At 42.0% G+C, this 72,089-nt stretch overlaps 1 protein-coding gene across 1 annotated transcript; it reads right to left on the reverse strand.

Moving 5' to 3' along the window:
- Nucleotides 1-29,584: 29,584 nt before the first annotated feature.
- LOC131219206 (uncharacterized) lies at nt 29,585-40,570 on the reverse strand. The gene is made up of 2 exons (XM_058214220.1): nt 40,415-40,570; nt 29,585-30,086 (listed from the first exon to the last, which is right to left on the reverse strand). Exons 1-2 carry the CDS (start codon nt 40,535-40,537, stop codon nt 29,718-29,720), a joined length of 492 nt encoding a protein of 163 aa, XP_058070203.1. The 5' UTR covers nt 40,538-40,570; the 3' UTR covers nt 29,585-29,717.
- Nucleotides 40,571-72,089: the final 31,519 nt, after the last annotated feature.

The following is a 72,089-nucleotide window of genomic DNA, read 5'->3' on the forward strand; positions in this document are numbered from 1 at the left end:
ATTTGACTATCACATATGAATGCCAATTGCAACTGAGTATGATTGGGACTATTGCATAGTCCAGGCAATCGGTAACAGTTTCCAATCGAGTGGCCAAATTAGTTTCGCCACCACGGACACGTTCGATGAATCCGAGACCTATAGTGATATCGACAGTGGTTAGGCCACAAAGAGTGAGTATACACTCCATGTCGATTAAGTTAACGTGCGCTCATACCAATCGAGCCTATCAAGTAACCCGATTGGCCTAATGTGTGTTTACCATGGATGGATGCTACTACTTGAATTTAAGGTACCACTTACTATGCAAAGCCCATTTAACCTTGGTACCACAATCTGCTAAGACTCATGAGCCGGGCATGGTAGTGTATGGGACACCGTGTCGAGCTGTTGGCCTACGCTGGGGTGACGAGCCTCCCCGTAGTGACTAGTGAGCCGAATATGGTGGTGTATGAGACATCGTATTCGAGCTGTCAGCCTACGCTAAGGTGACGAGCCTTTCTGTAGTAACCTCGAGTATAAACTAAGGCCTATGCTGAGGTGACGAGCCTCTTTATAGTGACTTGAACTTGTCTATCCATTGCTTTCAAATCAGGGGTGATGTTGCCCTATAACTTGCCTATCGTATGTGATTAACTAGGATTGACGATCCTAGATGGATCATCGTTTGGGTAAATGATATAAAGGGAGGTACTTTAGCTTTCTGAATCTACTGTTGAATAGGTCTAATTGAGAACTTGGCTAACATGACCTTGCACCGCATTGCATGTGCCTTTGGCATGGGAGTTGAGCACATGAGAGTCTAGCATGCGCGACCATGAGATGATGTCATAGAGGGAGTGCAAGCGAGGGCATGCATCATTATTGCATATCATTCTTGCATTAACCAGAGTGGTTAGGACATGATTGTTGTACTGCTTTATCATTACTGCTTGATTGAATTGATAACATGTTAACCTTTGCCTTATAGCTCTACTGAGTTGATCACTCACTCCCACTCTAGGATAGTGTTTTAAAATACCAACCAGACTCTGTTGTAGTTGCAGAGGATGTTGCGGCTTACGAGTTGGAGCCGTCTTTCTACGACGACGAGGAGTTCTCCTATATGCAACTCTCTGGTGGGTCTATGTAGACCAAGAGTTGCGTCGTAGGGATCACAGGGATACAGACTAGTTGAACATTACACCTTATCATTTTGTAAAATTTGAAATTATACATGTAATTAGTGACATGATTATACTCTGGGGTTCATATCCACTTACACACCTTATATATTTATCACAGTCTTTTGCTTGCTAAATTTAATCATCTCTGGAGTATGATATGCTGATTTAGTATAATCTCATTCATGTTTAATACACTAATACGAACAATATGTAATCATCATTTTCTATGTTGCATAAGTGATGCGACAGATCTCGGGAGTTGAGCCTTTGCTCGACCTCCGATTTTCAGGGCGTTATAAGTTAGTATCAAAGCATGATTTGGATTAAACTGGACCTAGGTTATGGTAACACAATGCACACTGATGTACTTTGATTTAGGAGGGAGCGGTAAAACGTAGAAATAGTCGTAGGATTCCCAGTTTCGCCGACAGGCGAAACTGATCGTGAAATATGACCCGTAAGCATCTGTGATCATGTGAGATGATCCCAACACCTTTATAGACCATCAGTCCATGAGTGTAGACAGTGATTCGGTGCATTCCACACTCAAATAACCCGGAAAGCGTGAATATACGCGAGTTGGAACCCGAAACTGCACCAAACGGGCTCGAGGGCCTAAACCATATAAAACAATGGGACCCGAGGTGGGTCCTGCACATTTTCAACACCTCGAGAGGGGGTTGCCATCACCCCTACCACGATGCATCGCGGTCCACAGTCAGTGGCCCAGTTGGGCCACAGCGGGCCGGGCGGGCCGATTAGTGTACACGCGTGTGCGGCCCACGAAATCATGTGGGACCCCTTATATCTTTCCCATTTTCTTTATTTCTTCCATTCCCACCCCTCTAAGCTTTCTAAACTTCTAAAAATCTTATTTTTCTCTCTCAGATCCCCCCTCCAATCTCATCTTCTTGTACCCACCTCCACCATTCTCTCAAACCCATCTTCTACAACCACTTATCTCCCTTAATCTCTCTCATTTGAGCACACCAAACCACCTTTGTGTCTCATACACCTCCAAATCCACCAACCCATTCCATTTCTCAAGCTCCCTTAGCTTCGTGGCTCTTTTTGAGCTTATGCCTGCGATCTTCTCCCTCTCCGCACTTCTTTCCTTCATGGGAAAGAAGAGGGCTTCCACAGATGAAGCTGGGCCTAGCCACCCTAATAGTCCAAGAAAGTAGAAATTGGGTGCCGAAGCAAGTACAAGCGCCGCACGAGAGCTGAGGATGAAGCGGGATCTCAATCTCCAAATTTCACTTGAAAGGCCCTACAGCCAGACATGACACATGGTAGGTTCCGGGGTTGTAGAGTTCTTTGTGAAGCACGCATGGACGAAAAGCTATTTGGGCTATATCCAGTGATGGACCTCCTGTTGGACGTCAAATGGGGTCCCATATTTGAGGGTAAGTCACGTGCGCGTGAGAGCACTGTCCGAGCCTTCTACACCCATATGCGGGACCCATCGCTGGAGCCTTTACAGTTCATTATTCTCGTGGGAAGGCGGGAAGCCACAATTGATGTTGGTGTGGTAGCTTGGATCATGGGGATGGAGCGCGGTGAGGTTCATGCTAGTGAGAAGAACCTCAGGAGTGCGCGTGAGAGAGATCAACGCTCGCAATTTCTTTGCGGCCGACTGATCCATTAGAGTCGAGGCAACTGCCTCCCAGCGACAAAGATGTCTCCTGACTTCCGCCTACTCTACCACATATTCACATACAATGTCCATCCCAGGTGGAACAATCGCACCGAATGCATGCGTTTGATGGTGGACTTCCTATACAGAGCAGGGCAGGGAGACAAGCTATGCCTGCCTACATTTGTCCTACTCCAGATAGTTCAGACTACACGCTCTCCTAGGACTGACATTTCACTCCCATTCAGCCGACTTATAAGCAAGCTTGCTCGAGAGTTTGGCTATCGACATGACACGGATCTTGTGCCGATTCACTTTATCAATGACTCTACACTCAACAAAATGGGTATTGGGCCACGACCATGCCAAGCCCGTCGTGATGAGTATGGTGATGAGATAGAGGAAGAAAGTGAAGATAAAGAGGGAAGCGAGGATGAGGAAGGTGAGGAAGGAAGCGACGAAGAGGAAGAGCAGGAAGAGGAAGAAGAGGAGGCCCAAGACTCTGATGGGAGCTGTCCACCTGCTACGTATGAGCATCACCATGATCGGGCTACTTTAGAAGCCTGTTTGGCTCAGATTGAGGAGGGCCAAGTCTCCCTGCGATAGGAGGTCAGAGAGACCCAGGCCAAGCTTGAAGAGAGCCAGGCCTACGTGAAGCAAAAATTTAAGAAGGTGTCTTACACCTTGAAGGCTTTCTTGTGCTGTCTACAGGACAAGGGTGTTCCTCCTCCATCACCAGATTCGGACGACTAGTCTTATGTGTAGTCGTATTTTAGTTTGCTTAGTTGTTAGTCTCCTTTTGTATTAGCCTTTGTAGGCTTGGTTGGTTATTAGTATGTTTTAGTGTTTAAAAGCTTTGTTAGATTAGCTCACATGTATCTTCTGTCATGATTCATGTAAAACTACATCTCATGTATTGTGACAATTTTGGTTAAATAAAATGCATGCAGCCTCTTTCGCTATGAAATGTGTAGAATGGTTGAGAAATTGAGTATTATTATGTTAAATCTTACATGAGTTGCACCCTATGTTGTGTATAGGGGATGCCACATAAGGCCACTCGGAGTACGGCACGTCTTGCACTTGGCAAATCGAGTGATGGGGCACCTCCCCTAAGCGATACCCACACAGACCCCAGCTTGGGCCTTGACAGTGACACGATGTCGAATTCACAGCCAGCCACTAGCCCCACTAATGGGCCAACTCCTTCTACACCACCGGTTCCAGACCAGAACCGTGCGTCTACCTCGACACCACACATGCCTCAGGCGACTTCTCCTCCTGATATGTTGGAGCAGATGATGCTCCTTATGTAGCAGTAGCAGTAGATTTGGACCACCATAGCAAGGGCCCTTGCCCAGAACATGAATGTGGTTCCACCTATACCACCTGTGCACCCTGCTGGAAACATGAGTGCTAGCAGCTTATTTGAACGATTTCAACGCTTCCAACCTCCTACTTTTTTCGATACTCACAGACCCAAGGAGGCCGAGTATTGGCTTGACAGCATCTCTAAGATGTTGAAGCCGCTGCATTGCACTGAGGCAGAGTAGGTTGAGCTGGTCACGTACATGTTCGAGAAGGAAGCCAGTCTCTGGTGAGACAGCATCCTTCGGACCGTTGCTCCTGGTTACGTATGGACATGGGAGGCTTTTAAGACATGCTTCCACGGGAAGTATTTCCCTCTCACCTACCGCAATGAGAAGGAGGGAGACTTCCTTCGCCTCCGACAGGGAGGAATAACTGTGGCGGAATACGAGAATAGGTTCACGGAGCTGGCCAGGTATACTCCCTTAATATTAGCAGACAAGCCGATACGAATGCAGTAATTTTCTGAGGGTTTGCGACCCGATATACGCTCGAAGATGGGTTGCGATAGCATACTCAACTATACTGAGGTAGTGAACATGTCTCTAGGAGCTGAGCAAGACAGGGACAAGCTATCCCGTACATGGATGCCCATGGGTCCTAGGCCTCGACCAGATTTGTCGAGCAGACCGTTCCTCGGTAAGAAGTCGCGTGCCGATTCTCCTCCTCGGCTTATGGCTCCACCGACATAGCCTAGGCGATTGAATGTATGGTGCACATACTGCAAGAGGTCGGGCCATACAGATACTTACTGCTTCACCAAGATGAGGGATAACGGCATATCGCCACCCCGGAAGATCAATCGCCAGTTTCCTCAGGCTATCTCGACTCCACCCCTACGTTCAGTACCACCAGCATAACCTTTTTATAGGCTTAATGTACCTCGTAGTAGGCAACCCCAATTACCTATGGTACCGCAGCCGAATCAACCTCAACAAGCTCATGTGCACTCACTTGCAGTTGAGGCATCCGTGACAGCAGTTACAACACCGATGACTTTTAAGGTCACAGCACATGTTCAAGGTACACCAGTCTTTTTATTGGTGGATACCAGGTCTACTATCTTTATAATATCATGCGCAGCAGTCAAATGACTGGGGTTGGAAACTAGTCTTATGGTCGGGTTGAGACTCCTTACCGCCACAGAGACTTTCTCAGACACTATCAAGATGTGTAAGGGTTGTTCGTTAGACTTAGGGAACAGAATAGTACTCGTCGACCTGATTATTGCCCTATTATGTCCTTTACATTCCCGGTTCAAGTCAGTGGTACTACCGCATTAGTTGTTATGCTACCTTTCTAGAAAATATTGGTGGTCTAACAATTGGGAACACGCCAGTAGTTCAGGATTTTACGGACGTGTTAAGGAATATACTTGGATTACCTCCTCAGCGTGAGATCGATTTTACCATCAACCTAGTACTTGGTACGACACCTATATCTCTATCGATGTATTGCATGCCTCCATGTGAGATGGAGGAATTGAGGAGACAGATCGATGATCTGTTGGATGCTGGCTTCATACGACCGAGCGTATCTCCTTGGGGAGCGCTCGTGTTATTCGTGAAGAAGAAGGACGGATCACTACGATGTGTATTGATTATCGCAGGTTGAACCAAGTGATGGTAAAGAGCAAGTATCCTTTATCCAGGATAGACGATCTGTTCAATCAGTTGAAAGGGGCGCAGTATTTCACTAAGATCAACTTACAGTCAAGGTATCACCAGTTGCGTATCAAGGATGAAGACATGCAGAATATAGCGTTCAAAACTAGCTTTAGGCACTACGAGTTCCTTGTGATGTCATTTGGACTCACAAACGCACCGGCCGTATTCATGGACCTGATGAACAGGGTGTTTTGACCATATCTATACTAATTCGTCATCATATTTATAGAGGACATTCTGATATACTCCAAGAGTTGGAAGGATCACGAGGAGCACCTATGAGCAGTCTTTGATACCCTCAGGGAAAACCAGTTGTTTGCCTAGTACAAGAAATGTGACTTCTGGAGAGAAGAAGTCAAATTCCTGGGATGAGGACGTGCAGAAGACAGCGTTCAGAACCAGCTTTGGGCACTGCGAGTTCCTTGTGATGTCATTTGGACTCACAAATGCATCGGCCGTGTTCATGGACCTGATAAACAGGGTGTTTCGACCGTATCTGTACCGATTCGTCATCGTATTTATAGATGACATCCTGATATACTCCAAGAGTTGAAAGGATCACGAGGAGTACCTACGAGCAGTCTTTGATACTCTCAGGGAGAACCAATTGTTTGCCCAGTACAAGAAATGTGACTTCTGGAGGGAAGAAGTCAAGTTCCTGGGACATGTGGTGTCCAAGGAAGGAATAGTTGTGGACCTTGCTAAGGTGACCGCGTTCGGGACTGGGAGCAGCCCGTTTCAGCTACAGAAGTGAGGAGTTTTCTGGGACTTGCTGGTCACTATCGCCGATTCATTAGGGACTTTTCCAAGATAGCTAGGCCGTTGTCTCAACTCACTCGAAAGGATCTTAAGTTTGCATGGAATGAGAAGGCAGAAGTAGCCTTTTAGGAACTGAAGGACAAGCTGACATCCGCCCTTGTGCTAGTATTGCCAGAGCAAGAGGTCAAGTATACCATATACACCGACGCGTCTCGTGTTGGTTTAGGTTGTGTTCTTATGCAGAAGGACAGGGTGATTGCCTATGCATCGCGACAGTTGAGGAAGCATGAGAAAAGCTATCATACGTATGACCTAGAGTTAGCAGCCGTCATCTTTGCATTAAAGCTCTAGAGACATTACCTCTACGGAGAGGAGTTCGAGCTCTTTTGCGACCACAAGAGCCTCAGGTACATATTCACATAGAGAGACTTGAATATGAGGCATCGACAATGGATGGAAACCTTGAAAGACTTCAAGTTTGAGGTCTCCTACCATCCTGGCAAGGCCAACCTTGTGGCAGACGCATTGAGCTGTAAGAAGACGATAGCATTTGCAGCTCCACTGATGATCGAGGAATGGAACATGGTAGAATTTGTGTGAGACTTCAAGTAAAAGCTTACGGTAAAGGAGCCGTTCGAGAGCGTCACACACATTCGTGTGCAGCCACTTATCAATGACCGAATTATTGTGGCTCAGGGGGAGGATGAATGGTTGTTGAAGATGAGGAAACAAGCTAGTGACGATGAAGACTCTGAATGGAGAGTTGGTACGGATAGAGGTTTATGTTATCGTGGCCGCCTATGCGTCCCAAATCTCCATGACTTGAGAAGGGAAGTTCTCGAAGCTACACATAATTTGAAGATGGCGATACATCCTTGTAGTATGAAGATGTATCGAGATATGAAGAGGTCATACTAGTGCGACAACATGAAGGCCCACATAGTAGATTATGTGTCCCGTTGTCTCACATGCCAGCAGGTCAAGGCCGAACATCGCCGACCTCCTGGTTTGCTTCAGCCCATGCCCATAGCTGAGTGAAAATGAGATTTCATCTCTATGGATTTTATTTCAGGGTTACCGAAGACGAGGAAGGGACATAACTCCATTTAGGTGATTGTTGACCGATTGATGAAGTCGACTCATTTCCTCCTGATTAGAGTCTCAAACTCAGCAGACGATTTAGTCAGGTTGTACATCAAAGAGATAGTACGTCTGCATGGAGTGCCTATGGCGATTGTGTTAGATTGAGACATGCGGTTCACATCTATCTTCTGGACTTGCATCTAAGAAGCAATGGGTGTGAAACTGAAGTTTAGTACCGCGTTCCACCCACAGACGGATGGGCAGACGGAACAGGTGAATCAGGTGTTAGAGGATATGTTGCGAGCTTATATGCTTGATTTCAAGGACAGTTGGGATGACTGTCTTCCCTATGCTAAGTTCGCTTATAACAACAGCTTTCAGGCGAGCATTGGCATGGCTCCCTACGAAGTATTGTATGAGCGTCCGTGTAGAGCACCGCATTACCGGGCAGATGTTGGTGAGAAGAGTTTGATTGGCCCAGATCTGGTGCAGGCGACCTCAGAGAAGATCGACATTATCAGGAGTCGACTTCTTGCAGCATAGAGCAGATAAAAGAGTTACGCCGATAAGAGACGGCGACAGCTAGATTTTAAGGTCGGAGACCATGTATTTCTTAAAATTTTTCCTATGAAGAGAGTTATTCAATTTAGTAAGAAGGGGAAGCTCACGCCACGATTTATTGGACCGTTCCAGATTCTAGACCAAGTGGGTGTGGTAGCGTACCGCCTTACTTTGCCCACCCCACTCGCAGGAGTGTACAATGTATTTCATGTATTGATGCTGAAGAAACACGTTCCTGATCCTTCCCACATCATCAAATGGGAGTAGGTATAGTTGAGTGAAGATGCTACTTATGTACTGCGACCAAAACATATTCTAGATAGGAAGAAGCAGGTGTTGCGCAGTAAAGTTATCCCACTTGTTAAGGTACTGTGGACGCATCACACTAAAGAAGAGGCTACTTGGGAAACAGAGGCCAAAGTCCATAAGAACTACCCTCAGATTCTTGAGGAGTACGAAAAGGTACTAATTTTGAGGACAAAATTTTTCTTTAAGGGGGGTAGATTGTAACGTCTCGGAAAAAATCCATACAAAGACCCGAGTATCACCACAGGTAGAAATCACTAAGGATCGAATTTTGTAGAAATTAGGCGAAAATTAGTTAAGTACTAAACTAAATAAATCAAAGAATTTGCTCGAACGACTTTCTATACGAACTGTAAGACACAAAACCATTAGAATCGCTAACCCAATATTACTTAGAAACTTAGGATCAATCTCAAAACCCAGTTGCTCTCGGGAGCACATTGAAACTCCGTATCGGGCCTGGACTGTGCGTTGAAAGTCCAACGACTACGAAACTATAAGGTTATGACCACCTTACTGGGCTTGACAACCATCGCGGAAATCAAACCCGAATAGTATCTAGAAACGCACAATTTAAGCCTGGAGCAAAGTGTGTGAGAAATGCGAATATTTTTAGAAAATGAACTCAAACTTAAGTGAATTGGGCTGTTCTCTTGCAAGCCAAATTTAAGGTATCAGACCATCAGAATCAGACCCAACTACACCCTTGGATCAGAAAAATTTCCATACACGGGCCAGTGTACTTGTGGCCCTGATCGAGTAACGATGATCGTTGAACTGAAACAGGTCCTCCGCGGTCGATCCATAAATCCGATCGGACCGAAATCTTAGCCTGACATAGATCCATCATCAGGAAACTTTCTCCAGACCGTCTACAGGTAATGGGCCTGCAGATGAGCTCCGTTGGCCCGAAACAGCCGCTTTTTGGTTATAACCTAAGTATACCATGGCCCTGGGGCCATTGACATCACTTCTGAGCCTATATAATGCCCTAAACCCATCCCTCTCTCATTCCATACGAATTTCCTAAAACCTTAGGAGAGAGAAGAGAGAAAAGAAGAGAAAAGAAGAGAAAAGTGTGAGGAGAAGAGTGAAAGTCAGAGAGATCGAGGCGGTGTTTCTCTCGTGCGACTACCCGCACTAGATCGCCTCTTTGCTACGCTACTCAATTCGTTTCGACTGTAATTTGGGTAAAGAATGCTAACCCTAATCTCGTTTTGGAAGTCCAAATAGAGGAATCGATGAAATAACTAACCTATTCCGTGATTCAGGTAGCTGTTGTGTCGTAGACAAAGACGTTGTGTTCGAACTGAGTTCGATACGAGTTTACCGACGGAAGGTACGGACTATAAATGTTTGGATTATGGTTTTTAAGGCTTTTAATGTCACTAATGGTTTGTTACTGACTTGATTACCACCATATACCCTTAAATACGATGCATTCCATATATTACATGTGTATGAACTATGCTTATTAACTATGCATTTTATGTGTTTGTTGAAATGTTCGAATGAATATGGAATTTCGATTGGTGCTTGCCATGATTATTAATTGAGAATACATGATCATTGTGTGCGTGACAACTCCTTCATGAAAGGATTTGGCATAATGTGTTATAACTAATTCATTACATGTATGTTTGAAATGTGTAGTCTAAGTGTTTGATAAAATGTCTAAATGGGTGATTGTTTGATGAAATGCATTTATTAAAGGTGTTGAGATGAGATTTTCAACTATCTTAGATATATGAATAGATTCCTTCACGTAATTTACATTCGACTACGTGATTCATGTATGAAATGCCTATGTGTGATAATATGTGCACTATGTGTTTGTTAAAATGCTCGAATGAGATTTATATGTGATTTGGTCATTAAATGCTGTTTGACTGTCACATATGAATGCCTATTACAACTAAGTATAATTGGGACTATCGCATAGTCCTGGCAATTGGTAAAAGTTTCCGATCAAGTGGCCGAATTAGTTTCGCCACCACGGACACGTTCGATGAATCCGAGCCGTACGGTGACTATCGACAGTGCTTAGGCCACAAGGAGTGCGTATGCGCTTCATGTCGATTAAGTTAGCGTGCGCTCGTACCAATCGAGCCTGTCAAGTAACCCAATTAGCCTAATGTGTGTTTACCATGGATGGATGCTACGGCTTGAATCTAAGGTACCACTTATCAATGCAAAACCCGTTTAACCTTGGTACCACGATCCGCTAAGACTCATGAGACGAGCATGGTGGTGTATGGGACACCATGGTCAAGCTGTCGGCCTACACTGGGGTGACGAGCCTCCCCGTAGTGACCAGTGAGCTATACAAACTCGTAGCACCTGAATGGGTCCCCAAACATCTGAATGTATCAAATAAAATGGTTTATCACTAACTTTATCTTCAAAGGGAAAGAAAAGACACTCTGTGATGCTTGCTTAACTCACAAGCTTCACATTTTAATACAATTCAAATTAACTAAGGATTGGTGCCTGAACCTGGAATGCCATTAATGTGAAGAGATGTTAGCTTGCAATGCAGCTCCAACTTCAATTGTTTCATTCTTAAGATAGTAGAGTCCATTAGATTCATGCCCTCTACCAATCATCATCCCCATCTTTAGATCCTAAAACTCACAATAATAAGAAAAAAATTTTACAGAACAATTCAGGTATTTGGTTAGTTTATTTACAGATAATGGACTCAATAAAAACTCTAGAATATACAAAATTGATGACAATGAAAGATTTGATATAGGACATACACAACACTCACTAGATACACTAGTTGAAGTGTCATTGGCTAGGGTAGCAGATGGAATGGATTAAGACTAGACTAACTTGAATAGCAAATTACGCCTACCGGTCATATGATCGGAAGCACTAGAATCAATAATTTGTATAGTACACCCAAAAAATGTAAGACAAGATGTACCTGATTAAGCAAGGATAGTAGTAGATGAAGGCGCATGAGTGGAATAATTTTTCAGAAGCTTAGCATAATCTTTCTTTTACAGTGATTGTGTCACATAAAGTATTCAGTTCAATAAGAGTGGCACGATTACCTTCTTAACTATCCTCCAGAGAATTGACTTAGGCTTTCCATGGAAATCCTAGCATGAATCAATATTAAAATTGTTGAGGCCACAATAGGTGCAATAACAATCACCATGACCATAGCCACCTCCAAATCTACCGCCTCGACCACAGCCACCTTGAAATTCCTCATCTACTCTACTCGCTATAGAAATAAAAGCTGAACGATCTAATGAAGTGGAACTTTGAGTAGACATGTCAATTGTCTTCTGTACTCTGGTGAACGCTTCTGTCACTGAGGGAATTTCACTGCCTCCAAGAATCTAGGACCTCATAGGCTTGTACTCAGGTTGAAGGTCAGAGAGAAATTTAGCAACATGAAATTCCTCCCTTTGCTTGAGCATAACTTCAAAATCTGTTAACAACAGTTGATGAACATTCAACTATTCCAACATGCCGCATAGGATAGAGTAATATTCTCCCACACTTTTATCTACCTATTAAAATGCAAATATATTCTATAAGAGTTCATACATACAGATTAAGTTTTTTTCACCAAAATACATCTCCTTCAAGGTGTCCCAGACATCTTTAGCCGTCTTGAGAAAGATAACATTGGCACTAATATATGATTCCATGCTATTCCACAACAATGCTCTAATTTGGGCATCCTCTGCCACCCAACCATCATAATCTTTCGCAGTGGTATTGGGCTTGGGGGATGTCAAATATTTAACTTTCCTCTTTCCAATTAGAAAAAACTTCTACAAATGTAGTCCACTGTAGATAGTTTGTACTATTTGATTTTATTGATGTTATTTGGAGAGGCACCAAATCTGATGAAGATAAAATATTGCTCTTGGAATCATTTTTTTAATCTATCTAAATAATAACAACAATTTTCCTTCAACACAAATTCTCCAGCAAACTAATGTACTAAATCAATACCTGATTTTGACCTTCAACTTGTCTTGATCAATACAATAAAGGAAAGTATTCACGAACTTCTAAATTTTTAGCCCTCAAGTTTGATTTCATGCTTCAGGAAACTTAACGTAAATCGCACACTAGATGAACAATGACCCACTTTGTCCCATCATGCAGGTCTAATACAAAAGTGGGCCTTACACATCTCATTAAAAACAATTCACCACCCATCAAGTGGGGGTACAACACTCAAAAGAGATTAGGTTAGATCAGCTCTGAACCTTTTAGCATTTCCCACTGGAGATATATATATATATATATATGTGTGTGTGTGTGTGTGTGTGTGTGTGAGAGAGAGAGAGAGAGAGAGAGAGAGAGAGAGAGAGAAGAGAGTAAATAAGGTAAAGAAGAGAGATCAAGAAGAAAAACCTCAAAGTCACTCTGTTACCATGTCTTCGATTTTTAAAATTTAAAAAAAAATAAAAATAAAAAAAAAAAAAAAGGAGAAGAGAGAGAGAGAGAGAGAGAGAGAGAGAGAGAGAGAGAGAGAGAGAGAGAATGGAGAGCTCTAATGCTCACATGCCTCCACCCCTCTTATTTTATTAATAGGGCTTCGCTTAAAAAGAAAAATTGCAAAATAACCCTTATGCCAGGAAACACAAATAATCATAATACCATATACTCAAAATTAAACTTATGTATACTCAACACATGCACAAAGATCAGACGCAAACACGATGGTCACACGTGTGGACACGTCACATGTATCCACATGTGTGATCACATCACACGTGTGACCCATTCTAACAGATCGCTCTGGCGGCAAGTGCCACTATGATTGGGATGGCGATCATAGTGCTCCATGCTCTCTTACACAATGAGATGAATAATGCAAGCGCACTCCATTGATAATGCTCCCCTTCTAATGTAGAGTGCCATATCACCAATATAAGACAGGACTGAGAAAGGGATATGGTGTCATGCAGATCTCGGGTTGCTAGGTAGCAAGAAGGTAATAGGGGTGGTGTATAGTACTAGTAATGTACCTAAGGCATCACAGATGCTGAAAGAGAGAACACCACATGGTGGTTTTGGCACCATGACTTGATTGCCATGTAAGTTGACACAGGTTCAAAGAAAATAATAAATATTGGCTGTGCACGTGGTGAACTTAATTAGAATAGTCCTAATATGCACGATCCATAGCTAAAGGCAAGAATCAGACATTGACAAAGATTCAAACCCCTGTTTATCATGAAGTGGTCATCCAGTGCCTTGGCGACTACCCACTAAGCGCTGCCAATGTATAATTTACACAGTCTGCTCCTAGTGGGATAGGGCACTAGGTGCTAATATAGACTACTGTATTGGCGGTGCCATCTGACCAATTTCCTCCAGGCCTGGAGGGATGGCATCCATCATGAGTGATTTTCCATTTTACTTTTTACTTGCAAAAGCTCTGCTTCTTTCGAGAATTTTTGAAGATACTCTTAAAGATAAATCAAGAATTAAGATTGAGATCCTCAAAATGAAACCTGATGGATATTTATAGGCAACGGTGGCAGCTGTTGTCATACACTCACCCCGCCTTCCGCCAAGAGACAATCACTTTTGTAGGCAGGGCAGACTGCGCCTTCAACGGTTGGGATGGCTGAGATGGCTCACAAATTCTCATGATGGCCCGCACATTCAACTGTTGAGATGGCACGGAAATTCTCATGATGGCCCGCGCCCCTATAAAACTGTCAACGGGCCGGGCCTGAGGTAGGTCTCAGCCCGGTTTTTAAACTGTTTGGCCAGCTTATTCAAATTTCTGAGAGCGGATTACGTGTTACCTTAGGGCCTATCTTGATGATGTGTTGTATATCCACGTGGTCCATCCGTTTCTCCATACCATTTTAGTACATAGTACCAAAAATTAAGCAGATCAAAATATCAGGTGAATCACACCACACGAAACAGTGGTGATTGAGTGCCTCACCATTAAAAAGTCCACAGAGCCCATCGTAAGGTTTTCGTAATGTTTATTTGACATCCAACCCGTTGATAATGTCAAGAAGATATGGATGAAGGTAAAATACAATGATCTGCTTGTTCCAAAACTTTTGTGGTCCAAAAAATGCTTTAATGATCATTCATCACTGTTTCTAGTGGTATGATTCACCTGAGATTTGGATCTTCTTAAGGTTTGGGATTTCCTGCTAAAATGAGATGGAAAAACAGATGGGAGGGCATGGATATACAACAAACATTAATGTGGGCCTCACACGGTTAGGGTAACATCTACATTATACAGAAGTAGAGCTGGGCATTGAGTCCAGTCGGGCAGAGTGAGCGCTGACCCGATTCGGCACTGAGTTTAACATGCCTGACCTAATCTGAGTCTGAGGTCTGACCTAGATTAATCTGGACAGTTTAGCATGCTTAACCCAACTCGAGTATGGGTCTGGCCACACCACATACAAAAGTTGAGAGGGGTTACCCTCCCATTAAAAAATTCATAATCATTTGTTGGGCCCACTGAGATGTAGTTCACAAATCCAGCCCATACATTATGTGTGTCCCACTTGGATGAGGGGTCAAACCAAGTTTTAGACACATCCAAATTTCAGGTGGGCCCCACCAAGTGCTTTTATATGTTTTAGGCATGTCTTCACATGATTTTAGATGGTATGGCCCACCTGAGTTCTGTATATGGCTGATTTTTGGGATATCCCATAATTTAAAGAAGACCCATCAAATGCACGGTGTTGATGTTCGACACACATCATGGTCGACACACATCATGGTGGGGCCCACATAGCTCGACTTCGGGGCCCACATAGCTCGACTTCATTGGAAGTTCCCATGAGATCGACCGCATAGTACCATTTCTATATATATATATATATGAGTCCAAAATTTAGCCTCGAAATCAGGCTATCCTAAGCGTGGTTGCCGTTCGAGGATAAAGTCACGTTTTCAAAACAACTGGCTAAAAATTCTCCATCATCAATGTCTTTGTTTAGTCCAGTTCAATTCAGCCGTAAACGTTGACTCACCTTGATATGTGTTAAATATCCACCCACCATCCATTTTGCCGGCTCATTCAGGACATTGCCCAAAAAATGAACCAGATCCAAATTTTAAAAGTACCACACCACAAGAAACAGTGGTGAATGAACTCCAGCCATTAAGAACTTCCTAGGCCCATGGTAATGTTTATTTTCGTGCTCAAAACTCAGCCACATCCATTATATAGGTGGGCCATACTAAAGGAAAATAGTTTGGAGGGTAATTGCCATATTATAGACTATTTTTAATATTGTGGACCGCCGGGATCATATTTCAGGCCGGTTTTTCTGCTCTAAACCTAAATTTAAGTCATTCACCTGACAGTAGGGGGATTTTGGAAATGCATGGCAGTGGCCCCACACCACCTGGCAAGAAAATTAACTAATATTTAGTAACCAGGTAGGAAGCCTACTGCAGTGAGGGCTCGACGAACCTTTCACCATGTGATGTGAAGATTCTATTGGGGCCCATCTTTATATATGTGATTTATAAACACCGTCCATCCATTTTTCAGCACATTTTAAGACATGAACCCAAAGTTGAAGGATATCCGAAGCTCAAGTGGACCATACCAAAGAAGGCAACGAGGATACCTATTGTTGATGTTGTTTTTGGGCTCGCCTCTTCTATGACCCTGGAATCTACACACGTAAGAAGGAAAAGGTGACCCTGGTCTTGCCAGGGGACCCTTTGATGCTAAAGTCAGAATCTGGATCTCTTTTGAAAGGTTTTTAGGGCGAGAGTCTTTACATACCTTTTACCATGAGGATCTCTGTATTTATAATGGTGTCGTACCCCGTATGGCTTTCGTATTCCTTAGAGTAAATCCCGTAAGGGTAGATTTCAATCTTTGAGGATCCGTAATCCCTGTTTCCTCTAGATTCTCGGAGATTATTATCTTATCTCTTCCGAAAATCTCGGGCAGAATCCAGCGTTCTTATGGACTTTGGGCTTTATTCATACTCGGCATCCAATGAGTCCGAGCCATTGCTTCACTATTCTTCCGATCCTCTAGCCGACTCAAGGACTTGTTATATTTTTTTCCCCAACAGTAAGCCCCCCTACTTCGTTCAGTGCCCTAAGGCAGTTGCGGAGTATTCTGGAATTAAGTCGGTCTGTATTAGAGCCGAGTAATGATAAAGCATTTAATGAGTATAAGGTGGCTTACGCGACTTCCGAGATACGTCGCTTCGTTCGACCACGCGTCGACTCGTTTATCGAGACCGCATGAGCAGAGTGGCCGTCATTAAAGCACCGGGGCGTATGAAGGTTGGACACGTGGCCACATATTTGGCAACAGCGCATGAGAAGCCATCACGTGTAAAGTCGAGGTACTCGAGGTGGCGCCACTTCGGCTCCTCATTTAATGTTGGAGCCACGTGGCAGCTCTATAAAAGAGGGTCACCCTAAGCGAATTTTCGCCAGTTCGCCTTCTTTCAATTTTCTCTTATGCTTTCGCCTCCTCCCTCCTTTCACGGATTCCAGCGCTGTAATCCTTTGCGCTTCCTCCTGCTTTCGACATTTTTGGATTTCTCCTAGTAAGCTCATTCTTCCTCCCTTTCTTCTTCTTTCTTTTTAACAATGTCAGACCCCACAAGCCCTAAGGAGGGAGAATACAACAGTGAGGGTGAAGCGAGCGGCTTTTGGTCGGCTTCAGAATCACCCTCACTGTTGGCGGAGGTTGCCAAGATGCGGATCTCCTGTTTCGCCATTCGTAGAGGGTTGTAGACCCTCCGGCAGAGAGGTCGGTGGCGTCAGTGGAGGCATTGGATTCGCTTCCTGACCGTATGGCCGTTGGGTGCTCCTCCGGCAGCCATGATTTTGAGGGAGGCGGAGAGGAGGAAATTGAGACCGAAGAACGGGTTAAAGGACCCGTACCTTCAGTGATGACAGCACCTTCAGTGATGACAGCAGATGAGCTGTCAAAGATCCAGTCCGGATATCACATTCCAGATTCAATCATTTTGACTCTTCCTTGGCCTAGAGAGCTGCTCGACCAACCTCCACTTGGGGCAGTTGTGATTTTTCTTGTTGCGTTGCAATGCGGTCTCTGATTGCCGCTTCAAAAGATTGCTCGGGAACTATTGGGCAGTCTGGGGATAGCCTCGAGACAGGTCGTACCGAACTGGTGGAGGGACTTGTTCGGCTATGCGGTGCTCTAGGCCGAGACACGACAGCTTGAGCTAAGTGTGAATGAATTTCTCCATTTATACCAAGTGCGGGCTCACACCCAGCATCCTGGTTGGTTCTTCTTCTGCTTCTAGCGGAATACCGGTGGGCCCTTAATAACTGACTCCCCTTCATCGAACAAGCACTGGAGAGATAGGTGATTTTGGGCCCTCGATAGGTGGGAGTCGGCTGAGATTGGACCTATCCAGCCCTTTGTTCCTCGAGCTTTTTGTGCAGCGATAAGTAGAGTTGACGTGGTTTTACCGCTTTTTTCTTATCTCATTTCTACTGAGTCAAGGATGTAACTTTTTTACTTTTCAGCAATACCGAAGCATCTTCCGAACTTTGACTCGGATTCTCTGACTCGGATTCAGAGTTTCAGAGCCCTTGACCCGGAGAGATCTTGTAAGAGGCTTTTCCAACCGGAGCTTCTTTTTGAGTGGGGCTTCGACTCCGCGGTGACTGGTGAGAGAGTTTTTCTTGTCTTTTCTTTTTTTTTCTGTCTGTTGGACTATACTACCGCTCATCCTTCTCTGAATGCAGACATGTCTGAAGCTCGGCCTTCTCTCCATCCGCCATCTTAAATCCGACCCTCACCTCACTCGGACCCCCGGGCCTCGAAGAGACATAAGGCTGTCTCAAAGGGCCCGGTAAGGACCGCCCCCCTGCTCCCTCAACTGTTATCGAGGTTGACGAAGGCACGGAGGCGACAGAGGCGATGGAAGCAGCCGCCCCAGAGGCAGGGGCAAGTGAAGCGGTGACGGCGTCTTCTGAGGTACCTCGGGAAGCTCCCAAGTCTGAACCGGCTAAAGCCTCCACTGCTCCGAGAGCTGAGGAAAGGGAGCTGTGGAGGACGAGAGTAGCTAAGAAAGAGAGGATAGCCTTCTGCCAAAAGGTTGAAGAGATCCTTCCTTAGGCGAGTCGACAGATATTCATGGGGGAGTTCTTTGGCCTTCTTGAGGCGGCTTTCGTGGACAACATGCTCAGTAGGATCGGGACGTTGTTGCTCGAGATAATGTTACTACCCCTCAGTCATTTTGTTTTGGATTTTCTATCATTTTAAAATATCTTTTTTTCCTTGTGCAGTTCGCCCCTTGTATGCTGAAGCTCGTGCCAAAGTATCTTCCCTAGCTAGGCGAGCTGTAAAAGCGGAGGCTAGGCTGTCAGATGCTGAGACTCGGCGGTCGGAAGCGGAATCTCAGCTGTCGTTTGCCGAGTCTCGGGCTCTCTTTGCGGAGAGCCAGCTCGAGGAGGCAAAGGCTGCTCTTGTGTCGGCCACAACGGAAAGAGATCGCGTGGCCTCGCGATTGGAAGAGGCCAGGCTAGCCTTTAACAGGTTGCCACAAAGCGGGTCGTGGCTCAGAGGAAGCTTCAGGAGCTCGCGAAGGGGACCAAGGCCGCCCTTGCGACTACAAGAGAGGACGCGGTGGAAGAGTTCCTTTCATCTTCAGTTTTCGAGGAGGAGCAGACCCTCGTTTACCGAGAGGGTTACACTAAATGTATCGAAGTGATGAAGGGTGCTTTTCCTCACCTAGATCTGTCCGGCTTTAACGAGAGCGAGTCAAAGTCTGGTGGTGAGGCGGCAGCGGACCCCGAGGCATACACTTATGACGCCTCTGTTACTGCTCCTGATGCAGCTCCATCAGCATCTCCTGGGTTAGCTCCTGGTGCAGTGGGCGAGGCCGAGCCCTAAAGTTGGCGTAACGGAGAACAATTCCTTTCTGTTCCCCACATCTGATTCAAGCACACCAAGCCTCGGGGCCGAGCCTGTCAATAGCGTCGAACGTTATCTTTTATCAATATCCGAGTGTAGAACACTTATTGTTATATTATTCTGACTCAATTGTAATCAATGAACTGACTAATATAACACTTTACTGATCAATGAATATATGCTTTTTGTTTATTAAGCATTCTACACATTTTTCTTTCTTTGATTTTGTAAGCGTTTAAACAATTAAACCGAGTATAGATCACTTTTTAGCCGAACTATGGATAGTATATCTTAAGATGCTCGGCATTCCACGGGTGAGGCAGGAGCTGCCCTGTTAGGTCTTCTAGTCGATAAGTACCTAGTCGGATAGCATTGGCAACTATGTAGGGGTCTTCCCAATTAGGGCCCAGCATTCCTGCTCCGCTTTCTTTAGTGTTCTAAAAAGTTCTTCGGAGGACCAAATCTCCCCCTCGAAACTGTTTAACTTTAACTCCGGCATTGTAAGACCGAGACACTAATCGTTGGTAAGTGGCTGTCCGAAGTCGAGCCAATTCTCTGATTTCATCAAGGAGGTCAAGGTTGAGAATCAGCAGCTCCTCATTGTTTTGCTCATCATATGAACTTACTTGGGCGGTAGGTAGGCCAATCTCCACAAGGACGACCGCCTCCGATCCATAGGCTAGCGAGAAGGGAGTTTCTCCTGTAGCAGTTCGGGCTGTAATTTGGTACGCTCAAAGGACTTTGGGAAGTTCTTCAGCCCATGCTCCTTTTGCTTGGTCTAGCTTAGTCTGAAGGTATTGTTTAATTACCTTGTTGATGGCTTCGACTTGTCCGTTTGCCTGTGGATGACGCGGGGATGAGTAAACGTTCCTGATCCGTAGATTTTGGCACATGTCGTGATACTGCCTGTTGTCGAACTGTTTCCCGTTGTCGAAGACAATAGTCTGAGGTATCCCGAATCGACAGATAATATTTTTCCAAACAAAATCTATGACTTTCTACTCAGTTATCTTGGCTAACGGCTTGACCTCAGCCCACTTGGTAAAATAATCGACGGCGACGACAGCAAACTTAGTATGTCCTTTCCCTAGAGGGAATGGCCCGATGATGTCGATTCCCCATTGGGCGAAAGGCCAAGGCCCGGCCATTGGCGTCAACTCTTCAGGTGGCTGTCGAGGGTTGATAGCAAATCTCTGGCATTTATCGCAACCCTAAACAAGTTTCCGAGCATCTTGTTGAATGGTTAGCCAATAATATCTTTGCTGAATGACTTTATGGGCCAGGGATCAGCTGCCCGAGGGATTACCGCAAATGCCTTCATGAATTTCACGTAGAACATAGTCGGCTTCGCGTGGTCCCAGGCATCGCAATAGGGGCGCGCAGTATCCTTTCTTATATAAAATGTCGCCAAGCATAGTGTAATGAGCCGCACGTATCTTCAATCGTCGAGCCTCGGCTCGCTCTTGGGGGAGTTCGCCGATTTGTAAGTATTTGACGATTGGATCGAGCCAAGATGGTTCGGAATCGATGGGGAGCAAGGTGGAAGACTCGGTTCCCCCAACGCTTGGCTCAGCCACGAATTCGATAAGAATGGATTTGGGAATATCATCTTCGTCAATTGAGGCAAGCTTTGTTAGTAGGTCGGCTTTAGCATTCTCGGCCCTTGGGATCTGGGTAACAGAACATTGATGGAACTCGGCGATCATCTTTCTGGTCTTTGCAAGATAAGCTTTCAGTCTTTCCTTCCTAGCTTGATATATGTCAGCTATTTGATTGACGACTAGTTGGGAGTCGCTATACACGTTCAGATGAGTGGCACCTAGACTGGCTGCTAGCCAGAGTCCAAGAAGGAGAGCTTCATATTCGGCTATATTATTAGAAGCCTGAAATCCAAGTCTCAAGGCATACTGAATGGCTATGTGATCAAGAGTTTCCAGGACTACCCCTACCCCGCTTGCCTTAGAGTTCGATGAGCCGTCAACGTAGAGAGACCAAAATGGAGGGTTGGGTGGGAAGCGATTGGACAACTCTGCTGAGTCAACCATAGGAATTGTCAGTTGCACTGTGACTTTGACGATAAAGTCTGCCACGGCTTGTCCTTTAATTGCGGTCCGAGGTTTGTAATGAATATCGAATTCACTAAGCTCAACCGCCCATGTTGTTAGTCTCCTGGAAGACTCTGGTCTCTGTAGTATTTGACGTAAAGGCTGATCGGTCATGACGATGATCGAGTGAGCTTAGAAATATGGCTGCAAGCGTCGGGATGATATAACCAGGGCCAAGGCCACTTTTTCCAGGTCGAATATCTCGTTTCCGCCGAGACGAGGGCCTTGCTGATGTAGTAGATGGGGAGTTGTTTGCCTTCATGCTTGCGGATCAGGGTCGAGCTTACGGCTGCATCAGATACTGCTAGATAAATCAGTAAGGGCTCGCCTGGCTCGGGCTTAGAAAGCAACGATGGCGATCCCAAATATTCCTTAATCTGCTGGAAGGCGCTTTCGCACTCTTCTGTCCAATCGACAATTTATCGACCCTTCAACTGTTTGAAGAAGGGGAGACACCTGTCAATAGTTCGGGACACGAAGCGATTTAAGGCCGTTACTCTTCCAATCAGTCACTGAACGTCCTTTATCGTCTTAGGGGACTCTATGTCAAGCAGAGCTTTAATCTTTTCTGGATTAGCTTCGATTCCCCTTTGACTGACTAAGAATCCAAGGAATTTGTCTGAGCCTACGCCGAATGCGCATTTGCTCGGATTAAGCTTCATCTTATACCTTCGCCTTTGATCTCCATTAATACATGTTCTTGTGGCTTGTTGAGCGAAGTGTACATCGAAAATTTGTGATTAGGCCGTTTTCCCGACCTATGTTCATCGCGAGACCAATCATCTTTTCATTTTTTACCACTAACCGAGTCAACTTCTTTTTTGGTCGACTCTTTGGCTGGGGTTTTCGCGTTTTGGGCAGCCTCGCACAGGATTCGGGTTTCTTCGACGTTTGCATACTTATCTGACCGAGCTATGAATTCGGCCAGAGTAGCGGGGGGTTCTTGTCCAGAGATGTAAGAAATGGCTTGTCTCGAACACCTTGCATAATTAAATTGAGAGTCGTCTTGTCCAAGTGCTTCCGGACTTAGAGCGATTCAAATTGAAACGTTTGATATAATCCTTAAGTAATTCTCCTTCCTTTTGAATTATATTATTCAGATGTGCAGATGACTTCAATTTTTTCTTTCCACCAACAAAATTGGCAAGGAAAGCATCGCTGAGTTCGGTGAATGAGCTGATCGACTTCGATTTCAACTGTTTAATCCAAAGCTGGGCTACATCAGCCAAAGCGAGAGAGAAGGCCCGACACATCACGGCGTCCAAGGCATCATGCAATTCCATGTACGTCCGGAAAGAGTCAATGTGCTCAGTTGGATAGGTTTTGCCGGTAAAGGGCGGGATTTGAGGAAGGCGGAACTGCTCTGATAACCGAGCTTGCATGATTTCCTCCGTAAATGGGGACGCCTTTGTCTCAGGTCCAGTTTGATTGGCGTAACGTTTTTGTTTCATATCTGCGATTTTCTCTTGCATTTCTTTTCGCAGGTCCTACATATCAGCTTTCCAGGGCTCGTCACTATCAGTTGTGCCCTCAACGAGGGGCCTGTTGCGCCTTCTCCGATCTATTTCATGTCGTAGATCGGTGGCAGGTAGTGGAGCGGTCACATAGATATGGACGGCACCGGTTCAACTGGAACCTGGTGCTGGCTTTGCTGAGGGACACTTCGGGGTGCGACGAGCTGAGGATCGACGAATTGGCGCTGAGCATTAACCCCACCATCGCCTTGCTGGGGCGGCTAGACCTGTTGTCGATGAATTTGTTCTATCATCTGCTTCATATAATTCAGGTCGGTCCTAAGATCTTGGACCTCCTTGTCTAATCATCCATTGCTACGATTCCATTGCCTGTTTCTGGATGAAACGAAGGTTGCCTGACGGGCCGCAGAACCTTGTTGATTGTCATGTTGGTTTTGGGCCGCGTGGGCATGAGCTCCATTTGTACCAGGGGGGCCTTCGGTCGTCGATGGTTCGGTGACTGGGACCTCGCTGGGCTCATTCTGGACGGTTCTTCTTGTTCTCGTCATTAGAGAGTGCTCTATACCTGAGGAAAATGACTTTTCGTATCGCTTCCCACAGACGGCGCCAATCGATTGATGCTGTTTTTAGGCTCGCCTCTTTTATGACCCTGGAATCTGCACACGTAAGAAGGAAAAGGTGACTCTGGTCTTGCCAAGGGACCCTCTGATGCTAAAGTCGGAATCCGGGTCTCTTTTGAAAGGTTTTTAGGGTGAGTCTTTACATACCTTTTACCATGAGGATCTCTGTATTTATAATGGTGTTGTACCCCGTAAGGCTTTCGTATTCCTTAGAGTAAATCTCGTAAGGGTAGATTTCAATCTTTAAGGATCTGTAATCCCTGTTTCCTCTAGATTCTTGGAGATTATTATCTTATCTCTTTCGAAAATCTTGGGCAGAATCCAAAGTTTTACTAGGTAACTTCTGGATATGGAGCAATATAGCTCAGCCGATGTTTATCTTTCTGACATTGTCGTGCTGGACTACCCAGATTTGGGCATATTTGGTTGTGAGGCTTACTCTCATGTACTATCAGTTGAGAAAGATAAGTGAGACTATAAAGCCAAAAAGTATATTTTTGTTGGCTATGGTGTTTGTGTGAAAGGTTATAGGTTATTTAACAAGGTCAAATGCAACTTTATCACTAGCCGTAACGTTAGATTCGATGAAAGCTCCTTATTCCACAGTAATGATCAAGATGAGCAAGATGAAATAAAAGGTTGATCGTAAATGTCCAGATTAACACAGATGATGCTCAGGCAGAAACAAATGCGTATACAGAGGTACAGGAGCAGGTGGAGTAACCACCTGTGAGAAGAAACCCACCGCGTAATCGCAGGTTACCGGCAAGATACAGGGACGACTCTCATATTGCATATGCCCTCATTACAAATGAGGGTGACCCATCTACTATTCAGGAGGCCTTTAATGAGTCTGATGCAGAAAAGTGGAAGGCGACTATGGACAATGAGATGGACTTGTTATACAAAAATCACACATGGGAGCTGGTGGAGCTTCTAGTGGGTCGAAAAGCGATCAGATGCAAGTGGTTATTCAAAAGGAAATGGGATAGATATAAAATGAGACTGGTAGCGAAGAGTTATGCTCAAAGAGAAGGAATCGACTTCATAGAGATATTTGCACCGGTGGTTAAGTAGGTGTCTATCATATTCGTATTGGCACTGGTTATCCAATACGATCTCAAGCCGGAACAGATGGATGTCAAGACTGCATTCTTGCACGGGGAATTGGAAGAGCAAATCTTCATGAAGCAACTAGAGGGCTACGAAGTTAAAGGGACAGAAAAAAGTTTACAGGTTAATGAGGTCATGTACGGCCTAAAACAGTCACCTAGGCAGTGGTATAAAAAATTTGATTCTTTCATATTGAGTCAGAAATTTACTCGGAGTGAATACGATCACTGTATCTATTACCAGACAGTGAGTGATGGCAAATTCATCATCGTAGTATTATTTGTTGATGATATGTTGATTGCCTGTCATGATATGTCTGAAATCAAAGTACTGAAGACTCGGTTCTCAGGAACATGCGAGTTGAAAGATCTGGGGGCTGCAAAAAGGGTTCTTGACACAGATATTCATAGAGATAGGAAAAAGAGCGGGGTTTGGTTATCACAAGCAGAATACCTTAAAAATATATTGATCAAGTATGAGATGGACTAGGCAAAGCCAGTGAGCGTTCCCCACGTGGCTCACTTCAAGCTTTCCTCAGAACAATGTCCTAAATCGAATGAGGAAAAATAGGTTATGTCTCATGTGCCTTATTCGAACGCGGTTGGCAGTTTAATGTATGTCATGGTCTGTACAAGACCAGATATTTCACAGGTAATCGGTGATCTCTTCTTTTATAGTAGAATTCTGTCGCTTTGTGTTGTGGTTTTTTCCCACAAGGGTTTTCCACGTTAAATCTGTGTTCTTCTTTGGTTTGTTTGGTGCTCTTGGATTGCTATCCTAGATCCATCTTTGTGTGATTCCGCAGCACAATCCCCAACATATATATACATATATATATATATATATATATATATATATATATATATATATATATATATATATATATATATATATATATAAACATAAGTCGGGTTTTGGATCGAGTCAAGTCAGTATTGAGTTAAATTTGGGGTCGAGTCAAGTTATTGGCTGACCAGAACTCGACTCGGTTTGAGTTTGGATTAGATGAAGTCTGACCTAAACTTGACTCAGTTTGAGTTTGGATTAGATGAGGTCTACTCAATTCAGATGGACTCACCCACTCGGTTCAAATCAAGTCAGGTCTGAACGAATTGGACAAGTCAAGTCATCCCATGCCAACTCTATTAAGAAGGAACCACGAAGGTGACGCATACTTGAACATCTCGGTCAATTCTTTATTTCCCTCCTTTTTTGTGCTCCAAGAATGAAATCTTAAATGAGCATGAAATGAGCACATCTGAGTATGGTGGATGGGATTTGCAAATCAAGGGGGAAGGGCCGATGATGGTTGTTGGGTCCAGGACACAATAGCAACACGGTGCTCAAGTTAAAATAGTAATGGAAATCCACGAGGGTATCTCCCACTCCAAATGTCAGTTCTAATGGGTTTTGAATCCTCTATTGTTTGGGCTAGAGGATGTTTAGAGAAGAAGGCAAAAATATAAGGGCGAAAAGCGTAAGCGTTGTGGTCCAATTTCTCCAAAGGATAGAGCGGATAGAGTTAAGAGAGACAATATGATGATAATGATGGCAAGGATGATCAAGATCAGATGAAGAAGAAGAAGGTGGAGATGGGTTAGTTGTCAGGTTCACATGCAGCGGATGGCCTAGGCACAGATTGTAATACCTTATGCAGAATTGCAAGGACTGTGCTATGCATCGGATATGGAGATATGAAGGGTTAGATGGCTTACCTTGTTAAGATGCCATTGCTGAAGATAGAATGTTGAGGTCTTCCTCTCCTTGTACCCTTTAGAGAAGTTGTAATGGGGATGTAACTTCAGTTGATGGTATCCAGCCTACTTGTATAGTTATAGAGGGTAGAGGGGTTTGAAACCCTTCAAAACTCCTCTCCTTATGGCTCTACACGAATTTGGTAATCCTAGTTCCTCTAAAACATTGCGTGCATCACACCTTACATGAATTTCTGAATGTATCACAACTTATTGGGGCCCACTAGTATACCCAATCACATTACGCAACCCTTAGGACAATCCAGACTATTGATCAATAAGGCCCACCTTAATTTTTACACAAAACCCATATTGTGGGGCTCACAGGTCATAATGATGGATGGTCCTCTTGGCCCTTATTCATCCTCTACTCTAGAGCTTCTTTGATGGAAAGGTTTCGAGGGCGCATCATCGTCATTTGCAACACATGTATGACTTGTCCATTCCAGACCATCCTTGTGAGGCACATCATGCGTGGAACATAACATTAAAATCAAACTCATCAAGCAATCACAACCATCCATCAATCGTTATCAAATGGATGGTTAAAAAGAAAATAGGCGGTTCGAATTGCAAGGTACAAGTCAGATGGTTAAGATCTTCTAAGTATGATTTCTTAGTAGGTTCTGCTCATCCACAATTTGGAGAATGATTTTGACAGTCTTGATCATCATGCACCACAAATTTAACCGTTTAAGTTACATACTGCCATGCGTGAAATTCCGTAGCGCATGCGCATCAACTATCACACTAAACTGGAGTATCATGATCTCTCTTTAATTTAGGGTTGTGAATGGTCGGTCCAGAGCTAAGAGCAGCAATCGCCACGAAAGCCAGCAGCATTAGGAAGACAACGACGAAAAAGACGAGGAAGAAAAGGAAAAAGGAAGACGGAAGGAGGAGAAACGAAGTCACTGACTCACCGAGTTTTGTGACTCTCTTGAGTCACCCAGTATGGAAAAAGTCAGAAAAACTCCGGTGATTCATGTCCTATTTTTATCATCACCAAGTCCACACCACTTTTGACTCGGTGTGGCCTAAGAACCAGGTTGACTCAGGTGATTCGTTAGTCAATTCGCTAAGTCAGCCAACATTGATGGTGCTGACCTAGGCATGGAGCTTTCTAACTGGCTTGTGGCTCATGGTGGGGCCCACCAGATAGAACTTCTTTAGGGGTCGTTTGATGCCTATAAAGTGCGTAAGTAGGAATCTTCCGACCGGTAATCAGATTACAGGGGTGTTTGGATGGGTATACCTGCCTGTAATCAGATTGTAGATTGTAATCTAATTACAGCTTTTAACTGTAATCTAAAACATGAGAAAAAGTTATGTTTCAAATTTCAGGTAAAGGGATTTTAGGCAACAGCCATAATTTTTGAAAATTTTCAAAGTAGAGAGAGTTGCAGATCATCTTCCAATGGTTAAAAGGACCCAAAACGAAAAGAAAAAAAAAAAAAGAAGAAGAAGACAAACCTCTCCCTGCTAGGGTTGAAACTTCTTATATGTTGGGATGTTATCAAACCTTAGCGCTATGTTTGAATTAGTGGATCCACTTCTATAGCCAACCAAATGATTTGTTTACCGTAAATATTGACCATAGGCTTTACTGATCTGGGCTTATCCCAAGATCTATCTTATACACACACACACACACAAAAAACTGTCCCTCAATTATTTTTAAAAGATTTACCACTCAAAGCTCTATTATGAGTGAATACTAGAGATGAGCATGGGACAACTTGACTTGGCAAACTCGACTTATTAAGATACAACTCGATCTGAACCAAGTGGGTGAGTCAATTTGAATCGAGTTGACTTCATCCAATCCGAACTCAAACCAAGTCGAGTTTGAGTCACCCAGTAACTCGACTCCACTCGACCCGACCCGAAATCCAACTCGGTAGTGACTTGACTCAATCCAAAACTCAACTTGTACATATATATTTTTTTAAAAATCTGATATGATGTTTAAGATCTGAGATGCCGTGTAGCTGATGGAGAGGCAGTAATTCCGACAAGTGAATCTAGGTTTTGAGTTGTGATTTCAGCTCGTGGATACCCATTGCACCTAACCCGACTCGATGCTGACTCGACCCGACTCGGTACTTGTGACCGGGTCGGACTCGATCTGGATTAGTCCGGGCCAAACCCGGATTCAGATTGGGTCAGACATGCTGGGCTCGGTACTAAGTTGGGTTGAGTTCAGGTCAGGCCTATTTCGAAACCAGATCGAGTCGGGACAACCCTAACTCGGTTCGGCTCAACTCGATGACCAGCTCTAGTGAATACCTAAATACAGGGTGTAAACAAATTTCAAACTATCCAAGCATAGACAACTATTTCCCTAATTAATGCTTAAAGCCAAACAGAATCACATGTAAACACTTTACACCTTTAATCAGATTATTTGTAATCATATTACAATTTAATGACTTTACAAGCATCCAAACGACCCCTTTGGGTTTTGGTCCCTGGGATTTTCCTGTCGTATGAGGTTGGGAGGATTACTCAATCCGCCAATGCAGTGTTGATGGGTTTTTTTTTTTCCCTTCTTTTCCCTAATAATGGTCAAACCCAAAGGTTAGAATTGTAGAGAGAGAGAGAGAGAGAGAGAGAGAGAGATGCCCTTAAATTGGGCAATGGCCACCTCCAAAAGGGAACAAAACTGGCATGTTGGTGCGCCTCACTATGCCAATCTGATCGGAATTAGGACTGTCAATGGGTCGGACCTCAAGCCAGCAAACACAATATTTTGAAATGAACAGTCTGGCGCAAACGACTCAAAATACATCCCTAAGACAACCCTAGGCCTAGCCCATCGACAGCCCAAATCTGGACACTCCGTACCTCTTAAAAAAAGGAAGAAAAAACATCAAAGGATTACGGTGGTGGTACCATTGTCTAATCACTTGGCCGGAATCTGACCCAGATATTTCTCAAATCAGTTGGGTGACCACCATGCATACAAGGCACGTTACGTGTTTATGCTTATAGACAAGTTCGGTAAATGCAAGGGATATGCTCTTTAATGCTTATGCAAAAACAAAATACAAAAACAAACAAACGACAACTACTGAAGCTGGCATGTTAGCCTGCCACCACTCAAGCAGATGATGATCATTTTTAATAACATAACAATACATCGCTCAGAGTATTTACACTAATCAACAGCAGACATTCATTACGGATGCATGCATGTACCTGTGATCAGATTGGACAACACCAGTATGCAAAGTGCTCATCTTTCCTTTGGTTGCCGACAAGGCCTCCACATTGTAAGCAGATGAAGCTGCTGCCATCTGAAAAAGCATCCAATACAATTTGCTTTCTGCCAGTCTTAGCGAGTATAGAATTTCCTTGGGTGTCAGGCATCATTTCAGATGGCCCACCCACGTCACACGGCAGAGTCTCAGGTTTTAATGGATGTGCTTCAGTTATAGCACACTCAGCGAACAAGGAAGCCAGCTCTTCCGCAGCAGCATTCGCTTGCAATTTATTTCTATAAAGCTCACGGGCACGGTGCAGGGTTTGAAAAACGGCAGCATCTCCACCCTCGGATCTCATAGCTGCAACCACCTGTTATCCCCATAATCAATCAATGATAGTCAGTAATTGGCAAAATGAAATGGCTTAAACAAACATAAATACCCATTAGACTCCTAATGCCTGTTTGGTTACCCAAAACATTCCGTGCATATAGCCTTATCCATGTAGCAGCATTATTCATAGTGTGTCAAGCAATCTTCGACACCAATTCCAATAAAATTGAAGAAAGGGTCATACAAAAAAAAAAAAAAGAAAAAAAAAAAAGAAGACCTTTTACCTTGTATAAGTTGACCTGGTTAAGAAGTTTTCAGTAGGGCCAAAACTTGGGTTCAGGTCAACCCACCAGAAGCCGACTGACCCAAAACGAGTTTGGGTCATATCCGGTCGGGTTGGGTTGGGTTATCAAGGTCCTCCGATCATGTTCGGTCGAAAAACATCAACCCAATTTGAGTGCAGGTTGGGTTTGGATAACCAAATTTGGATACGAGGTCAGGTTGGGAATACAGGCTGGAATTTCAATCAGGTCAGATTGCAGGTTAGGTCCTCTTGAGGTCAGCTTGAGATATGTTTTTTTTTTTCTTTTTTTTCTTTTTTTTTCGTGAACATTGGGTTGGGCTCTGGTTGACCCTCAACCAGACCCAACTCACCCGAGTTGCAAACCTAGCTTCTCTCGCCAATCATAAGTAGTACACAGGAGTATCTATTTTTCATATACATGTATGCCACAAGTGCCAATGTGTTAGAAGTGAAACCCTATCATCAAGCACCCACATGGGCCACATCCAATCTTTTTTAAGCATTTGACATGTGCCAATATGAATGAGGGAGGGAGGAAAAGGAAAAAAGTTGCATATCCTAGCACCTATAATACATAGCTCTCAACCTACAGATGGTAATCTTTCAAGTTCAGCATGACAAGCACATCTGGGGTAGACATTTCGCACATCTGAGAGTTCAGCATGACCACATCTCTCAATACGAGAGTTTGGGATATCACATTTTTATCAGGTGGACAAGAGTCCAATATCAAATCTCAACCCAATCAAATGTACTATTGGAATGTGGTGCCAACATGTCCAATTGATTGATGAGTTCAACTATATATTGTGTTGGTTTGGCCGCAGAAGCTTTTGGTCACCTGCTCAAAGACTTTCAATTCGTCAATCAAGGTGGGTTCATTCTAAAATTCTTAATCAATGGTCGGCGAACGAGCTTGATTATTATCAACCAAGGTTGGCTTACACATTAGGGCTTCACTTGCAGTTGGTTCCCTCTTCAAATATCAAGCAAGGACAAGTTGATCAAATTAATACTTGTATGCCAACTGTACAACTATATACTACTACACAGTTGTCTAAAAACTTTATACACATGATATACTAGGTATTCCAGTTGACATGTGATTCTCAACAACATCCGGTTGCTGGTTTTAAAGTTTGTCTACATGCAAACAACAACTTACATCCTTGCATATACATCAAACAGATGCTCTTAGGGTTATATATGAACCACATTGCAATCAAAACTCTGTGGTTTGTATAAAACCCAACCGGTAAATATATAGAAACTTTAATACAAGGCATGCAAATCATACAACATACAGTCATGCGATTGTTTATGGATTTCATACGCATGACATACAAGGTATTCCAGCTAATATGGGATTTTATTCCATTTAATGATTCTATCACCTGGTTACTAATTTTAAGACTTAGTTGCATGCAGTCAGTGTTCGAAGTATCACACCCGTGGGCACGGAAACATCAGGAAATATTGCATGTATCACAGTCTGAGGAAACATTGGGAAAACTTATGGAAGCTGGTGGAGATGTTAAAAGACATGAATGGGCCCTTAGAACTGGAAAAAGAAATACAAGAAAACCGCATAATAGTTTTTATTGTTTAGGGAGACAAACCAATGCGCTTTTGGACAAAAGTGTGCTCCAAAATCCCTCTCCAATCACGAATTCTCAAACAAGTTCATGTTTTGATGGGAAACAACTCAAGTGGAGTTGTTAAAACACAAGAACAAAGAGAATTCCCAAAAAAAAGGGGGCAATTTTTATTTTTATTTTTATTTTTCGCTGATTTACACTGGTTTCAAATGAAATGAAATATTGTAACTATCGCCCAAATATTGACGTTATATCGGCAAAATATAGTGATATATCAGCATGTATCAACGATAAATTTGCAAAAACTTTGAGATTTTGGATAGGCCATGTGTGATATGATAACATTGGCTGATGTTTCAACCGATACCATCAATACATTAATCACTAACACCATCTATACTTTGATCACTGCTACTTAGGATTGCATAAACAGAACAAAGTAGAGAACCAAAAAAAAAAAATACAGTACACTAAATGACTAAAGAAATATCTCTATACAATACCATTGGATTCTCCTTTGTTCTCCAAATTGAACTCTCAAGCTAGCAATAAAGACTATCAGCAACCATTATTGAACGAGCAGACCGCCGCGCCACCCCCCCCCCCAATTTTATCTTTATTTCTCTAATTTATAACCAGTTTACATGGTATTACAGCACTTCTGAGAGTGATTTGGGCCCCCCAATCTCCTCCATTAAAATCCCAAATCCCTGGATCAAGTATTGGAGGCCCCTCAAATTCCAGTGTGCCAATCAGACCTTAAGGGAAGAGTGTTTTCATCATTTTCATGCAGAAAACATGTTTTCTGATTTCCTCTTCAAATAGACATAATCGCTCACAAAGGGAGCATAGGAGCCTCAACAAAAGATAAAGGCTTGCTGTTTTTTCTCATAAGGAGTTGTGTTTTTTTTTTTTTTTTTTCCTTTTGATATGTTGCGTTGAAAGCAGTTTTTTTTCCTTCCATAATATTGTGTGAGATGCGTGAGTTATCGTGATGAAGGGCCAGAAATTCCTATGTGATATTGTTATGGGGCTGTAATTTTATGTGGATTTCATTATAAGGTTAATATGGAGCCAAAAAAGTGTGGTTACTGGTCCCTCATCACTGGGAGAAATGTCTGGATCTTCATTTAATGCATCGATAACTTCCGAGAAATTGAATGGGAAGAATTATCTTATCTGGCTAAATTTGTTGAGGTGTTTCTCTTAGCCCGAGAAAATGATCACTTCCTCACAACATCTAAACCAGAGGAATCAGATCCCAAGTATAGACGATGGATGCGTGATGAATGATGATGCCCATATCCAATCTTGGTTGTGTAATAGTGTGGAACTTGAGCCAAGTTCCAATTTGGTATTCTTCAATAATGCAAAGGATGTTTGGGATACAGTAAGAAAGATGTATTCCTCTTCAAAAACAATATAAGACCCTTGGTGAATATTTTGCAGAACTAACTAAGATTTGGGATGAACTCTCAATATGTCATCCTTTTACCCAAGGTATTTTGTATTGGTAACGGTGGCCATAACAGTCATCACCATTACCGATACGGGGGCGTAATGACCATTACGACCCTCGTAACGATTGAAAATTTTCTTTTGCCCAAAAAATTCTGAAAAAATAACTAGAAAATCAAGAATAATGTAAATCTTGCTAATATGTATTCATTTTTTGTTTTGAACATGTTTATGGTAGTGTAACGGTCCACTCTTTGGTGAGAGTGTTGTATTGGGTTGTCTAGTGAATTGTTTAATATGATTATGTCTCTAATGTTTACACATCACAATCAAGCATTAGAACTAGAAATCAGAAAAAGGCATAAATACTGCTTTTTCAATTTTTTGAAAAAAGGCCCTCGGAGATTCTTTTCACTCAAATCACTTCAATCCACAGTTTTAATCTTAAAAGCTATGGTAAGAGTGGTCGAAATCTATTGTAAAATGATATAGGAGAGTTTTTGGAATGAGAAAAGTGAAAAAGAGGAGAAAAATGAATTTAAATAGGAAAAAAAAAAGTAATCGTTTTTCGATCGTTACGGGAGTAATGGTCGTTATGCCCTGTAATGGCCTTTACGGCTACCGTAAAGGCCAATACGGTCTCAAAAAACTAATTGCCCCTTTTCACCCCCGTATCACGTAGCGGTCATGGCCATTACCTATACGTATCGGCCTTTACGGGCGTATCATATTCATAACGGATACGGAACTCCTTGCTTTTACCTCTAATGTTCCCCTTATGAAGAAGCAATGGGAAGATATAAACGTTGTGAAACTCCTATCTAGGTTGCCAAAAGAGTATTAGTCAACTAAAGATGAAATTTTCGGAGGTGTATCCATTCCTTTGATTGCAGAAGTTTATGCCAGGTTCAAAGAGTCACTATTGCAAATGGCTTTAAAAATATGCATGTTAATGCCGCTGATAAGACTGCATTGGCCACTTTATCTAATTACACTGGTTTGCGTGGAGGCCATGCCATGGTGAAAGCACTAGATATGGTACTCTCTATGGTGGCAGAGGTAGTAGATCACCAAGAGGAGGTAGAGGTGTCATGGTAGTGGAGGACACCGTATATGCACTCATAGTGGCCTAACAAATCACATTGTGGAGTTTTATTGGGATTTTCATTGAAAACCTCTAGGGGTTAATCAAGCTCTAATGGTTGAGGATGGTTCTACAAATGGCAGACCCAATACTTCTACTTCGTCGAATACAATGGTGATCAAATTAGTGTTATACTACCATGGAAAGAGTATGTGTGGTTCCTCTCCTTTAGTAACTCTACATCCAACAACGTTCCTTCCACCTTTACAGCTACTTTAGCTGAGTCAGAAATTCAAGGGCATCAGATCATATTTCTCATAGCCACAATTCTTTTTTGTCCTTTAATCGTGTTTCATCAAATATGTCTATCATATTAGCTGAGAGTACCTCATCCACCATTGTTGGACTTGGTGCCGCTCAGTCTAATGTATCTGTTTCCTTATCTTCTATATGCCCCTAAATTTCCTATCGTCTTTTATTTATAAATAAACTAACAAAATCTCTAAATTGTTTTGTCTCCTTTCCTTCTTATTGTGTCTTTCAAGACCTCAAGATGGACATGACGATTGGTAGAGGTTGTAAGAGGAATGGTCGATATTACTTAGAGTGAGAATCAGTTGGTGCGGCAGTGCATCCTGAGGGTCCTACAATTCATTGGCATCGTTGTTTAGGTCATCCATCTCTCCAAAAACTACAGACTCTCATACCATCCCTTCGGACAGTGTCGAATTTGGAGTGTGCAACGTGCCAGCCGAGTCAAAATCATAAAGTTTATTTTTTTGCGTAGAGTTTATTCAAGAGGTGATGTTCCATTTAAATTAGTTCATTGTAATATGTGGGGACCAACTTGAGTCCCTAGTTTATTATCTTTTAAGTACTTCGTCCTCGTTATTAATGATTATTCTGGAATGTCAGGGTTATATCTCATGAAATAGAGATGAGAAGCCTTTCATTTATTTCAAAATTTTCATAATAAAATAAAAGGTCAGTTTGGTGCAAATTCGTATGTGTTGATATTAGATATAATACCTTGGAGTTTATTTCTTGAGATTTTCAAACCTATTTACAAAGTCAATGTATTATTTATTAGACCTCTTGTACTTATACACCTCAACAAAATTCGATGGTTAAGCGCAAGAATAGACATCTACTTGAAGTTACCCGTGCTTTGTTATTACAAATGAATTTCCCATAGGTTTTTTAAGGTGATGCAACTCTTACTATGTGTTATTTGATAAACAAGATGCCTTAGTCAGTTTTAAATGGCAAAATACCGCCCATTATTGTTTCCTAATCAACCAATTTTTTTATTCCTCCCAGCGTGCTTGGTTGTACTTGCTTTGTTCATCTGTTTAAGTCTGTCAAAATAAACTTGCACTTTGTTCTATTAAATGCATTTTTCTAACATACTCTCACACTCAAAAAGGCTATCAATGCTATTGTCTTATAAAACATTTTGTGGTAGCTAATGTTACCTTTTTTTTCAAATGTCTTGTTCTATGTTAAAATTGAACATGTTATTAAACCCACATTTGTGGAAGTCCCTTTGCCGAATATATTTCCTTCATATTTTTTCATTGAAGTGCCACCATCTTAGAAGAATATCACATAGACATTCCTCATCTAATTTTCAATTTTGTTACCTTTAGCCACTTGTTCACAAATTATCTTAAGTTTACCCTTAGATTGTCTATTGTCTCTATTCCTAAGTTAGTACAGGAAGCATTGTTGGATGAAAATTTAAAAATGGCCATGGATGAAGAGATGAAAGCCGTGTATTCTAGTGAGACCTAAAAACTAACTAATCTTCCATTGGTTAAGACGCCAAGTTTATGAAGTAGATTAGCTGGACACTTTTCCACGAGTGGTTAAGCTTAATTTTGTTCAAAATGTCATATCAATAACCATACATTGTGATTGGCCACTCTTTCAACTAGAGGAACACGTTCCAGCATAGAGATTTACACAAGAAAGTCTACATAGAGCAACCTCTAAGTCATCACCTATCATGGGAAATATGTTAGCAACTTGTTGGAAGAGACGGGTATGTTAGGTGCCAAACTTGTGGATACACCAATCGAATCGCATCTCAAACTTGAACTTGAATAATGAGAGTTATTTGCAAATCCTCGCATGTACAGAAGACTTATCGGCAAATTCATCTATTTGACAATCACCAAACCTAAGCCTTTTTAGTCAGTGTGGTTAGTCAATTTATGCAAAGCCCCAAGGCCCCCACATTTAACAACAATTATGAGGATTCTTAGGTATTTGAAATGTACACTTGGGAAGGTATTCTATACAAGTCTCATGGTCATCTTCAGGTAGATGGGCATTTAGATGTGGATTATGCATGGTCGAGATATGATAAGCACTCGACTACGAGTCATTGCACCTTCTTGGGTGGTAGTATAGTTACATAGGAAAGTAAAAAACATTATATTGTTGTCAAGTGCAAAAGCTAAATAGAAGTCAATGGCACATAAACTTGTGAATTGTCTCGTTGGAGTCTCTTCTTGAAGAATCAGGGTTCGGTTCAAGTTACAATACCTTAAAACTGTGATAATCAAGTTGTCATACATATTGCCAATAATCCAATGTTCCATGAGAGAACGATGCAGATAGAAATCGACCGTCATATCATTTGGGACAAGACATCTCAAAAGGAGATCCACACTCCTTATTTCTTCCCATTATCAAATCGCATATTTATTCACCAAAGCTTGAGAAACCTCAGTTTGAAAAGCTTTAATCCGAATGGCCTAAGGGGTTTTTCCTCTTTTGACCGATTTACCTTTAGTCATGTGAATGAGATGATTATGATGAATATTGAATAATAAATTATTTCCCCTGTCTCTCTAGTTTCCCTTGTCTCTTATGTGTGTGTGTGTGTGTGTGTGTGTGTGTGTGTGTGTGTGTGTCAACTAAGAGGGGAAAAAAAATTTAAAAAAAAAACCAATTTGTTCAAATATGATGGTTTCCCTTATTAAACTAATGAAATCAATTTCCTTTTCCTCAGATTTCCTTAATAGAGGGGCATTTCCTTTTCTACTCTCAAACCTAAAGAAAAGGAAACCTACTGACCGTTACAGGCCTTCAAAACCATTCAATACTCCACTATCTATATAAAAAAGAATAACCACTCCTTCCTTCTATTCACTCATGCTGGCAAGAGGTCATCGTTAGTGAGGAAACTCAAATTTGAGAAATCGAAGTAAAGCTTAAATCTGAAACCATGTTTTCTTCCAATATGTGTCAAATCGATGCTTCAATATTTTTCTTCAACCAATCATTGAATGCATATGCATAGATCTACTTTGATGTGTTCCTACAAGCCACTATTATTGCATGGATGCACTTTCCTGGCAGATTGACTTGTTTTTTTTTTTTTTTTTGGGCAAAGCTGCCAATGAAGGTGTAAATATTAATGTTTGCACATGTCGACTATAGTATTAATTCATGTGCCATTTCCCCTATTAAGATGCTTTTTCCCGATGTGGCTAATCCTAAATTTGATGAAAATCCCCTCAATTAAAACAAGCAGGAGAAATAAGGATCATCACTCATATTTCCTTTGAAACAGTTTTCCTCAGATTTGATATTTTCCTTTGCTCGGCTACCTTTTAATTTCCACCGATCCAAACAATCCTTTAGGTTTTTCCTCTTTTGACCAATTTCTAACAAAATTTTAGTCACGATTCAGAAAAAGGTAAGCTGGTGGCACCATGAACATGCTCCAGTCCCAATCATATGTCACCAAGGCCTTGTTATCCAAATGCAATTGTGAACAAACTAGAGCATTCCACTTGTTAAATAGTCCAAAAATTGATGAGGTGACATTGTAGAAAGCACCTAGCATATGTAAGTTAGCACATGTACATGGAACTCCACATGGCAAATGTTACATGATCCACCGTTTTTTTTTCCTTGAAAGGTCATGAGCTATTGTTGACTAGTAAAAGAAAATGTCCAAGCCCCATCTCATGTTCTAGCTTTTGCACTTTGCACTTGACTTGCGCACCATCCCAATAGGTCCGCTCCAGTCACACGCCACTTTAACAACTCACACTCGAGTAGCGCACCAGCTCAAACTTGGTAAAAAGTTAGTTGCACACACCGCCAAGCGTCAAGTGACCATTTTTTACAGAAGACCAAATGCAACTTACACACCCTACCTCCGGGTAGGGAGGGCGCATTTCTAAGAGAGAAATCGCCATTTAAGCAGGAAATAACTATCTAACAAGCATTTGAGTGGGAAATAACCACCTAACAACTTCTTTGGCAGAGGAAATAACTGTCTATCAACCTTTGGGCAGGAACCCAATACCAAAATAAAGCTATAAATACCCCCCTTGGGTCTTCATTTCCAACATTCATGCAACTCATTCTCTCAAGCATAGTTTAGGAATCCTCATGCATCCTTGCCAAGTGTGATTGACATATTGGGGGAATGTGAGCATGGAGTCGTCCAATGAGTTACCCTCTCATCAGTGGCATCGTGCGCTCACTGTACCAGCATTCTAGAGAGGACTCCCACAACTTATAAGGGGCACCATAAGTATGTAGTTCCTAGGGGCGTCGTGCACCCTTCCTAGGGCACTAGCAATGGCCTCAAGCTCATTGACCATGTTGTCCAAAAGGCGGCTTTGCACCAACCTATCGCTTGCCTAAGCTAGCCTTAGATTACATCCTTCGATGCTGAGGAATTGAGGGTTCACGCCAGACTCCAAGCCATGTCAACCAAGCAGTACCTGAAATTGTGTGACCTTGGCCTGACCATGTCTTACACCTTGCAAATTGTGCATGCTCCCCCGCATTGGAACCACCCTTCCTACCCTACATGCTGCCCAATTCACTATTCTTTCTAATCATATCTGGCACGTGAGATATAATCGCACAAAGCGTCAAAGCGAAGTAGTAGCAAATTTGGGTGCGAGTGCAGGGAAGCATTTAGCATTTTTTTCGAGGTAATAACAACAATTTATTAGAAAACTAGCCAAGCACAAGACAAGAATACAACCAAAGAGAGCGCAAAACATAGATAGAAACACCAAACCTACATAAGGAGGGTCCTGGGATGGATTCTGTACATTCAAGAAGCAGTTCTTCCAGCAATTTCTCTCCACATGCTAAAAATTTTCCATAGGTTTTCAAGATTTTTTCAGTTTGTTATTCTGTCACTGCAGATACTGATAGAAGCCACTCGCTTTCTAACTATTTCCTGATGACATTCACAGAAAAGAAATGTTCAAGATCGGTCGAACACTGATGGGAAAAAAGAAAAAAGAAAAAAAGATATGGTTTCATTATACCCTGAGGACAGATTGCCACCAATCCAGTTATAGACTTGGATTATCAATGTTGGGAGCAAATATCATCTCAAGAAAAGAAGCTGCATAATGCGTCTTGAAGCAGCTTTACTTAATTTTATTTCACCGCATTAGTTACTACATGTTTCCACCCTAGGAAGATATCTAGAATGTTTTGGATATCAACATTAGAGGCAGAAAAGGAAAATTTTAATTTAATTTAAATTTTTTTTTTTTTTTAAAAGAGCCCTGATTAATGTGGTTAACGATGTCGGCACTGTGCAAATCCCTCAGGAGAACAAATAAGCATCAATTCTGCAGAAATATCCATCATGCTTGAAATTTTGGGTGCATCCAAACGCAGCGTAAGAATTGTATCCAACCCAATAAAAGGAAAAAAGGGTTTTAAAGCATCATGAAAATCATATCCAGGTGAACAAATATTGGAATTTGTGACTATTAATTGGGTATGTAGAAGCTTTAATGAATATGTATGATACATCAATGGACTCCGTGGATTTCTATGAAACTTCAAGAAGAAGAAGAAGAAGAAGAAAGGGTAGCATGGCATGAAGATGAAAAGAAAAAGGGGAGAAAGAGTGAGAGACAAACCGCTTGAAGGGCATGAGAAGGCTTTCCTTGGCTGATGAGCTGACGAGCCAATGCGAGTAAACCTCTCACCTTCTCTTCCTGCTGCTTTGGCTGCTCCATCTCCATCTCCGTTTCCGGCTCCATGCCTCTCTCGCACGGGCAATCTGTCCTACTTATATACACTCACCACCCGTTTCCGTACGCTACCATGTGAGTTTTAGTCACTTGAAAAATGGTGGTGACTCTTCCAACCGACACATGGCATGGGTTATAAGACAATCCAAACCGTCCAAATCACTCAACTAAGTATGGATGTAGCATAACTGACAATTTTCACTGAGATTCGAATTTGGACCACTCATTGATCATCTTTAACCACACATTTGACAGCCATCAAATGGTCGGCTGGGATTTCATTATCAGTGATGTGATGTGATGTGTTAACCCCATCTTCGAAATGGTGGTGAACAAGCAAACGAGTGATCTGGTTTAACGAGGGGACGCGGATTTCCTGCTAAAGCCTGTCGCAGGAAGTTCCTGCGGTGTAAACCTAAGCGGGACCCACCGTGATGTTTGTGAGAAATCTACCCCGTTCATACGTTTTGTAAGATCATTTTATTATCAAAATCAAAAGTCAACAGGATCCAAGACTCAAGTGGGCCGAAAACGTGAGGATTGAACGTCCACAGTTGAAATATTCGTGTGGCCACAGAGATTTTGATTTATTCTAATATTTGTGTTTTCAGTTCATCCCAGTAGTAATGACGTTGTAAACGGTATGGATGGCATGTAAACATCACTATCAACCCCAGGGAGGTTTCAAAGGTAGGAATTTCCATACCAACCTTTTCATTTATTGCGGCCCACTTGAGTGTTGGATCCTGATAAATATTTGTCCCAAGTTCTAAAATGATCTTACAAAACGTCTGGACGGATTAGATTTCTCACAAAGATCACGTTGGGTCCCACCTAGGTTTACGGTGCACGAACTTCATGCAAAAGGCTTTCGCAGGTTTACACTGGTAATAGCTTTCGCTTCGAAGGATTGAACATATATTTCGGGGACACACGTGCTCGGAATGCTCGCCACTGATCAGATGGGTTTCAACCGGGAGTCGTTTGATACGCAAAATCAAGAGCTTCTATCGCGTGGGCCTTTACCGTGTCCATTCAACATGAACTCTGGATATGCTCTTACTAACCATTTACTTTTCTTATACACTTCTGGCCAGACATGATGATCTTACTGTTTGATATTGTATTTAGACACTGGTCATAGTGGCCAAGCATGTTTAATGGTTCTGATCATGGATTCTTATCTTTTGTTACCATTGTGCACTGCAAATCATCCTTTCAACTTCTAACTGCGCGAATCCAACTAGCACTTCTTTTTTTAAGTCCGTCGTCGCGTCAGATCTTTCTAGCACATTCCACCTCACTTGTCTCGTTTCATTCACTGGGGTTTTCTTGTCTACAATGCATATCCCCTCTCAAAGCATTTATCGGGAAGCTAAGTGTATATGATAAACAGGAAAAAATATATTTTTTTTTAATTTAAAATAAAAAATTAGTTTTAATTTTTGTTAATCAACTTACATTAATTGTATTTAATTGTCCCATACTAGAAAGTTATTTAAATAATTTTTTTTTTTTTAAAAAAAACATTTATAGTAAAATCTTTCATTTATCCTTTATATTTTTGTATTTTAGAACAACAAGATGAGCCCACCGTAATCGTCTTGGGAAAGTCTGTACGTTTTTACTGATCATGTTAGAACCTGACCTGAAAGTGAGCTGGATCCAAAACTCGGCTGTGTTGCACAATAAGAAACAATGAAGATTAAACGTCCATGGTGGAGTATTCGTGAGGCCATGGAAGTTTTGGATCATGCTAATTCCTTTTCCGTTTTCAGTTAATACTAATATGAATAATCTTAAGAATGTATGGATGGCATATAAATATTATACTTGACTTAAGGAGGTTTCAACAATAGGTATTTCGTGTTGGAATTTGATTTTTGAAAATAAAAAATATACAATTTTTGATTTTTTAATTTTCATTTTGCCGGCAAAACAATTTTAAAAATTTTCAAATGAAAAAGTGTAATTTATATTTTTTACCACATTGAAAATGAGAATAGAAAATATTTCCATCAGATCTCATAGAAAACATCTCCATCCAAGAATATTGCAAACACGTCTATTGTTTGAGTATACCAGAAGATCAGCCGCATTGAATTGTTCTTAAGTGGACCCGTTATGATTACAACATGCGGGATCTATAAAGGCTTGTCTTATCCTGAAAGCAATTACCTATAACCCATCAATAATTGATAAGGGAGCGAATCATACTTTAATGATAGGATAATTTTTGTGAGATTCAACTTAGTGAAACGAAAAATAATTTATTTTATTTTATTTTTATTTTCGGTATTTTCAACTAAATTTTCGTTTTGCCAGCAAAATAATTTTGAAAATTTTCAAATGAAAAAGTGTAATTTATATTTTTTACCACATTGAAATTGAGAATAGAAAATATTTCCAACAGATCTCACAGAAAACATCTCCATCCAAGAATATTGCAAACACGTTTGTTATTTGAGTATGCTAGAAGATCAGCCATATTGAATTGTTCCTAAGTGGACCTTTCATGATTGCTACGCGCAAAATTCAGATAGGCTTGTCTTATCTTGAAAGCAATTCGTCCATAACCCATCAGCAATTGATAAGGGGGCGAATCACGCTTTAAGGATATGATAATTTTTACGTGATTCAGCTTAGTGAAACAAAAAATATTTTATTTTATTTTATTTTTATTTTTGGTATTTTAAACATATTTTGCAACAATCTTAAAGCGTGAATATGGATACCGAAAGTGTTGCATCAGTCAAGATGATGAACTAAGATCTGATCAGATTGGATCGGTTCGACGGTACAAAATTCACTAGGTGACAAGACAAGCTGAAATATTTGTTAATTGTTTTGAACATTTTATATATCTTGGACGCGAATCTCCAGCTTCTACCAGAAGCGACGAATGCTGACACATCATGACAGATCGCTACTAGAATTAAGCGACAAGAAGACGAATTGATATGTCGCAGCCATATTCTCAACGTACTCTCTAATCGGTTGTACGATCTGTACATAGGAACCACATCAGTAAAATAAATCTGGAGTACACTGGAATACAAGTACAAGGCTAAAGAAAAAGCAACACAAAAATTCCTAATAGCTAGGTATTTCGATTTCACGATGATAGACAATAAGCCCATGCTAGCTCAAATCCATTAATTACAATTAATTGTAAACAAAATAAATGCTTTGAAAATAGACCTACATGAATCATTCCAAGTTAAAGCTATTATCGCTAAATTACCTCCAAGATGAAAAGGCTACAAGAAGAAGCTATTGCATAAATCCGAATAGTTCACCCTATAATAAATTCAAAAGTATCTTCATATTGAATAAGAATTTTGTAACCGAGAAAAGAAAGATGACGTTAATGGTGCATCATCATCCAAGATCAATGTAGTAGAAAGACCATTCCAAAATAATAACTTTGAGAAAAATGAATCCTTAAATCATAAAAAAGATCAAGGGAAATTCAAAAAAATCCAAAAGAAAAAAAGAAAAAAAAAAAAAAAAGGGCAAACCCAAGGGTCCTTACTACGTCTGCGGCAAGACTAGACATTTCGCCCAAGTCTATAGGGACTGCAAAAAGCCTAAGAAAGAGGCTAACGCAGTAGACGATGATATCATAGCAATGGTCATAAAAGTGAACTTAGTTCAAGAGAAAATCCCCGGTTGGTGGTATGATACAGGTGTCATAATCCATGTATGCAACGATAGATTTGACTTCAAAATCTATGAAGACGTGTCCAACGGTCAAGAGGTTCAAATGGGAAATAAAGTTCGATCGAAAGTCGTAGGCAAAGGAATCGTAGAATTACTCTTTACCTTTGGAAAGAAGGTAATCCTAACCAACGTACTTCATGTCTTAGACATGAAGAGGAACTTAGTCTCAGGGGATCTTTTGAGCAAACCTAGGATAAGAGTTGTTTTTTAGTCTAGCAAGTTGATCTTGTCCAAGAATGAGAACTTTGTGGGAAAGAGTTATGCTTGTAATGAAATGATCAAATTTTCTTTAAATAAAAATAATTCTTCTGCTTACTTGGTTGAGTCTATAACATTGTAGCATGGTAGATTAACACATATTGGCTATAGTACTATAAAACTCATGGCTAAGAATGACTTAATATCATACAATGATAGTGACAACGATAAATGTAAAGTACGCATACGGTATAAAATGACTAAGAAACCATTCCCAAGTGTTGAAATATCGTCTCAGATATTAAATCGAGTGCATACTGACGTATGTGAACTAAATAGTGTTCTTACCCAATGAGGCAAGAGGTACTTCATAACATTTATAGATAGTTGTTCAAAATATGTGTATGTATATCTGTTAAAATCAAAAGATAAAACATTTAATGTATTCAAGATATATAAATCCAAAGTAGAAAATTAATTAGTTAAAAAGATTAAAATCCTTCGTAGTGAGAGGAGGAAAATATTTTTCTAATGAATTTTCTACCTATTGTGAAGAACACAACATAGTACACTACTGTACAGCATCCTATACACCACAACAAAATGGTGTATATAGAGAAAAAGTAAGACTTTAGTTGAAATGGTCAACCAATGCTAATACAAGCAAAGTTTCCATTAAAGTGTTCTTAGTTAAGTGTCACATTCTAAATAAAATCCTATCTAAGAAAACCAAGACCTCTGTATACAAAATATGGAAAGGAATGAAATCTAACATAGGGTATCTTAGAGTGTGAGGCTGTCTTGTATATTACAGAACTCCTGAACCCAAAAGAACTAAGTTAGGACCAAAAGCTATCAAGTGTATTTTTGTACGATATGCATAAAATAGTAAGGCCTATAGACTTTTAGACATAGACTCCAATGTAATCATAGAGTCTAGAGATGTAGAGTTATTTGAGAACTCTTTATTCATGGAGAAAAAGAATTCTAAGATTTAGTCTCCTAATAAAATTATAGAAGAAACACAACAAGAAGTTGAAACACCAAGTGAACCTTGTAAGAGTCAAAGAGCAAGAGTAGAGAAGAGTCTTGATCATGATCAAATAGACTATCAGCGTCTCTTTTTTCATCTCATAGAGGGTGACAAAGAGAATGTCATTAGAAAAATACATATGATTTTAATTATAAAAGATGAACCTAAAACCTTTAGTGAAGTTATGACTTCTAGGGACTTCGCTTTTTGGAAAGAGTCCATTAATCACGAAATGGATTTGATTATATCTAACCAAACATGGGAACTAGTTAATTTACCTCTAGATTATAAACCAACAGGGTGTAAGTGGGTATTTAAGAAAAAATATCACACTGATGATACAATTTAAACCTTTAAGGCAAGATTAGTTGCTAAGGGTTTCCGACAGAAAGAATGAATCGATTATTTTGACACATATTCACCAATGGCTAGAATAACGTCGATTAGGATTTTATTTGCTTTAACATCCATACATTATCTTCATACCTATCAAATAAACATGAAGACAATATTCCTTAATGGTAACCTCAATGAGGAGGTATACATGGAGTAATTAGAAGGGTTTGTTCTATCGGGCAATGAAAGAAAATGTGTAGACTTTTTAAGTATTTGTATGGATTAAAAGAAGTACCAAAACAGTGGCATGATAAATTTGATTCTAAAGTTTTATCTTATGGTTTTGCATAAAACATTACTGATAAATGCATATACTTAAAAGTTTGTAATGATTATATTATAATCATATGTTTATATGTAGGTGATATGTTAATAATCAGCAACCAAATGGAAGGTGTAACTAAAACAAAGAGGTTTTTCTCATCGCTTTCAAAATAAAGGACCTTAGATAAGTGCATACTATATTAAGTATTAAAATTAAAAAGCATAGTAATGGGTTATGCATTGTGTCAGTCTCATTATATTGAGAAAATATTGAAAATGTTTAACCACTTGAAAATCAAAGAGGAAAAAACCCCGTTTGATCCAAGTATCAAGTTAAAAGAAAACAATGGAAGTGCAATTGCACAATTAGAATATGCTAGTGCTATATGCAGTCTTATGTATGTTATATAATGCACAAGACCGGATATAACATACGCTGTGAGTAGACTAAGTAGGTTTACTAGTAATCCAAGTGTTGAACACTGAAAAGCTATGAGTAAAGTTGTAGATTATCTAAAAGAAACTAAAGAACTATGACTATTTTACTCAGAATTTTCAGCATTGTTGGAAGGATATACTAATGCAAATTGGATATCGAGTGTAGGGGACAATAAGTCTACTACGAGGTGGATATTCACCTTAGGAGGTGCAGTTATATCTTAGGGATCGAAGAAACAAACTTGGATAACGCACTCAACAATGGAATATGAGTTCATAGAAATCTTGAGTAGTTGAGGGATCTTTTATTAGAAATCTCGCTCTATGTGAAGCCTATATCGGCTATTTCACTTCATTACGATAGTGAAGCCACTCTAGCGAGAGCCTATAACGGTACGTATAATGGGAAGTCCAGACACATAAGCTTCAAACATGATTATATAAGGCAATTGATTCGAGATGAAATCATTGCGATCTCATTTCTGAAGTCAAGCAATAACTTGACTGATCCCTTTACTAAACCTTTACCGAGATATGCAGTAAGGACAACATCTAGATGGAAGGGATTGAAACTTTTTAATCAAAGTTCCATTGGTGATAGAAACTCAACCCAAAGTTAGAAAATCTTTAAAGATTGAGTTCAATAGGTAATAACAAATCACTGGTATGTGGAAAGTTTTAACACTAAATCATAACCTCATCCAAGATAGGAAGTGCTGGCCGTTATAACAAGAGGGTTAAATCTTAGATCTGTTAATGAAATCTAGTTAAATATGACAAGTGTTTTAAGTAACAGAAACACTGGAAGAATTTCACCTATGTGTGAACGTAGAAGTTGTGCCACTTCTCATGGGAGTTAGAGTTATCTCAGGATTGTTCATGAAACAGATAAGCACATGGCCATTAAAAGTGTTAAGCGAGTAATATAAAGGAACTCACATAACGTAGAAGCTATTACGTGTGTAGTATTTTCGTTTATGTCATTTAGGAATAACTGGTTCAAAGCTGCGGAAATCGGGAATTTCGATAAAACTTTAAAATACTTATACTAAGGAAAGATTTAAATTGTAAGATATCTTTCTCTATGCATAATAATTGTTCTTTATCTCTATCAGAATTTTACTATTATTTATAAAAAACCAATGGGGGATTGTTGAAAATTGGATTTTATAAAAAAAAAAATATATGAAAAATTTTCAGAATTTTTATTTTGCCGTTAAAACGAGTATAGAAAATTTTAAATGAAAAAGTACAACTTGTGTTTTTGTCCTACATTAGAAATGAGAATAGAAACTTGTGGTTTATATGTGGAGGTATGTGCAGTATTCTTACTTAGAGTTTTAGAGATTGAAATTATATGAAACGCACGCACGTACACGTGCGCGCCCTAAGGCACGAGCACGGGCGTGGGCATCGGCACTGTGATTGTAGTTGGCACACTTTGCACATGCGAGGGGTCTGAAATGAGCGTGGGTTTTATAGGCTATAGAGAATGGTCGAATTATTAATCTGAAACGATTGACCATTTTTTAGAATGGCTAGTAACTTTAAAAGCCACAAAGGTCTGAAAACGGACAGGCAATGATGATCCAATGGACAGAAACGGCTCAAATTAATGATCAACGGTCAGAAACACTTTTCAAACGTTCCGAACCATTGATAGCCACTTAGCAATGGTCCACTCCCTGGTGCCTATATAAACTGGACCATTCTGGTCCAAATCTCAATCAACTCCAACAGATCTTTCCTCATCCATCAGATCTCAAAGAAAACATCTCATCCAAAAATACTATAAACACTTCTGCTGTTTAAGTCTCCCAAAAGATCGGCTACGTTGAATTGTTCCTAAGTGCACCCTTCATGATTGTTGCACGCAGGGTCCGGATAGACTTGTCTTATCCTGGAAGCAATTCACCTGTAACCCACTAGCAATTGATAAGGGGGTAAATCACGCTTTAAGGACAACATAATTTTTATGTGATTCATCCTGATGAAACAAAAAATAATTTATTTTATTTTATTTTTATTTTCGGTATTTTCAACATATTTTACAACATTTCCCTGCCCACAATTTTCTTGTCATGTGGTGTAAGCCCTGTATCCTAGACCGTACCGTTTCATAGGCTTCCGCGGTCGAATTCCGGCAACCTTCGACCTTTATTTGACGTTTGCACACGATCATAAGCCGAATCTTGTCAACCTGAGTCGACTCAACCCGAGACTTATACCCTAGCAACCGCGTCGTCGCCGCGGTTCCGATGCCCGTCTCGCACACCGAGGCGATACCCAAGCCAGAAGATGTGAGCCCGTGTTCAGTTCGAGAAAAACGCCGCGCATTGCAAAATCCAAGAGAATCTCTATAACATGTCACTTCAATCCATCAATCAATCCCATCAAGGGTCAAGTACATGTCAAGTACACCATCACCTCTCACTCATCCCCACGTAACCCCAAAAGTCAAAAAGTTCTTACACCATCTACCCCAAAGTCAAAAAGTTCTTACACCCATCACTCACCACATCCATCACTCTATCACCCATCTCTCTCTTTATAACCCTCTTTCTCTCTCATTTCTCAAAACTCACCTTTCCCAAGTAAGAAAAAAATCACACATCCAAAGCTCTCCCGAACATCCACGAGAGAGAGCTTTGTGTGTGGCCCACTTCCTACCCCTCATCTTCCATCTCAACCATCCATACCCCATCTCTTCTGTTAGGATCGAAGCTAAGAAGCAAAGGAAGCCTAAGGAGCAAGAAGAAGTGGATGGTGGGTGATCTTGGACCCACATTTTTTTTCCTTTTTGTTATTTATTGTTTTGTGATTTGAGGGTCACATATGGTGGGACCCACTTTGATGTATGCTCGTATCCAAGAGGGGCCCATAGTGGCGGGGTCCCTCCGTCGTCGCCGATCTCTTTCCTCTCTTTCTCTCTTTCTCTAAGATGAATAGCCCACCTATGATGTGTGTATCTTATCCATGCCACCTGACGAATGGGCCACCTTGATCCCAAATTGGGGCATGCATGACTGGACGGTCACACATGCCCGGATGAAGGAAAAAATACATATTAGCTTGATCCAAATCTAGTGGCCCACTACGTGGGGCCACCTGTGATGTTTGAGTGCCACCAGCACTGTCCAACTTGCTGGATGGTGGGCTGGACATGCTGGATATATTGTATATTATATAAACATATGCATATATAAGGCATGAATATATTATAATATTATATTATATTATATGATATAATATTATAATATATATATATATATATATATACACTTATATATATCTGGACATGTGGGTCACATGTGGGACCCACCCTTTTTACGGATTGGCTGGTGTAACGCTGGTCAGCAGCCAGCCGAGTTGGGTGCCTTGTACGACCCACCTTGATGCTTTAGATCCACGCCACCCATTTGTCAGGTGGTGGGACCCACTACCCTTTTCGTATCAGCAGTTCTGTGGGTCACACATGTGATGCAGGCCGTCCAGATAGTGGGACCCAGATCCATAGCTCAAATGGTAGAGTGAGTGAAAGACACCTCATTTCACGCTGAGGTCTTGACGTGAGTCCTAGTGAGGGTGGCTAGCAGTGAAGTGTGATCTGATGTGGGACCCATCTGCGCCGTTCATCCGTTGGGGTGGGCCACGCCATAGTGTATGTTTGTATCCAGACTGTCCACTGTCCTTGGATGGTGGGACACACCCCACGTGTGGGGAATGTGACCGTCCAGGCCGTCCAAGGGCTTAGACGTCATATTGATATATATATATATATATATATATTATATTATATATAATATATATATGCATGAAGGTGGGCCCTACGTGGGACCCACCTTTGTCCCCTTTAATGCAAAAGCTACACTGACAGTGACTTATATATTATATATATATTATACTGTGTATATATATATGAGGGTAGGCCCTACACGGGACCCACCTCTGTTCTCTTTAAAGTAGTTGTAGCTGCAACGTACAGTAGTTATGTAGCTATTGTGTACATCCGGCTAGTGGGACCCACTGCCCATTCACGTTAGTACACTCCATGGGTCCCACATGATGTGTATGATCATCCCAGCCGTCCTGATAGTGGGACTTGCACCTGGGCAGTGTTTGGATGGTGCTGACGCACCTGGATAATGTTTGGATGGTGCTGATGCACCTAGGCAATGTTTGGGTGATGCTGGTGCACCTGGACAAGTTTGGAAGGTACTGATTTATATGGACAATGTTTGGGCAGTGCTGGTCCTCATTGATGGGCCATGAGCCCCATGTATTTATAGTGTACAATGATATACATGTTACACCTACAATTATTGAAATGATTTTAGTATGGTCCAAGCCACCTTAGGATCATTGGTACGACTCATCCATGAGGCCCATCATGATGCATTTTGGCCCATGGGCGGGCCCCGCCTGTTTGTATTGTTAGGCCCAGATCCGTGGCCCATTTGGTGCATATGAGGCCTAGGTAGCGTGACCCATTTTGTAAGACCTGTATCCTAGCCCATACTGTTCCATAGGCTTCAGCGGTCCTCCCGGTTGAATTCCGTTGACCTGCGACGCGTAGACAACAGTTGCGCATGATCCTGAGTCGTTTCACGTATATCAAGTCAGCTCAACTCGAGACTTATACCATTGCGACCGCACCGTCACCGCGGTTCCAATGCCGCGACTCGCAGACCGATCCGATACCTTGGCAGGGAAATGTGGACCCACGTTCAGTTCAAGGAAAAATACCACGCATTGTAAATTTCAAGAGAATCTCTATAACATGTCCCACCAATCAATCACTCCATCAATTAATCACATCACATCATGTCAAGTACAAGAGTAACCTATGCTTCCTTTCTCCACAAGTCAAGCAAACCCCAAAGTCAACCAATCTTTCACCTCACCCATCACTCACCTCTCTCTTACAACCACCACACCTCTCTCTCTTTCTCAACATAAATTCCAAGCAACAATTCTAAGAGAGAAGAGAGGTGGACGTCCATGCATTTCTAAGGAGAGAAGTGATTTTTGTGGCCCACTTTTCCATCCCATAAACCTTCATCCTAACCATTCATTTCTCATTTTCCACCATTAAAGTGAAGCACAAGGAGATCGGCTTTCCAACGGACCAAGAAGATCGAAGGTGGGTGCTTATTAGGCTAGATTTTTCATATTTTGATGATGGGCCAAGTGAGGCCTACCGATTGATGGTATGGATCTCACTTTGGACCCTAGGTGTGGCCAATGACCCACCTTGATGCTCATGATCATTCCATGATAGGACCATTCTCCATGGACCCCATCATGATGTTTATTTTGCTTACATGAAAAAAGGTCATCTAGACCATCCATTTTAAGGTGGAAAAGGGATCTCCATCGTTGATCTTTGATTTGGTGGGCCCACATGTATTGGGACCCACTTGATGTATGATTGAATGCAAGGGAGGGCTCATAGTGGCGGAGCCCTCCATCACACGTGTCTATTTCTCTCTCTCTCTCTCTCTCTCTCTCTCTCTCTCACTCTCTTTCCCTTTTTGTGATGATATGGTTGTGTGGCCCACTTGGATGGACCCCACCTTATATATGTGTTGTATCTACACCATCTACCATTTGGTGGCCCACCTAAGCAGGGCCCACCTCAATGCATGTGTTATGCCCAACCGTCCAGCGTCCCTGGGACACTTGACGCAAACTGGTAAAACACAAATATAGCTTATTTTCAAGCTTATGGGGTGGCCCACTCATATAGGCCCCACCTTGATGTATGTATTCAATCCATGTCGTCCATCCTTTTCCTCAGACCATTTGAGGCGTTGAGCCGAAAAATGGGGCCAATCTGACCTTCTGGCGGGCTATAGCATAGAAAATGGTAGTTTTCACCATTAAAAATCCACATGATGTGTCCATACACCAAAATATATTGAATATTGGGCTTGTTAGGCTTGTCTTGAGATATGAGAACCAATAGGCGGGGTGGATTCTTTCGATGCGGGCCCCACACACGAAAAACCTTAGAAAATGCGATTTCAAAAAAAATAAAAGAGACAGCAGACGTTGCTGCTGCCAGAGGGGTGCAGGCAGCGCCTGCCGCGTGGAGGCGAGTGGACGACTAGGCAGGGACCCATGGTCCCAGCTGTGGGCCCCACCATGATGTGTATTTGTCATCGAATTCATTCATTTGGTGGGCCCCTTCCTGAAGTGAGCCCCCTCTAAATATCGGCCTGATCTGAAACTCATATGGCCCACATCATAGGAAACAGTGGTGATTGAACGACTGCCATTGGACCTGTTTGGACGTCCAGAAGTTTTGGGTCAATATGAAATTTGTTTCTACTCTTCGTCCAGGTCTCTATGACCGTATGAATAGATTGGACGGCATATAAACAGTAGGGTGGGCCCCACGTGGGACCCACAAGGATGTATGCATTTTATTCGCACCGTCCACTGCTGTGGACGGTGGAACCCACCAGACTGTATGTGTTTTATCAATGCCGTCTAGCCATATGGCTAGCTGTTGGACGGCTAGTGGCCCCCACCATGATGCATGTGCTACATCCAAACCGTCCACCCATTTTAAAAGCTCATTTTATGATATAAGCTAAAGAATGAATCAGGTCCATAGTTCATGTGGACCCCCACCATGATGCATGGGTTGCATCCAAACCATCCACCATTTGGCAAGCTTGTATTATAGGCTTGAGACTAAAAATAAGACAGATCTATAGTTCAAGTGGACCCCACCTTAGTATATGTATGGGGCCCATCTTGGTTTATTTGTGGCCACCCATTGAGGCCCACCTTGGTATATGTAAGAGGCCCATTTTGATTTATTTGTGGCCGTCCGTTGAGGCCCACCTTGGTGTATATATAAGGCCCAAGTGATTAGGCCCATCTTGTCATATTTATGGCCGTTGTTGAGGCTCACCTTGATATGAATGTAAGGCCCATGGTATATGGCTCATTGCAATGTAAATAAGGCCCATTAATGCGGCCCACTTGATTTATATAAGGCCCATAGGATGCAGCCCATTTGATGTATCTAAGGCCCATGAGTCGAGGCCCAATGGGATGTACTTAAGGTCCATTGCAATGTGTGATTCCTCCATAGTTTGTGTAATGATATTTATGGCGGGCCATGCCTTGGGAGCAATGTTGGTTTGACGTCCACATTGTAAGTATGATGTTGGTTAAATGTTCGCATTACGACTCTCCCTAGGGCCCATTGCTAGGCCCGTACTTGTTGAGTATAGGCCGTCTAAGCCCATCTACATTGTAAGGATAGTTCATTACTTTACAATATGCTTAGTATAATTCCATGACTCATGCCATACGCATCATATGTATGCTTGATATGAGTAGTGATTGATCATTGCATTCGCCATTGGGCAGACTATTTACGGGACTCCTTATGAGATAGAATGCCCACATTATCGCGCCGTATGCGCAGGATTGGTACATGACTAGATAGTGTGACTCATGCATCTCGCATATATGTGGCTTGATCATTGTATGCCCTGGCAATATCAGGGTCGTGGCCTCCACAGGCACATCATAGATGGCTAGATGAGACACTAAAAATACTTGGTTCTAGCACTGTGGGCACTTAGGATGTCCTTGGGTGAAAATCTCATAATCTCCGAGGCCAAGAGGTGCCTCAACGTTTAGACCGAGTGGAACATGAGCGTCCAAGTGCCGAATACCAGTAGGCCGCGTCTCCCACTTGTCATAATCGGTTGGGAGGGGGTGTGGCCTTATTTGCCCGAGTGAGGAGGCTATAAGCTAGGCTGAGTATGACCAGCTCATAAATGGGTCTGCTATCGAAGAGCCGGGTAGGTATTGGCAGACTACTGGTCAGGTGGATAGTGAGATCTATTCCGCTCACTAAGCTATGCAGCTAGGGAGGAGGCAGTCGGTGTCGAGTGTAATAGACCCCGATGATTTTTTCAGAGAGCAACCGTACTGATTTGTGGACTTATTAAGCAGGAATTGCATATCCATTCATTCATTCATTCACTATCCACTTGGGCTGGTGGTGCGTAACTATTTGTCACGCGTACCTTCGCATGATTAGGATTTCGGTTGGGCGTGTGACTAACCTGAGATCAGGAGTTTACCACATTGAGTTGGACTATCCAATTTTAGGTATGGGACTGATTTGGATAGAAGTCCCTTGTAGTGGACCCCGTAGCTTACGATACTACGTACTATCATCCTGACTTCACATTCCAGCATGGTCATTTCATTTGCACTGCATATTATATTGCATCTGTAGTACTTAGCATTTTGGGTTACTATATTTTTTTACACTTATATGGCCTAGATGAGGTTGATGGTATTCGTGGCTCGTCAGGATTTGCATATTGCATTGCATCCTCAGCATCTGTTATTGTCTTATTATGTTTTGCATCGTAAAACCTTGGTATGGATGATAGCACTCATGGACTTACCAGTATATTTCCTTGGTATGATTCATGTCGTGTCAGTATTTTTGCTTATTCCGATGGTGTATGATTTATGGGCTTTATGGTATACTTGGCACTTATCTTGTGCACACACACTTTCACCACCCTCTAAGCTTTTGTAAGCTTATGCACGATAGATGCTTGCAGGTGGCGTTAAGTTGCAGCAGCATTGAGCTTGGAGTGTGCAACTGTCCTCTAGAGCTTTGATTTCGATATATATGTATTTCCCTTTCTGCATTGTATCCAAATAATTATATTAGTGGATATGTGATGATGATGTTGCCTTTATTGTTTGGGTATACTTGTGGTTATGCTTCTCATGAGACAAATGTACGTTGGAAAATCCTCCTTATAGGATCCCAGGATCGGAACCTGGCTTATGTACGTTGGGGGTCGAGAATGGGGTACTATGGAGGCTGTCGGCACCGGGTTCGGCGATCGAGATTTCTGTGAATCCGATTTTTGAGTTTGGGGCGTGACAAATTTGTTGTATATATAAGGCCCACATGTAAGGCCCATGGTGATCCATTTTGATTCGGCGCATTTGACTCGGCCCATTTAATCGGCCCATTTGATTCGGCCTATTTGAATCGACCTATTTTGATTCGGTTTATCGATTCGACCCATTTGAATCGGCACATTTGATTCGGCCTACTTGGTCGGCCCATTTGATTGGGCCCATTTTGATTCGACCCATTTAATTCGGCCCACTTAGTCGGCCCATTTGAATCGGCTTACTCGAATTGGCCCAATTGATTGGCCCATCCAATCAGCCCGATGCGATGTATGTGAGGCCCATGAGCGAGGCCCAATGTAATATATATTTGGCCGTTACATTATGTATGAGTTCTTTATATAGGCCACCCATCAGGAGCAATGTTGGTTAGATGTCCACATTGATGGGCAATGATGGTTGGATGTCCACATTGTGACCTTCCCTTAGGCCTTGTTAGGCCCATTCTCATCATTCCCTTTGTGGGTTAACCCAAATAAGTGGGCCTCATTTACCGTAGATGGATGGCTCCATGCTATCAGATTTGATATAACCACGGCCGAGTGTCGATCTTTATACTATAGTTGATCGGCTGATCATCTATAGACTCCGCTTTGTTTATCTGCTGATTATCGGTGCCGATTATCGAGGCCGACGTCGATTATCAACCCTGAGTATCGATGCTGATTATCGATTTCGATTATCGATCGATTCTGATTGTCATGGCCGATTACCAATTTCGATTGACGTGACCGATTTATCGATTCTAGTTATCGATCGATTCCGATTGTTGTGGTCGATTGCCGATTAGCGATCGAGGCTGTTTATCATGACCGATTGCTGATTTCAATTGACGTGACCGATTTATCGATTCCGATTATAGATCGATTTCGATTGTCATAACCGATTGCCAATTAGCGATCGAGGCCATTTATCATGACCGATTGCCAATTTCGATTGACGTGACCGATTTGTCAATTTTGATTGTTGTGGTCGATTACCGATTAGCGATCGAGGCCGTTTATCATGACCGATTGCCGATTCTGATTGACGTGATTGATTTGTCGATTCTGATTATTGATCGATTCCCAATGTCGTAGTCGATTGGTAATTTCAATTGACTTGGCCAATTTATCAATTTCGATTGTCGAGGCCGATTTCAAATGTCGATTTTGATTGTTGAGGCCGACCTCGATTATCGAGGCCGATTTCAATTGCTAAGATTGATTGTCGAGACCTATATGATGTACATGCGACCCATAGTTGAGGCCCATTGTGACACGTATTAAGCCCGTGATGCATGGCCCATGGGTAAGGCTCATTATGGTGTATTCATGGCCCATGGGTAAGGCCCATTATGATGTATTCATGGCCTATGGGCAAGGCCCATGGTGATATGTATTAGGCCCATGAGTAGGGTCTACCTATTGTGTATATGTGACCCTTGAGTAAGGCCCATTGTTTTGTATGTTAAGCCTTTGTGTGAGGTCGTGGGTTCATTATATGTTTGACTCTATGTGGCCATTCCTTGGGGGCAATGTTGGTTAAATGTCCACATTGTCGAGGCCGATTTTTAATGCCGGTTATTGATACTGATTATGAGTATGTGATAGCACAGCATCATAATACATGCCCATAAGCACATCTGCATGTTTGTTATGAGATGTGATTGACCATTGCATATGCCATAGGGCAGGTTGTTCATGGGGCTCCTTGATAGGCGGAGTTGCCCGGCATGAGAGCACGACATGCATAGGATTGATGCATGATTGGACTATGTGACTCATGCATCTCACATTTATGTGACATGACTACCATACGCCTTAGTAACATCAGGGCCGTAGCCTCCACAGGTATTCGTGGATGGCCAGATGGGACACCGAAAATCTGTTATACATGGGATGCTATAGATATCCTTGGGTGAAAGTCTCAGAACCCTCTTGGTTCCAGAGGTTACTCCAACGTCTAGACCGAGTGGATGTATGAGCGCATGAGGGCCGTATATCGTTAGGTCGCGTCTCCCACTATGTCGTGGTCTGTTGGAAGGGGGTACGGCCTTACCTGCCCCAGAGGAGAGGGCAATGCTAGGCTAAGTCTGACTAGCTCGAGGAATGGGTCCGCTATCGACGAGCCGGGCCGATATTGGCAGGCGGATAGTGAGATCTCTTCCACTCACCTTGTTGCACGCGATGGGGCGACAACTTGGTTTGGAATGTAATAGACCCCAGTGATATTTCAGAGAGGAACCGTACTGATATGTGGACTTATTGAGTAGGAGTTGCATACTCATGCATTTTTTTCATTCACTATCCACTCGGGCTGGTGGTGCGCAACTAATTGTTGTGTACCTTCACATGGCCAGGATTTCGGTTGGGCGCACGACTAACCTGAGATCAGGAGTTTACCACATTGAGTCTAACTATCCAAATTTAGGTATGGGACTAGTTTAGACAGAAGTCCCTTGTGATGGACCCATAGCCTACGATACTACGTACTAACATCCCGACTTCACTCCCGCTTGGTCATTTCATTCGCACCGCATATTACATTGCATCTGAAGTACTTAACATTTTGGGTTGCCATGTTTCTGAATTGATATGGCCATTAGTACTCATGCCTTGCATCGCATTGCCTTGGTATGGCTGATGGCACTCATAGACTTGTCAGTATATTTTCACTTATTTCGATATTGTATGATTTATGACATTGTATCCTCGGCATCTAATATTTGGTTCGCTTTGACTCTTCATTTGTATAACTGACTTGCATTGTGTACCCTGATATTGTATGACTCATGGACTTGACAATACTTCCGCTTACTCTGATTACTTTGATATTGCTTATTTGGCACTTACCTTGTGCACACGCTTTCACCACCCACTAAGCTTTCTATAAGCTTATGCACGATAGATGCGTGCAGGTGGCGTTAGGTTGCAGCAGCATTGAGCTTGGAGCGTGCAGCGGACTTATGGAGCTTTGATTTTTGACATATGTATTTCCCTTTCAACACTGTATTCAACTGTTTATATTAGTGGATATGTGATGATGATGTTGCCTTTGTGATTTGGGTAAACTTGTGGTTATGCTTATTATGAGTTAAATGTACATTGGAAAATCCTCATTGTAGGATCCCACGATCGAAATTTGGCATATGGATGCTGGGAGTTAAGAGTGGGGTACTACGAAGGCTGTTAGCACTGAATTCAGCGATCGAGAATTTTGTGAGCCCGGTTTCCGAGTTTGGGGCGTGACATGTGGGCTACTTGAGTTATAGATCTACCTTATTTTCTTATAAACATCTCTGGGTATATTAGATTCCAATCAAAAGTTCCTACAAAAGGCTTTTGTTGGCAATGTCATCCATTTAAAACTAAGTGCACACTCCTATGTAACAAAACTCATGTGCAAACAACACAACCTAAAGCATGGCACTTGGGTGGAGCTAATCCATCTGTCAGGTTGGTCCAACCTCCTGCATGTTAAAAATAAAAAGAAAGGGGTTACACAACATCTGCACCCCAGTACTAAAAACAGTTGAATGGGTGATAACACTTCCTCTAGATTTTTCACAGCCGTATGTTTGGTTTTTGTAAATGGTGGTCTATCTATCCGTCTGATCTTAGACTCATCATGTCATGCTGGCACGTGCACACTTAGCATAACTATAGTTATCTCTATGTTTGGATTGAAATTGGATCATTAACACATGTGTATGGTGTCGAGCATGTCAAAGCATTTTACAACTCGATTCAAATTGATTGATTATAACCCTAAGCACTAAGATGGATAGATAGAAAAACTGTGAGCAGTCGTCTATGACTGAGAACTGAAACAGTTTAGCCATCTATTCAACCACATCTAAATAACATCATATGAATTACAAAGAAGGTTTGTCCTTCTAATGAGTTCTTTTTACCTTTTAGCCAAAATATTTTTTTATTACATGATAGGAGAGTACCTATTTTGTGAAATGTCTCAGTTGCATTAATTAAAATAGAAATAAAAACTTACAAAGTATCCATCGACGAGTCAACGTTTGTGGTGCAGATAACAAGGCTTTAGATGTAAGTCTTCCTTGGTCCAACGACTTGGGCATAGATGAAGAGAATTATACTACTACAAAGAAAAAAAACCTTCCTTACAATCTAATGTTTAACGTAAATGAAAGGGAATCACACTATTCCTAATATAGGTTAGTCCAGCATAACAATGTAGACATATAGGATTACACACTTCTTGTGCTAATGCTGGTTGAGTGTAGCAGCATAGGTGGGGTGTCTTGGTCTAAGATAAGCTAAAATAAAATAAAAGAATACGCAACATTGTGATGTAGATTTTATTTGTGTTGGTTGGCAAGGGCCCGAAACTCTTCAATCTTTCTCCTTTTTATAGGATTTTGAGACGATAGCTATTAGATAATCAGGAACATTTGATCAGTGTGACTATTGGGGGCCATGATTTGGGCATTGTAGATCAATGTAAGTGTGTGTCGTGGATGAATGAGAAATCATCACCTGTACAGTTGGTTTTTCCTCATGGTATCCACCCTCATTGAGTTACCATCCAAAAATCAGATTAGTTGAACAATCCTGGCCTTTGATTCTTAAACACTGGTTAGATTATCTAATAATCTCAGTTTTCAATCCATGCTACGTAAAATCCAGTACCCAATATTTGAATGGTTTCATTTGAATTATTTGTATACCAATGTAAACTCTGAGAGAGAGATGGGAAATTAATTGATACTCTGCTTGCCTGCCTATGACGCTTGATATGCAGTCACTTAAAAATGGTATATTTTTGGAATATATTAACTCAAATTAAACAAATTAAATTGCAGAATCCACCGTATCTTAGAAAATCATGACCTCTGAGTCATAAACACTTGTTTGTTGAAATCAAACCATATGATAGGATTAATTTCTAACTGTCTAATATTTTTTCATAAATTTGATATTAGATGATCAAGTAGGAATAATTTTTTCCTAAATATAAACTGATACCCATAATTCAGACGGTTTAATTTGAACTAATTGTATGCCTTGTATGCAAGTCTCAAGTGCATGCATATCATCTATGATACTTCGCCAGAGTATCAAAGGTGTTTCTCAGCAAAGGATCCAGGCATATTAATATAATGGTAGGTTGTGGAGCCCAAGCACTATGGGCCCCACCATGATGTATGTGTTTCATCCATGCCGTCCACCCATTCTTTCAAATCATTTTATGATATGAGCCCAAAAATGAGTTCGATCCAAATCTTAAGTGGACCGCACAGTGTTGATTGAACGCCCACCATTAAAAACCTTTTGGGAGCCACAGAAGTTTTGGATCAAGCTGATAAATATTTTTTCCCTTCGTCTAAGTCTTTTTTACCTAATCAATGGATTAGATGTCAAATAACCATTACAGTTGGCTCTAGGAGATTTTTAATGGTGTAATTCAATCACTACTATTTTCCCATGGTGTGGTCCACCTAAGATTTATATCTACCTCAATTTTGTGATCAAGCCCTAAATTTATATTTTAAAATGGATGGATGGCATAAATAAAACACATACATCATGGTGGGCCCCACATAGCACCAACCACTGAGCACACGAAATCCCTTGCGCCAGCATAGATTCCAAGGAGGGGCTTCACAGCCATGCTTGAAATGACGTTTCTAAAGCTCCCTTTTGACTTATTTGAAACGGATTGGCCACTCGTGGTCGGTGCTCTGTGGGCCCCATCATGATGTATGTGTTTCATTCATTCCGTCCATCTATTTTTCTAGTTCGATTTATAGTAATACACAAAAAATGAGATATATCCCAGTCTCAAGTGGGTCACATTACAGGAAAGAGTGTTGAATGAACTTCGACCATTAAAAACCTTTTCGGGGCCATAAAAGTATTGGATCAGGTTGATATTTGTTTTTTCCCTTCTTCTAGGTCTTTATGACTTAATCAACAGATTGGATATCAAATAAACAGTACAGTGGACCTTAGGAGGATTTAAATGATGGATATCCAATCACTGTTGTTTTCCTATGGTGTGGTCCACTTGAGATTTATATCCCTCTAATTTTTGGGATAAAGACCTAAAATGATATTTAAAAATGGATGAATGGAATGGATGAAACATATACATCATGGTAGGGCCCACAGAGCACCAACCACCGGCTCTGGGGCTCGTGTCAGGGGGAGTAGCCAATCCGTATCCCTATTCTAGTATTCTCCGAAAAAACTGCATCCCTATTCTCCGGGGAGTAGCCAATCCATTCCATCCTTTCCACCTCCAACCTCCTACATCCTACCATTGTTCTTATACCCACGCTACAGGCAGATACATGAGAGATCTAATCCATCCACTCATCAGGTGGGGCATCAGGCGGGCCATCATGGAACCCGATTGGAGATCTAAGCCACTCATTAGGTGGACCCCATTCTCCAATAGAATCAAGAAAGAGGAAAGAAGAAGAAGAAGAAGAAGAACTCACCTTAATGATGTTGGTCGGGCGGGAGTGCGGCGATCAGGGGCAGCGGGCTGGGTGGGGACCGTGGGGTAGAGATAGAGAAAGAGAAGAAAATTAGAAAAGGGAGAAACGGAAAGGGAGGCAGCCGTGCGGGTGGGTGGGGTAGGGTTTTTAGTTTTTACGATTATATATATATATATAATATTAAAAAATATATAAAAACCCATTTCTAACGAGCTGAGTCGAGCTCGAGTTCGAGTTTCGAGTCGAGTCAAGTTAAAATGGGCCATGGTCGAACTCGACTCGTACTCAACTCGAGCTACAGTATTCCAGCTTGACTAGGCCCGACTCAGCCATTCAAGCCGAGTCAATTCGAGCTGACTCGAGCGAGTTATTTGAGCTAGCTCGACTCGTGAACAGCTCTACTTGATATCATCGGAATTTGAGTTCCGATGGAATCGAGGCTCACTTCGAGTCATCAATAAATATGAGATTTGCCTACAGAGCATGCTGGACACAAACTAGCCAGAATTCGATTATATCGAATTATGTCGATGTTATCAGAATTTTGAATTCCGATGATATCAAATAGTCCATCGATTCATCGAGAATTTTGTTCAAGGATCAAGTTGGTTGCTGGACAGAAGATGTCCTCAATTCGATGATATCGAGTACTTTCTGAGGACATTAATAACAGGTGTTCGATCACATTGATGTGATATCAATATGTCGAGAAAGGTTGAATACTTAGAAATTTTCCTATTTTACAAAATAAGTTTTCATACTAAAACACCTATGTTGTTCTACTCATTTTAAGGGTTTATATACCTAGGTGTTCTGGGACATGGGATGTGAGGCTTAGTTTACCTTTGATGAGTTCGGAGCACACATTCAGTTGAGGCAGACGTTTGATGATCTGCATATGGGGCCCACTTGTAAGCCTCGTATCCTAGACCGTACCGTTCCATAGGCTTCCGCGGTCTTTCCGGTCGAATTTCGGCAACCTTCGACCCTTAACCGGTATTTGCGCGCAACCTGGGTTCTCGTGCCGTCAACCCGAGTCGACTCAACCCAGGGCTTGTACCGTAGCGACGGCGTCGTCGCCGGGGTTCTGATGCCGCGACTCGCGCGCTGATGTGATGCTCTGGTTGGGAGATGTGGGCCAGCGTTCAGTGCGAGGAAACGCCGCGCGTACGAATCCCGAGAGAATCTCTACAAGGTGTCACATCAATCAATCCCATCATGTCAAGTACACATCAACTTTCACCCTTTCCCAAGCAACCCCGAAAGTCAAAAAGCTCTTACATAACCCATAAATCCTCTTACACCTTTTGCCAAAAAAAGTCAAAAAGTTCTTATACTCCCATCCCTCTCTCCCATCCATCACTCCATCACCCATCACTCCCTCTCTCTCTCTCCCTTACAAGTCTCTCTCATTTGCAACTCTCCCATAGCAAAAAAAAAATCTCATACTTATGAGCCTCTCCCATTCCTCCCAAGCTACATGTGTGGCCCACCTTTCCATCCTTAGATCTCTCATCTCAACCATCCATTTCTCATCTTCCTCCATCAAAGAGAAGCACAAGGAGCTAAGGAAGCCAAGGGAGCAAGAAGATCAAGTGGTGGGTGTTTTGCTAGAGTAGTTTTTGATGTTTTTAAGATGGGCCAAGTGAGGCCAACCGATCAATGGTTTGGATCTCACTTTGGACCCTAAGATGTGGCCAATGGTCCACTTGGATCATCATGATCATTCCATGATGGGGCCATTCTCCATGGACCCCATCATGATGTTTATTTGTTTGCATGCTTAGGGTCATCTAGACCGTCTCTTTTAGTGGAGAAGGGATCTCCACCGTTGAATTTCGATTTCATGGACCCACATGTAATGGGACCTACTTGATGTATGATTTAGTGCAAGGGAGGGCCCATAGTGCCGGGGCCCTCCATCACGCGGGTCTCACTCTCTATCCCTCTCTCTTTTATTTTATTTTATTTTATTTTTATGATGATAATGAGGTTATGTGGCCCACTTGAATGGACCCCACCATGAGGTAGGTATTTTATCCAAATCATGTTCAAGTGGAGCCCACCTTTTATGTATGGTACCCACACCACTCAAGCATGTGGTGGCCCACCTGAGCAGGACCCACTTCCAACGAATGTGTTAAGTTCAGCGTCCAGGGACGTTGGACATTTGCTGGGAAGAAACCAAACTTGCTTGGTTCCAAGTCAATGAGGATGGCCCACTCATGTAGACCCCACCTTGATGTATGTATTAAATCCATGCCGTCCATTCCTTTCCCAAGCTTGTTTTAGGCGTTAAGCCGAAAGATGGGACCAATCCGACTTTCAGGCAGGCCATGGCACGGCAAACAACGGGTTTACCATTGAATCATTCCCTGTTGTTTCTATACGCCAAAATAGGCCCAATATTGGGCTTTTTTTGCTTGTCAGGAGCTATGAAAGGCCGTTGGACGGAGTAGATCATCTAGATGTGGACCCCACTGGCAAAAACCTCAGAAATAACAAAAAAATCAAAAAAAATATATATATAACGTGGGCAGCAGCGTTGCTGCTGCCGTTGTCAGAGAGCAGGCAGCGCCTGCTGCTACCTGCGCACCAGCGCCAGCGGCGGACTGGCGGACGTACAGCCCAGCACGGCTGTAGCCGTGGGCCCCACCTTGATGCGTCTTGATCATCCAACCCGTTCATGAGGTGGGACGCTCTCAGTAGTGGGCCCCCTCCAAATTTTGGGTCCATCCAAGGCTCTGGTGGCCCACACCGTAGGACACAGTGGGATTGAACCTCTACCTTTAAAACCCCTTTTGGGGTCCACAGAAGTTTTGGATCAGGGTGAAATTCGTTCCCACCCTCCACCTAGGTCCACTTGACCTTACCAACGGGTTGGATGGAAAGCAAACATTACGGTGGGCCCCACATGGAGCCCACAAAAATGTATGAGTTTCATTTCCACCGTCCGCCTGGACGGTGAAGCCCACTGTGATGATTGTGTGGGGCCACTGTGATGGTTGTGTGCGTGCGTGTGTGGGTCTGTTGTGTGCGTGCGTGTGTGCTGTGTGCGTGTGTGTATATTTATATATATATATACATATATATATATATAATATTATATTATATATAATATTATATGTCTTATATATATATATTATATATTATATCATATTTAATATAATGATGGTGGGAGGCCCATCTCAATTATTTTTGGCCCGTGATTGAGGCCCACTTTGATTTACATGTAAGGCCCATGGGTCGAGGCCCATTTGATGTGTTATAGGCCCATGGGTCGAGGCCCATTTGATGTGTTATGGGCCCATGGGTCGAGGCCCATTTGATGTGTTAGGGGCCCATGGGTTAAAGCCCGTTAAGATGTATTAGGACCTATGGGTTGAGGCCCATTTGATGTACATATGGGGCCCAATTGGCGAGGCCCATTTGTTACACATAAGGCCCATGTGAGTAGGCCCATTTGATGCACTCTTAGGCCCACGGGTTATAGCCCATTGCATAGTACATAAGGCCCATTGGTGCGGCCCATTGGTGCGGCCCATTGATGTGGCCCACTTAATGAATATAGGCCCATATGATACGGCCCATTTGATGTATTGAAGGCCCAATGGGATATACCAAAGGTCCATTGTAATGTGCAATTCCAACATGATTTATGACAGTCGTGCCTTGGGAGCAATGTTGGTTTGACGTCCACATTGCGAGTATAATGTTGGTTAAATGTCCGCATTATGCCTTTCCCTAGGGCGCCCATGCGTGTAATGTGTAGGCCATCTAGGCCCATCTTCGTTATGAACATCATCTATCCCATATAACATGTTTAGTTCCATGATTCATGATCATATGCATCATACGTATGCTTGATATGAGAAATGACTGATCATAGCATATGCCTTTGGGCAGATTGTTTAGGGGCTCCCGTACAGGGGGTGTTGCCCTACATGAGCGCACGATACGCGCAGGATTGCTGTATGACTGGATAGTGTGATTCATGCATTTGCATTGTGTGATATGGTTACTGTACGCCCTTGCGACATCAGGGCCATAGCCTCCACAGATGCATCGTGGTTGGTAGGATTGGATACCGAAAATACTGTTCTACATGGGGTGCGATAGATATCCCTGGGTGAAAGTCCCTAAACCCTTATGGTACCAGGAGGTTGCTCCAACGTCTAGATCGAGTGGATGCATGAGCGTTGAGTGCCGATTACCAGACGGTTACACTTTCCACTGTGTCGTGGTCGGTTGGAAGGGGGTGTGGCCTTACCCGCCCGAAAGTAGGGGGCAATGCTAGGCTGAGTCTGACCAGCTCGAGGAATGGGTCCGCTATTGACGAGCCGAGCCCGATATTGGCAGGCGGATAGTGAGGTCTTTTCCACTCACCTTATTGCGCGCGATGGGGCGGCAATCTGGCTTGGAGTGTACTAGACCCCGGTGATATTTCAAATTTTGAGCTGTATTGATATGTGGACTTAGATGAGGATTTGCATGCTTGAGTTGCATTTCGCATTGCATGGCCTTGGTATGGCCGACATCATTCTTTGCACCGCATGGCCTTGGTACAGCTAATGGTATTCTTAGCATTCATCAACATGTTCTGCATTACTCTGATACTGCATAGCTACATTACCACCTTGAGCATACACTTTCACCACCCTCTAAGCTTTCTATAAGCTTATGCACGACTGTTGGGTGTAGGTGACGTTGGATCGCAGCAGCGCTGAGGTTTAGGCGCGTGGCAGATCATTTTTAGAATTTTGTTCATCTTCATTGTATTTCCCTTATGCTCATTGTACTTGTAAAGTTTTTTATTATAGTGGAAATGTGATGGAGTTTTTGGTTGTTGTTTGTGGGTTATGCCTTTGGTTATGCTTATTATGAATCAAACTGATGTACAAAATCCTCCTTGTAGCATCCCAGGATCGGAACCTGGTGAATGGGCACTGGGAGTCGAGAATGGGGTCCTACGGAGGCTGTCGGCGCCGGATTCGGCGATCGGGAATTTTGTGAGCCCGGTTTCCGAGTTTGGGGCGTGACACCACTTGTCTTACCGACTCAACTCTCATGCTAATTGACAAACCGGGGCACTTTCAATTGTGACTTCGGTCGTGATAGTTATCGCCAAGAGTGGTCGGTTCCTAAGCATTAGTCGCGATGGGGACTACCCTTGACAATGATGGTTGTACATCCCACTACGCGAACAAGAGTATGGAAGTGAATCACTGATCCGAGGTTTTCGGCCGTACCTTAAGCATTGATAAAAAATCAGAAATGTCGATGGCAGAGGCAGAGGGCCATGACGAGAAAAGAAATGGAGAGGGAAGATGTGGGATCTCGATCCTTTATGATACCCCTTATGTGCACACCTGTCCTAACTCACAATGTTGATAGATTATACATTACACTCTAGTGCACTTAGAAACCCCACCTAAGTGATTTATCCCGGATGACCTTGAAACCTCTATCATGTAGATCACGTCGTCGTTGCAGTCACAATGATGAAAACCGTGAATCAATCCGATGCTCTGTTAGTGAGATATGACCCATCGAATCCACGACCCAAATTACATATCTTATAATAATAAGCAACCTTTATTGTGCTAGACACATTAGACTTAGGCCCATGTGGGCCTAAAGCTCACTTTCTACAACATGAAAATTATCACAAGATAAGACAATTACTACATGACAAATGAAGAGCTAGCACATATAAGATAATGCATTATGAGACAAAAATGGGTTCTACCCCAAAATCCATCATTAGCCCTCTCCCCATGCCTAAGAAACTAATCATGGCCTATGTCCACCTCATCATACACATGCATCCAATGCATGTCTTATTTTATACCACATCACTTTAGACAACCAATTACAATACTCCACTTCATCATCCACCATGCATCACTTACAACCCACAATCCTTATCCATCCATTAGCCAATGCATTTCTAGATTTCTTTCACCTTGGCCAATGCATACTTAACACCATACACCTTATCCATCCACTACCAATAACATACATCACCTTCCACCTCACTTTTAGTACTAATAAGACCATATAAACTTGTTACATAATCTTGCCACCTCAACCCCCATTCTCTATATAAGAGTATGAGCTCTCTTACACTCATAGTTTTTCTATACTTAGAAATTTCTGAGATTTTAAGAGAGAGTGGGGCCAAGGTATGGCCTACCATCAAACCTAGAGGGAGTGGACCACACATCATCATCCATCTATCCATCTATTAGAGGTGAGTCTACACCCCTCCTTCCATCCCTCTCTTTCTTCCTTTTATAATTTCTTGATGTGTGTGGAGGCTAGTGTAGATCCCCTGTTTGTATGTATGGCTGGCTATGGTGGTCGATAAGGTGGCCCATGTCAGTATGGGCCACCATGATGAACATTATATCCACACCCTTCACATATAATCCCATTTTTTTTATCTAGACAACAACTTGTAAAAATTGTATAAAATCAACCATGTTAAGATCTGAGTTTAAACTTGGTAATAATATGATCCACAATATAAGATAACTTTGGGCCAAATTTGATAGTTATCTAATGGTCAAATCATTCGTGGCATCAAATTTACTTAGCTGTTGTCTAGCAGCACAAAAAGGGTTCCGACTTGCTAAAAATGGACCCATTTTTGCTTCCTTTAATGAATACATTAGAAATATATATTTCATTAAGTTCGTAGAAGATCGAATTATATTTCCAATGGCATATAATAAGCCTCGATTGGAGTTTGGACGACTGAGATCTTAGCCTTATATGAAAATATATCTAGGGGCTCGTTATAACTACATATCGTATGGGCCACATCCGTGATTCCAACGGTCGGATCTATTTAATATTTTTTTTTTAATTACTTGAGATAGTAAATAGTAATATATATGGTCTATGTGGTTAGATTTGTTCATGATAGAAATTAGAAAATTCTGGGCCGACAGATACTTCTATACGGATAAACCTTGAATTGTTATGTGTGGTTCAGATGGATCCAATGCTCTGTATGGTTGGAAACCTATATGCAAATTAAATGATGTATTTTCAAACCATCTATTAGCTCAAATCAGATTTTTCAACAAAGAATTTGATCATAGAGATTTGATCAATACATTTCATGTGCTACTTGATGTGTATGTTGAATATATGTTGTACATAATATTCATCCTCTTATTGACCCACTTGGGTGTGGGACCACATGTGATTTATATATTTTATTAGTTCATCCAGTCTTGACACTTATGTGCACTATTGTGTGTGTCTTATCTATGGTTTGCTAGCGTGTGGGCCCCACTTGCCATTGGATCTATTTCATTTTCGTTTGCACTTTCTGTTTGTTGAAATTTTTGTAAGTACCTAACTAGTACATTGCATGTAGGCCTCTTGACACCTTGTGGTGGGCCTCAAGCTCTATATTTAAGGGTCCTGCTATGGGGGATATTTAATTCACATATCAGTGGGTTGGGATGTCCCACCTTTTTGTCGGGAATCATCCCCAAGTGTTTGGAAAGTGGGCCTTAAGTTGTGACAGACCTCATTGCTAAAAATTGTCTGATTATTTTTGTATTTTGTAACAACATTGGGCCTCTGTAGTGGACCCCATATAGAAGATATGAGTAGGCCATCACTTTGAACCTTTAACCTATACCAATGAATAGAGAAGTTATATTTTACTTGGGCCAAATCAGACCTCACATGATCGAGGAGTGGGTCCCAAAATGAGGCCAGGCACAGTTGCGCAGAAAATCAAAATACTTATGTTTGGCCCTATATCAAATATTATGTGTGCACAACTAGTTGGTCCCGGCTTATACTTTTTGAAGTACATATATATTACCACCAAGGGAACCTGACAACACACTGAAAGGTGGTTCCTTGTGATCATGGGACATACTCGAAATTGGGCCAAAGCTAATTCTACACTGTGTTTCCTAAATCTTTTCTCCAAGTACCCATGTTTGGGCCATCACAGTAAATTATACACAATCAACCATTGAGGCCCACCTTATACTTTTTAAAGCCTATACATAGAGCTACTAGATGTATCCTTCCTTTCACTATATGTGGGCCCCATATGATCATAAATTTGAATTGAATATGGCTAGAAAGCAACCTGGCACCAAAAATCTATTTAATGTAAAATTTATGTGGGGCCACATTAGTGGGGTCCACCACCTTCCCAAACAATTTAATGTAGCATCTAAATCTAAAAATGAACTTCCAACTGCTGGGGGCTCAAAACCTTAGGTGGGCCATCTAGTGTGGGCTACCTTATATGGGCCTTGCCCTTCATCTAATGAGGCCCAGCTAGCATGCTTTGTAAATGAGTGATATATAACTCGTGAAATGTGTAGTGGACAGATCTTGCTGTCCAGTTGTTATCTTAAGATATGGGTGACCTTAGGCTTATTTAAATGAGGCAACACTAAGGCCCAAGTGGGCCCAACACTAAGAGAAATCGTTGGGGAGTGCGAAGCTCGCCATGGTAACCTTCCTTGAGCTCGTTGGGTAGGCCCATTGCTTACTGGGCAGCGTGCCTTGCTCGCTACCTCTATTCAAGTGGACCACACTCAGCAATGCCTATTTTAGAATGCACAAACTAGATAATTGGGCTGTTTCTTGTTTTGCTTGTCTATGTGGCTAGTGGGCCCAATACGATGTATGGCATAAAATATGTTAGCATGTTGTCCTTATATTTGAGATCGTGCATTGTTTCTAGTTGATGGTGGAATGTGTGGGGCCCACTTAGTTGTAGAATTAGATCCACACCATTGAAAGTCTTGTGGTTGGAAGTTTACGTCTTTGAGTTGGCTTATTGGTTCATCAAGTGGGACTCACACTTGACCTATACGACCCCATGCCTTGCGTGTAGTCCAAGGTCAATGTGGAAGTCATACTAGGTGGGGCGCACCTAGTGTCACGCCCCAAACCCAGAAATCGGATTCACAGGAATCCCGATCACCGAATCCGGTGCCGACAGCCTCCGTAGTACCCCATTCTCGGGTCCTAGCGTCCATACGCCAGATTCCGATCCTGGGATCCTACAAGGAGGATTTTTTTTTGTACATTTAACTTATATTAAGCATAACCACAAGATTACCCAATTGACAAAGGCAACAACATCATCACATATACACTAATATAATCATTTGAGTACAATGCTGAAAGGGAAAATACATATATCGAAATCAAAGCTCCAGAATACAACTGCACGCTCCAAGCTCAACGCTGCTGCAACCTAATAACACCTGCACGCATCTATCGTGCATAAGCTTATAGAAAGCTTAGGGGGTTGTGTAAGTGTGTGCACAAGGTAAGTGCCAAGTATTCAATACAATGCCATTATCATACAAACTGGAAGTATTGGTAAATCATAAATCGTACAATATCGGAATAAGCAAAGATACTAACAAGATCATAGATTATCTGAGTAAGCAGAAATACTGACAAGAGCAGAAATTATCAGAGTAAACAGAAATACTCACAAGATCATACATCATACGATAACAGAGTAAGCGGAAATACGAGCAAGTCCATGAGCCAAATCAATATATACACAATATATAACAGCTACGCAAACGAGGAGTCATAAAGAGTCAAATGTCAAATGTAGAGGATGCAATACAATATACATTTCTGATGAGTAACACAAATAGCATCAGTCGTACCTAGACCATATAACCATATAAATGCAATTGGGTATATAATTCCTTATGTGTTCACAAATACGTCAGCCATATCTAGATCATATAAATGCAGAAGCACAGTAACCCAAGATGTCGTATGCCGCGGATGTAATGCAATATGCGGTGCGAATGGAATGACCATACTGGAGTATGAAGTCGGGATGGTAATATGTAGTATCGCAGGCTATGGGGTCCATCACAAGGGACTTCTATCCAAACCAGTCCCATACCTAAATTTGGATAGTCAGACTCAATGTGGTAAACTCCTGATCTCAGGTTAGTCGCGCGCCCCAACCGAAATCCTGGCCATTGCGAAGGCACACGTAACAATTAGTTGCATACCACCAACCCGAGTAGATAGTGAATGAATGAATG

This window comes from Magnolia sinica, chromosome 11, assembly GCF_029962835.1.
Source record: "Magnolia sinica isolate HGM2019 chromosome 11, MsV1, whole genome shotgun sequence".
NCBI classification, from domain to species: domain Eukaryota; kingdom Viridiplantae; phylum Streptophyta; class Magnoliopsida; order Magnoliales; family Magnoliaceae; genus Magnolia; species Magnolia sinica.

Excerpts from the sequence above, each read along its gene's own strand:
- LOC131219206 (XM_058214220.1), bottom strand. The coding sequence starts at position 40,537 with ATGGAGCCGGAAACGGAGATGGAGATGGAGCAGCCAAAGCAGCAGGAA. Across the intron at positions 30,087-40,414 it reads CTTCTCATGCCCTTCAAGCG|GTGGTTGCAGCTATGAGATC; the intron begins GTTTGTCTCTCA and ends TGGGGATAACAG.